Genomic DNA, 60,948 nt, shown 5'->3' with positions numbered 1-60,948 from the left:
GCAAGCTTTGATCACCTCGTCCACAGTTTCTGTCTTGAGGTTGATCGCAGTCAATAGGACCCGCCATTTGGCTGTCAGAATACCAAAGGTACATTCAACCATTCTTCTTGCTCTTGTGAGGCGGTAATTAAAAATGCGTTTTGGTCTTGTCAATCCTCTGCTAGAGTACGGTTTCAAAAGGTGTTCTGACAGCTGGAAGGCTTCATCCCCTACACAGACAAATGGCATAGGTGGACCAGATGTTTGCGGCAGCGGTCTAGGTGGTGGGAACTGGAAGGTGTTTCCATACAGTTTACGCCCCATGGCAGACAGTTTGAAAACTTGAGAGTCATTGGAGCGGCCATAGGCCCCAATATCAACCGCAATAAATTTGTATTCCGCGTCAGCGATGGCCATGAGGACAATTGAAAAATATTTCTTGTAATTGAAATATTCCGATCCCGATCCAGCTGGCTTTACAATGCGGATATGTTTCCCGTCCACAGCGCCCAAGCAGTTGGGAAACTGACATATCTGTTGAAACTTGTCAGCAATTTCAATCCACCTCTCTGTTGTGGGCTCTGGTAAAAACTCTTCAGCTAAGGAGTCCCACAGTGCACGGCATGTGTACTTCACAATTCCAGATATGGTGGAAATTCCGAGTCTGTACTGTAAATGCAGTGACGAAAGGGATTCTCCAGTTGCAAGAAATCTGTGGGGAATTAAAAAACAATAAATTAGTTTTAAATCACAGCATTACATACCAAAACTGAGCTATAACACTTGGAGATACAAACTACCACCAACAAGATTGCAGTGAAAGTGTGCTCTGATGCGATCACATCCAATAAATGTGGCTTACCTTAAAGTCACCATCAGACGCTCTGCGGGTGAAACAGAGAAGCGGCAATAGGTGTCCGCTTTTCTTATGAGGTGTGCAATGCGCTCCACCAAGTAATCAAAATTCTCCATTTTCATCCGAACATATCCAAAAAATTTATCCGGGTTTCGCCGAAGGTCCATGTAGAGTGTAGAATAGACCCCACGCGTCATTCTCTTGGCTGTGATGGGGTGGATCCACAAACGTCGGCTACGATGCCTGATGCGCTGCTGTCTCGCTCTCTCCTTCTCCAAAACAATCACCCTCAAACGATTCGCCTCCGCTATAAAATCCGCCAAATTCTTCAAAATATTTCCAATGACAACATCCACCTTCGCCAGTAACTTGCTCTTCTCTCCAACCTGCACTTTCTCCTCTACAACCTGTCAGAGAAGGGCTGTAGGAACATGCTATATATAGTTTTCCAGTAGCCAATCCCGTTCGGAAGGCCACAAGGGTCAATTTTAAAAACCGGATCCGGCGTAATCCGTCGAAAAACGGATAGAAAAACGGATGAACCGGATGAGACGGATCCGGTTTTGTCTGTCAAGAAAAAGACGGATCCGGCAGAAAACCGGATCCGGCACATCAGGTTTTACAAAACATTTGCCGGATCCGGCATTCCGGCACGACGCCGGATCACGCCTGACGCCGAAAACCTGATGTGTGAAAGTAGCCTAAGCGTGTCATATTTTTTCCTAATACTCCATAGCTGTATTGCTATTCAAATTTCTTATATTCTACATTGACATGCTTTAGCATGATAGAGTGCAACATTATTTTGTATTGTTTTTTAATATCAGCGTGGGCCATAAATGTCCTGCACACGTGCATACACATAACACACATTGATGTCATCCATGTGACACGCGTTTGCGCCGGGGAAGAAGCGTTGCAGTAAGTGCTGTTCCCCGGCGCCGGGTGCTGAACACGGCTCTCATCATTCACCCCTGCTCTGCCGGCGAGCAGGGGAGAATGATGAGTGTTACATTTAAGTAATAAAAGAGAGCATATGGCGGCTGATGGGACTATTACTACTATCTGCCTACCCATGCTGCTGCTAATAACAGTGACAACAGGAGCTGCGGATGGGAGTATTCATCTGCCGTTCGTGCACTGTAAATAAATACAGTAATTAAAGAAAAAAATGGTGTGGGTTCCCCCCTATTTTTGACAACCAGCCAGACAAAACTCACAGCTGTCAGCTTCAGCAAGGCTGGTTATCAAGAATAGAGGGGTCCCTACACTGTTTTTTTTTTAAATTATTTTTGACAACCAGCTGTGCCAAAGCTCACAGCTGGGGGCTGGTATTCTCAGGCTGGTAAGGGGCCATGATATTGACCCCCCCAGCCTAAAAACAGTAGCTTGCAGCTGCCCAGAAAAGGCAAATCTATTAGATATCCTTTACCTGGCTCTTGTCACTTGCCCTGTAGCGGTGGCGAGTGGGGTGACATCAGCCCACGGCTTAGTAATGGCGATGTCTATAAGACACCCATCCATTACTAATCCTAGTTGTATTGTAAATAAACACAGACATCCAGAATAAAGTCCTTTATTTGGAAAAAAAAAGGCACATCATTAGAGTTGAGCGACTTTTGGTTTTTTAGGGTCGCGTTTCGTTTCGTGAAACCCGACTTTTCCAAAACTCGGGTCGAGCAAGATCGTCCGATTATAGGGAAAAGTCGGGGTCGTCCCGAAACACGAAACCCAATGTAAGTCAATGGGGAATAAAAGTCGGCAGTGAGAGGAGGACAGGAAACACACCTACAGTGCCCATTTGAATGCCAAAAGCATCAATTCTTCTTACTTAAGCTTGTCAACCTTAATTAACTTCATAATACAAGTTACGCACTGAAAAATGGGGGTTATTTGGCTAAAGTTGTGGGGGAGGAGGGCTGGCTGCAGGTTTTCATGTGCCCTGGGCGAAAGAGCGCCCCTTTAACACATACCACAACTCATCATGCTCCGATACGGCAGAGAAATAGCGGTATAGTACAATGAAAAATACCTCACTTTTTACATCTCATGACGAGGCCCATCTATTTCTCCATACAGAATCATTGGTCCCATATAATGTTTGAAACAGTATATGATGAGCTCCACATAATGCTACAGTATATGTTGGTCCCCATGGATGAAGCTCCACTGTCTTATGGGCCCAAATAATGCTCCAAACATAATGGGCCCCATTTCTAATGCTCTAGTGTATAATGGGCCCTGTAAATGCTGCTCCAGTGTCTGATGTCCACCTTTGGATTGTTCCAGTGTATGGTGGGCCCCATCTATCATTCTCCAGAGTATAGTGCTCCCCAAAAATTGCTGTCCCAACATTGAAAACAATCAAATAAGTCTCCTCGCTAGGGAATCCCTGTACTTGTCTGGATTCCTCGTCGTCCCCATCTTCCATCTCACTGCACAGTATTTCAACTTTGCAAGTGCTGTGATCCTGAGCAAGCAGGGGGGGCCCACTCGTTGGCGACGGCACTGGCACAGGGCCCCTGATAGTACGGTGGTGTGTCTGATGGCGGGTGGGCCGAACCTGCACTTTCATCTGCAGCTTCCTCTTTGTCACCGTGTAAGATGGAACTGTATATGGGAAGGGTAACCTGAGTTTCATCAGGGTCAGATTCAGGTCGTGTAGCGTGCGAGGGGAATGTAGTGGTCTGGGTCAATGTACCAGCAGATTCATCGAGCAGTGGCTGGGCATCAGTGCACTTGTGTCGCCCCCAGGAGTACGGTCGCCACAGTGGCATTACCTTCTTCCTAGGGAGTGTGATGTCATGCTTGGGAGCAACGAACGATCTCTCTAGCAGGTTAACTGATTGGGCGGCGTTATTCCCACGAGTCATGACCCTCCAAACAGCGTTCATGAAGGCAAAGTGTTTGTTTTACGTGGGCAGTATGGTTGCAAAGCTGAACCTTAAAGGAATGTCCAGAAGGGCACCACCAGGAGTGGAGCCTACGGTTAAATTCGACTCCACCTGGGAAACCTCAACCATGCCAGCTACAGAACAGATGCACACATTGCAAGCTTAATTCCGTTAACGAACGAGACTCCGTCATGCCCCGCGGTCCGAGTCCGGCTTACTAGAGGGACACGTGAGGCTCTGGCACATGAGATTGGCCAATAACTGGTGTGTCATGCCCTTACATGTCCGTGGCTGCATGTGCGCTACACTGAAAAGGCCAGCGTTTGTCGCTTACAGGTGCAGATAACCCGCTGAACAACGTTAGTGATGGGGATCACTGATTACAATTATTACCCGTGAACAATGATTTCCCAGTAAGTGCAGGTCAACCGCAGTTCCGGAATTAGGCCTAACCGTCATTCCTGAAAAAATGAAAAACTTACGTGTGCAAACCACAGGTGCTGTAGCTTGCTTAACAGCTCGCCAGCCGTTCTCACGCCCAGTATGGATTACACGTGATTGCATAAAGGTGAGAAAGGGTACCGTATCCCCAGATAACATGTATGGATAGCGTACACATTCAAAATATATGTCTATACATCAGGAGGCAGGCTCAGACGGTGTTAGGCCCAGTATGGATTGCACGTGATTGCACAAAGGTTAGAAAGGGTACCGTTTCCCCGGATAACATGTATGGATAGCATACACATTCAAAATATATGTCTATACATCAGGAGGCAGGCTCAGACGGTGTTAGGCCCAGTATGGATTGCACGTGATTGCACAAAGGTTAGAAAGGGTACCGTTTCCCCGGATAACATGTATGGATAGCGTACACATTCAAAATATATGTCTATACATCAGGAGGCAGGCTCAGACGGTGTTAGGCCCAGTATGGATTGCACGTGATTGCACAAAGGTTAGAAAGGGTACCGTATCCCCAGATAACATGTATGGATAGCGTACACATTCAAAATATATGTCTATACATCAGGAGGCAGGCTCAGACGGTGTTAGGCCCAGTATGGATTGCACGTGATTGCACAAAGGCTAGAAAGGGTACCGTTTCCCCGGATAACATGTATGGATAGCGTACACATTCAAAATATATGTCTATACATCAGGAGGCAGGCTCAGACGGTGTTAGGCCCAGTATGGATTGCACGTGATTGCACAAAGGTTAGAAAGGGTACCGTATCCCCAGATAACATGTATGGATAGCGTACACATTCAAAATATATGTCTATACATCAGGAGGCAGGCTCAGACGGTGTCAGGCACAGTATGGATTTGACGGCCCAGACTACACAGCGGAGGAGCAGGGAGAGGTAAAGATTGCAAATGCTGGGGCCCTGCCCAAGCAAGGGGGGCCCACTCGTGGGCGTCGGTACTGGCACTGGGCCCCTCATAGTACGGCGGTGTGTCTGACGGCGGGTGTGCACCACCACCGTCAGAGACACTTGATTGCACTATGAAGGACCCTGTACCAGTGCCCGCGCCCAAGAGTCGGCCTACCCACCTGTCCAGGGCAACGGCACTCGCACGGTGTCGTGCGCTAGGTGGTGACCCCGGCCATGGGGGGGGAGGCAGCACAGTTAGGGAGTTTTAGAAAGTGGCATATGTTGATGTTGGACATTCAGCTGATGCAAAAGGTGAAATAGGTCAAGTCCCAGGAAGAGGTGGACCAAAGCAAGCCATTTTTCTGTCACCCTATGTGTCATCAGGGGAAGGTGGGACAAAATCCTTGGAAACCCATGCGTGGTTCATTTTAATGAAGGTGCACTTTCTGGCAAATCCACATCCCTCCAGTCACGCACAAACCCTGTACCAGACCTTGCCACGCCAACATTTTCACTTGCCTCACGAGATGCATCCTCCTCCCCTAAGTAATCATCCCCATCATCCTCCTCCTCCTCCTCTTCTTCCTCCACCTCGTCCAGGAGAGGTCCCTGAGCAGACAATGGCTGAATGTCATCAAGGATTCCCTCCTCCTCTTCCTCCTCATCAACATTGGCTGCAGACGCCTGCTCCTTAAGGTGTGTCAAAGTTTGCATGAGCAGACGCATAAGTGTGATGCTCATGCTTAGGATGGCGTCGTCTGCGCTTACCAGCCGTGTGCATTCCTCAAAACACTGAAGGACTTTACAGAGGTCTTTCAGCTTCGACCACTGCACACCTGTCAACTCCATGTCTGCTCTCAAAGTGCCTGGCCGTGTATCCTCCCACAAATGCATTATGGCCTGCCTCTGCTCGCACAGCCGCTCCACCATGTGCAGGGTGGAGTTCCACCTTGTTGCAATGTCGATAATGAGGCGGTGGTTGGGAAGGTGGAGCAATCGCTGCAGCTTCTGCATACGAACGGAGTGTACAGGCGACCAGCGGATGTGCGCGCACAGTCTTCGCACCTTCTGGAGCAGGGCTGTTAACTCCGGATAATTTTTGAGGAAGCACTGTACCACCAGGTTCAAGGTGTGAGCCAAGCAAGGTATATGGCTGAGTTTTGAAAGGGCTATGGCTGCCACAAAATTACGGCCGTTATCACTAACTACCTTGCCTGCCTCAAGATGTACACTGCCCAGCCATGACTCAGTTTGTCGCTTCAAGTACTCGGCCAGCACCTCGGCGGTGTGTCTGTTGCCCAAACACATCATCTGCAACACAGCCTGCTGACGCTTTCCACTAGCTGCTCGATAGGGGGGACACATCGTGTGCAACAGTGGCAGCTGCAGATGGAGTGCTCGTACGACTGCGCTCTGTGGACGAGCTTTCGCTTCTGGAGGAGGAGGAGGAGGAGGGTCGAACGCCTACAGCCGTTTCCTATACCGTGGGCTAGGCAGCACTGTCCCACCACCGCTGTCCTCTGTGGACCCTGCATCCACCACATTAACCCAGTGCGCAGTGATGGACACGTAACGGCCCTGGCCATGCCGACTGGACCATGCATCAGTTGTGAGGTGCACCTTTCCGCTCACTGACTGCTTGAGTGCATGGACAATGCGGTCTTTCACATGATGGTGGAGGGCTGGGATGGCTTTGCGAGAGAAGAAGTGGCGACTGGGTAGGTCATAGCGTGGTACTGCATAGGCCATGAGTTCGCGGAAAGCTGTGCTTTCCACCAACCGAAAGGGAATCATCTCAAACGAGATTAGTTTGGCAATGTGGGCGTTCAAACCCAGTGTACGCGGATGAGAGACTGAGTACTTTCTTGACCTACTCATAGTGTCTGGGAGGGTGAGCTGGACTTGAGAGCTGCATATGGTGGAAGTAGCGGTGGACAGGGCGGACTGAGAGAGGGTTGATGATGGTGATGGAGTTGGTGTTCTTTCTGATGGCCTAGAATCAGTCTTTCGTTGATATAACAGTGGGATTCCGACTGCTGTGGCCTTGCAACGACACCTCAACATTTGCTGCTGTGCTAACCGGTGGGCTTACAGTGGGGGAAACAATGTAGCGTTGCTGACTACCTTCGTTGTGATCAGTTGCACATGTGGCACTTGAGGTTTGGTGTTGTGTCCACGCTTGCAAGTGCATGCTGGTTAAATGTCTAAGCATGCAACTGGTATTCAAATTTTTCAGATTTTTCCCTCAGCTAAAGGTCTTTGCGCACTTCTTACAGATAACCTTGGCCTGATCATGAGGATTTTGGTCAAAAAAGTGCCACACTGCACTCTTCCTACTTTGGCAGACATTTTGCGGCCTAGCACGCTGTGATCTTTTGACCCTCTGGACAAGCTGTCCAGCAACTCTTTTGATGTTTGGAACCTGTCTTTGGAGTGCTCCGGGCCTGCCAGATAACAGCTGTTGCGATGTCGATGTCTGCTGTGGATGCTCCTCATCTGAGCTATTGGAAGCAGCACCCTCTTCCCCCAATGGATGCCAATCTGGGTCAACAACTGGGTCATCCATCACCTCCTCTTCTATGTCATGTGCACCTTCCTCTGTGTCACCGTGTATGGTGGTATAGTGTGCGGGAAGGGGCACCTGAGTCTCATCAGGGTCAGAATCTGGCTCTGTACACTGCGAGGACAATGTAGTGCTCTGAGTGAATGTACCAGCAGAATCATCCATCAGCGGCTGTGCATCAGTGCACTCCATGTCAGATTCATCTTGGCCTGGGTAATTCACCATTTGACTTGATAATCCAGGCATGGTATGTGAAAACAGCTCCATGGAGTAATCAGTAGTATGGCCTGCGTCATCCTTCAATCTTGGTTGGGGTGAAGGACACAAGGAAAGGTGTGGTTCATGAACATGAGCCTCCAATGACGACTCAGTGCTTTTACTTTTTACAACTGAAGAAGAGGAGGCGATAGAGCTGGAGGCTGAGTCAGCAATGTAAGACAAAACTTTTTCCTGATGCTCTGGCTTTAAAAGCGGTTTGCCAACTCCTAGAAAACTAAGCGTTCGAGGCCTTATGTAGCCAGACGATGACGCAGGCTCAACACCTCCTGCATTCGGTCCTATTTTGCTCTTGCCACTACCATCAGATCCACCACCAACACCATCATTACCAGCTGCCAACCCCCGCCCAATTCCACGGCCTCTTCCACCAGCCTTCCTCATTTTTGGTAGAAATGTAGACAAAATCCAACAAACTATATAGTAATGTAAAACAAGGTACAAGGTGTCTATAGGACAGGGGAGATTTTGAATTTCTGCAGACACTTGTGGACACTGGACACTTTTGGATTGTGTGAGGCCCACTGATATCTGAGCGCTATGTCACAGGCTCGATGGCACAGCTGTGACAAAAGTGACGAGAGGATAAGGGAGATTTTGAATTTCTGCAGACACTTGTGGACACTGGACACTTTTGGATTGTGTGAGGGCCACTGATATCTGAGCGCTATGTCACAGGCTCGATGGCACAGCTGTGACAAAAGTGACGAGAGGATAAGGGAGATTTTGAATTTCTGCACACACTTGTGGACACTGGACACTTTTGGATTGTGTGAGGCCCAATGAATATCTGAGCGCTATGTCACAGGCTCGATGGCACAGCTGTGACAAAAGTGACGAGAGGATAAGGGAGATTTTGAATTTCTGCAGACACTTGTGGACACTGGACACTTTTGGATTGTGTGAGGGCCACTGATATCTGAGCGCTATGTGACAGGCTCGATGGCACAGCTGTGACCAAAGTGACTAGAGGATAAGGGAGATTTTGAATTTCTGCACACACTTGTGGACACTGGACACTTTTGGATTGTGTGAGGCCCAATGAATATCTGAGCGCTATGTGACAGGCTCGATGGCACAGCTGTGACCAAAGTGACTAGAGGATAAGGGAGATTTTGAATTTCTGCAGACACTTGTGGACACTGGACACTTTTGGATTGTGTGAGGCCCACTGATATCTGAGCGCTATGTCACAGGCTCGATGGCACAGCTGTGACAAAAGTGACGAGAGGATAAGGGAGATTTTGAATTTCTGCACACACTTGTGGACACTGGACACTTTTGGATTGTGTGAGACCCAATGAATATCTGAGCGCTATGTGACAGGCTCGATGGCACAGCTGTGACCAAAGTGACTAGAGGATAAGGGAGATTTTGAGTTTCTGCACACACTTGTGGACACTGGACACTTTTGGATTGTGTGAGGCCCAATGAATATCTGAGCGCTATGTGACAGGCTCGATGGCACAGCTGTGACCAAAGTGACTAGAGGATAAGGGAGATTTTGAATTTCTGCACACACTTGTGGACACTGGACACTTTTGGATTGTGTGAGGGCCACTGATATCTGAGCGCTATGTCACAGGCTCGATGGCACAGCTGTGACAAAAGTGACGAGAGGATAAGGGAGATTTTGAATTTCTGCAGACACTTGTGGACACTGGACACTTTTGGATTGTGTGAGGCCCACTGATATCTGAGCGCTATGTCACAGGCTCGATGGCACAGCTGTGACAAAAGTGACTAGAGGATAAGGGAGATTGGATTGCTTTTAAAAAAGCAGTTTGCAGAGCAGTGGGTAAACAGCAATGCCAGCCTGTCAGGAAGCCTTAAAAGGCAGCCCAACAACCAACACCACTGATACACCACAATATAGCCTCCCCTTGCACTGCACACACAGTGACTGGTGTGTTGTGCAGGCCAAATCGCTAGCAGCAGAAGCAGTTTTTTTTTCTTCTCAGCAGGACAAAAAAAAAAAATTGGGATTGCTTTTAAAAAAGCAGTTTGCGGAGCAGTGGGTAAACAGCAATGCAGGAATGTCAGGAAGCCTTAGAAGGCAGCCCAACAACCAACACCACTGATACACCACTATATAGCCTCCCCTTGCACTGCACACACAGTGACTGGTGTGTTGTACAGGCCAAATCGCTAGCAGCAGAAGCAGTTTTTTTTTCTTCTCAGCAGGACAAAAAAAAAAAATTGGGATTGCTTTTAAAAAAGCAGTTTGCGGAGCAGTGGGTAAACAGCAATGCAGGAATGTCAGGAAGCCTTAGAAGGCAGCCCAACAACCAACACCACTGATACACCACTATATAGCCTCCCCTTGCACTGCACACACAGTGACTGGTGTGTTGTGCAGGCCAAATCGCTAGCAGCAGAAGCAGTTTTTTTGTCTTCTTCCCTGCCTAACGCTCTCCCTACAGAATCAGCAGCAACCTCTCCCTATACTGAGATCGGCAGAAGTAAGATGGCGGTCGGCGTGCACGCCCTTTTATACCCCCTGTGACGCCCACCAAAGCAAGCCAATCACTTGCATGCCCTTCTGAAAGATGGTGGTGACCCCTGCCTATGTCATCACGTTGCCCACAGTGTCCGTGGATCCTGATTGGCTGAAAAAGAGCGCAAAACAAACTTTTGAAACGCGACTTTGGCGCGTAAGTCGCCGACCTCGTGGCCGACCTCATCCTAGGGTCGGGTTTCGTTTCATGAAACCCGACTTTGCCAAAAGTCGGCGACTTTTGAAATTTTTCGACCCGTTTCGCTCAACTCTACACATCATCTCAATTAAACCATACTAACAACCACGCCTAGTCAAAGCAAAGCCCTCGATCTCCTGTAATAAAGATAAAATAAAAAAGCAATAATATACCATACCTGTTCGTCGTTGTGTCCCATGCCATAATCCATGTCTGGGGGATATACAGTTTTCAACCTGGACGGTGACGAGATGCGACTGTCCCGGCTGAAAACCACTGGAGAATGAGATGCTAGGGAATGTAGCGTCAGTAACCAGAGGTGACGTCATAGAGGTTACCTTCGGTCATTGAGCTCCTTTTCCAGCGGGGCTGAGCTGCGATCAGATCCCGCTAGCACAGTGAGCACCCACGGCTCACTTGTGCTAGTGGGGCTCTCACAGAAGTCACCACAGCTTAGCCCAGCGGGGAACACAGCGTCAGTAACCGAGGGTGACGTCAAAGAGGTAACCTCCGGTCACTGAGCTCCGTTCCGAGCTGGGCTGAGCTGCGTTGACTTCGGTGAGATCCCCATTGTGCCGTATTACACACACGGAAACTGACATCTCTGGTACTGGAAATATCAGGATGTGTGAAAGGCGTTATAGCGGATTTTTATGTTTGGCAGCTGTCACACACTAAAATATGCTTTTTATTGCAAAAAATAGTTTTTACATCACCAGATTTTGAGAGCTATAATTTTTACATATTTTGGTCACAGAGTCATGAGAGGTCTTGTTTTTTGCGGGACGAGCTGATGTTTTTATTGGTACCATTTTCGGGCACGTGACATTTTTTGATCGCTTTCCATTACGATTTTTGGGGGACAGAATGAGCAAAAACCAGCAATTCAGGAATTTCTTGGGGGGGGGCATTTCTACCGTTCCGCGTGTGGTAAAATTGATAAGGCAGTTTTGTTCTTTGGGTCAGTACAATTACAGCTGGGTGTCAGCTGTGACAATCAGCTGACACCCGGCCGCGATCCGCCGCACCCCCCCATGCCTGAGGGGGGTCAGTATAAATTGCCCCTTCCTAGGCTATTAATATCAGCCCGCAGTTGTCTCCATACCCTTTGCTAGTTATTATTTATAGGGGACCCTACGTCAATTTTTTTTTAGGGTCCCCATTTTAATATCTGGTAAAGGCTACGTATACAGTTATGAGCTGATATTAGTAGCTTGGGAAGCTCCATTTGTATTACCCCTTTTCGAGGCTAGAAACATCGGCCCCCAGCCATGGCCTTTCCCTAGGCTGGTTACTAAAATTGTACTGAAGCCCATGCCATTTTTTCAGAAAAATAATCTTATATTAAATACATGTACAGTAAGGCTACTTTCACACATCAGGTTTTCGGCGTCAGGTGCGTTCCAGTGTCGTGCCGGAGCGCCGGATCCGGCAAATGTTTCGTAAAACCGGATGTGACGGATCCAGTTTTCTGCCGGATCCGTCATGCTCTTGACAGCCAAAACCGGATCCGTCTCATCCGGTTTTTGATCCGTTTTTCGACGGATTACGCCGGATCCGGTTTTTAAAATCGCCCCTTGTGGCCTTCCGAAAGGGATTGGCTACTGAAAAACTATATATAGCGTGTTCCTACAGCCCTTCTTTGACAGGTTGTAGAGGAGAAAGTGCAGGTTGGAGAGAAGAGCAACTGGCGAAGATGGATGTTGTGATTGGAAATATTTTGAAGAATTTGGCGGATTTTACAGCGGAGGCGAATCGTTTGAGGGTGATTGTTCTGGAGAAGGAGAGAGCGAGACAGCAGCGCATCAGGCATCGTAGACGACGTTTGTGGATCCACCCCATCACAGCCAAGAGAATGACGCGTGGGGTCTATTCTACACTCTGCATGGACCTTCGACGAAACCCAGATAAATTTTTTGGATATGTTCGGATGAAAATGGAGAATTTTGATTACTTGGTGGAGCGCATTGCACACCTCATAAGAAAAGCGGACACCTATTGCCGCAGAGCATCTGATGGTGACTTTAAGGTAAGCCACATTTATTGGATATGCTCGCATCAGAGCACACTTTCACTGCAATCTTGTTGGTGGTAGTTTGTATCTCCAAGTGTTATAGCTGACTTTTGGTATGTAATGCTGTGATTTTAAACTAATTGATTGTTTTTTAATTCCCCACAGATTTCTTGCAACTGGAGAATCCCTTTCGTCACTGCATTTCCAGTACAGACTCGGGATTTCCACCATATCTGGCATAGTGAAGTACACATGCCGTGCACTGTGGGACTCCTTAGCTGAAGAGTTTTTACCAGAGCCCACAACAGAGAGGTGGATTGAAATTTCAGAAAAGTTTCTACAGATATGTCAGTTTCCGAACTGCTTGGGCGCTGTGGACGGGAAACATATCCGCATTGTAAAGCCAGCCGGATCGGAATATTTCAATTACAAGAAATATTTTTCAATTGTCCTCATGGCCATCGCTGACGCAGAATACAAATTTATTGCTGTTGATATTGGGGCCTATGGCCGCTCCAATGACTCTCAAGTATTCAAACTGTCTGCCATGGGGCGTAAACTGTATGGAAACACCTTCCAGTTCCCACCCCCTAGACCGCTGCCGCAAACATCTGGTCCACCTATGCCATTTGTCTGTGTAGGGGATGAAGCCTTCCAGCTGTCAGAACACCTTTTGAAACCGTACGGTAGCAAAGGATTGTCAAGAACAAAACGCATTTTTAATTACCGCCTCACAAGAGCAAGAAGAATGGTTGAATGTACCTTTGGTATTCTGACAGCCAAATGGCGGGTCCTATTGACTGCGATCAACCTCAAGACAGAAACTGTGGACGAGGTGATCAAAGCTTGCGTGGTACTCCACAATTTTGTTATCTGCAAGGAACCCATTTCCATTGAGGACACCTCTGAAGAAACCACCTTGCAAGATTACCAGGACATTACCACTAGAAGTTCTGTGACGGTTTCAGTAATGAGGGACAATTTTGCACTATACTTTATGTCACCTCAAGGCAGAGTACACTGGCAGGATGACAGAGTGTGAAAGATTTGTGCCCTTAACCAAACTTGTGTACCTTCTGTACCAACAGTATATACCTTTGCCAACCAAAGTTGGCTATCTTGTCATGGTCTCTATTTTTAGCTTTAGGCCACAGGTGTGTACCTGGTTGAGTTTTAAGTATTTCACCTTTTAACAAAAGTTGTGTACATTGTTAGGAAATCACCAACAATAAACACAACTTTTTAGGTGAAATACTTTGCTTCAAACACAACCAGGAACACAACTGTGGCAAAAAGCTAAAATTTACCCACAGTTATATACCTGGTTTTGAATACCTTTTTACCTTTGAAATACCCTGTATTTAACCTTTTTTTTAAACATAGTTCGCCGCAGAAAGAAATGACAGACAACCATTGTAAAACGATAATTTAACTTTTATTTAAAATATTTTTTTTTTGTAAAATGTTTTTAAAGTGTAAAAAACTTTTTTAATAAATGTTTTAAACCAAATGACCATTTTTATTAAAAAACACATTATAAATCTGTGTAGTGTGGGGTGGAAATACTGCTGGAGGGGCTGCGGGACACTTCGATACTGGGAGTGTGGAGAGAGGACTGGGATCGTGGTGGGGAAGGAACAGTTAGAGGTGAAGGTGTGGAAAAAACTACAGAATGGGTGGACATGTGGGAGGCAGAAGAGGTGGTGGGCGGTGGAGTGGAGGGTTGGGCAGGGACTGTAGGAGCAGATGATGTTGATGGCAAGTTGTATGGGGAAGGAGTTTGGTACGGGGAAGGAGTTTGGTACGGGGCAGGTTGCTGGAAGTGGGGAGATGTCTGGTACTGGGGAGGTTGCTGGTACTGGGGAGGTGGCTGGTATGTAATAGGAGGGGGAGGATGGAAAGTGGCTGGAGGGGGTGCAGGTGGAGGAACTACTGGGGTGGGAGGAGGAGGTTGGGAGGTAACGTGCTGGAGAGCACCGTGGCATGAATGCATTACATGCATCTGCTGGGTAGGAGATAGTGTTGCCATGCGCTCCACAACAGACCTGAAAAAGTGTGGTTTGGCGAAGATCTTGCTTCTGAATGCATGGTTTGCAGAAGTGTCTTCACCTCCAGAATGCTGGAGTTGATCTGCTGAAAGCCTGCGGAGATTTGCTCTGACAAGACTTTTAGACAGTTCTGGAAAGATGCATTCAGATGCAAGAACTCTGGCGCATAAGTCTTTTCCTGACCCCTCTGCCGCCCAGTACCCGCAGGTGTACTAGAGGTGGCAGGGGCAGAAGGGTAGGGTAAAGGGAAAGCGATCTCCTCACCAGCAGCTTCATGTAATGTTGTCGGCCACGATGCTCCTGCGCTGGTGGATGGGACAGATGGCTGTAATGTGTGGGAAGGTGCAGATGTACCAGGGCGGTCGAAGTGTCCCTCGGTGCCGGTCTCCTCGGGGATCGCCTCAGAAGGGTCCAATCGTGCAGGCTCCTGAGTGCTGCTCACCGTGCTGTGGAATAAAGAGAAAAAAAAACAATTAAAATAGTGACATGGCATGGCCCTGGCTGAAAAAAAATTGTTACATCTAAACATTTTTTTTTCACATGTGGTGTGTAATATTTACCTTCTGGTGACCATTGTATCCCGGAGGAACGACAGGGCTCGTGCGTACTTGTACTTGCTCCTGCGTCCTCCAGATCCACTCGGGGCCCGCATCTCTTTATTGAACTCCTTCTTGAAACGATCCCTCACAGACCGCCACCGCTTCACAATTCTGTCCCCTGAAACGAGAAAGGACAAAGTGGTTAGTATACAACATCAGTGTTTCCCAAACTCCAGTCCTCATGGTCCCCAGGGGTCATGTTTTCAGGATTTCCATAGTAAATAGAAATCCTGAACACATGATCCGTTGGGACCACGAGGACTGGAGTTCGGGAAACACTGGTTTACATCAAGCAACCGGTACTGTATATACTTACGCTCTTTAATCTGGGCCCGAGCATCGAGGTCCTCCCAGCGGGCCACAAGAAGCGAACAGATTTCCTCCCAGAGTCGTCGGGTAACGATCAGGTGAGCATGGCGGCGGTCAGCCATATTCCATAGCGGCTCCCTTTCTCTGACGAGATCGATGAGGTGGTCCACATCAATTCCTCCATCCTCACCGTCTGAGTCGGGAGCACGCTGTGAAGGCTGTTAAAGTAAAAGAGAAAAATAGCAAAATTAGTCACCACACTTAAGACATGAAATAAAAAGTGTACCAAAATTTAACTTAAATATTATACTTACACGCTGGTGACCGCCGCGTTGCTGTCGCCGACGACCCTGGGAGGCACTGCGAGGACCTCTTGGCCGAGCACCAGACTGGGAAGACTAGAGAAGAAAAGAAAAAAATTTATGTGTTTGGATGTTGGCATTTGTTTGCTGTGTGTGGTCTGCAGAACATTGTTTTCTATGTGTTGTGTGTAGTGTGATGTTGTGTTTCTGCGTTTGATGCAAAAAACTTACCAATTGTGAGCCCACTCCAGGTGTCTGTCCACCCCTTCCTTCTTCTTCTGGGAGCTCCTCTTCAGCTTGTGAATCCTGTTTTGAAATAAAAGGCAATGAATAGACATATATTACAGAGATGATGGATTTTGGAAATAAAAACTTACCGTCAAACGCTGACGATGCGAGGGAGGGCTCCCAGAAGAAGATGTGCTGTCCTCTTGCTGGCCAGACTCCATGGCTGTGGGTGGTGCTGTTTCTGCTGCCAGTGCTGCCACTGCTGCTGCTGCATCTCTTGGGCGGCTGTTGAATAAAGAGAAACAAAGGGCCAGTGAATATCTTGATATTCCATGGCCCTAGTTTTGAGGAATGGGGGATTTGATAATTACCGTCTCTCATCTGCTGCTGGACTCCCCTCCCGTTGTTCAGCATGCTGCTCCATTTGGGGTGGTGGTGGTGCTGATGGTGCTGCAGTGGTCTCCTGCCTTCTCCTGTGCCTGGTTGCTGTCTTGGGTGCATTGTTGGGTGTGGCTGAGGGTCCCACTGTCATGCTTTTATATATGTGTCTTGTGGGCAGAGCTACTGAGCATGCTCAGACCCAAAAAACCGGATCCGGCGCATTGCGGCGCTCATAGGCTTTCATTGTGTGAAAAAGCCGGACATGCCGGATCCGGCGTGTCCGGCTTTTTCGCCGGAGACAAAAAACGTTACTGTAGCCGTTTTTTCCAGACGCCGGATTGCGACACATTGCCGGATCCGGCGAAAACCGGATGAAACGCATGGCCATCCGGCCCGATCCGGCGCTAATGCAAGTCAATGGGGGGGGAACCGGATCCGGCATTGCATTTCGCCGGATCCGGTTTTTGTCAAAAGTGCCGGATCGCGCCTGACGGCGAAAACCTGATGTGTGAAAGAGGCCTAAGCTGCACACACTCTGTACTAATTGTATTTGTCACTGACATCTATATATCTACCTATTCTATGTGTATTTACTGTATGTAAACCATCTCTTCTATCCTGTCGGCTCCTGCAGTGATTTTACAGTACACGGCAGATGAATTACCAGATATTCTTCTATCTATCTAGGTAATATACAGTGGGGAAAAAAAGTATTTAGTCAGTCAGCAATAGTGCAAGTTCCACCACTTAAAAAGATGAGAGGCGTCTGTAATTTTCATCATAGGTAGACCTCAACTATGGGAGACAAACTGAGAAAAAAAAATCCAGAAAATCACATTGTCTGTTTTTTTTTTCATTTTATTTGCATATTATGGTGGAAAATAAGTATTTGGTCAGAAACAAAATTTCATCTCAATACTTTGTGATATATCCTTTGTTGGCAATGACAGAGGTCAAACGTTTTCTGTAAGTCTTCACAAGGTTGCCACACACTGTTGTTGGTATGTTGGCCCATTCCTCCATGCAGATCTCCTCTAGAGCAGTGATGTTTTTGGCTTTTCGCTTGGCAACACGGACTTTCAACTCCCTCCAAAGGTTTTCTATAGGGTTGAGATCTGGAGACTGGCTAGGTCACTGCAGGACCTTGAAATGCTTCTTACGAAGCCACTCCTTCGTTGCCCTGGCGGTGTGCTTTGGATCATTGTCATGTTGAAAGACCCAGCCACGTTTCATCTTCAATGCCCTTGCTGATGGAAGGAGGTTTGCACTCAAAATCTCACGATACATGGCCCCATTCATTCTTTCATGTACCCGGATCAGTCGTCCTGGCCCCTTTGCAGAGAAACAGCCCCAAAGCATGATGTTTCCACCACCATGCTTTACAGTAGGTATGGTGTTTGATGGATGCAACTCAGTATTCTTTTTCCTCCAAACACGACAAGTTGTGTTTCTACCAAACAGTTCCAGTTTGGTTTCATCAGACCATAGGACATTCTCCCAAAACTCCTCTGGATCATCTAAATGCTCTCTAGCAAACTTCAGACGGGCCCGGACATGTACAGGCTTAAGCAGTGGGACACGTCTGGCACTGCAGGATCTGAGTCCATGGTGGCGTAGTGTGTTACTTATGGTAGGCCTTGTTACATTGGTCCCAGCTCTCTGCAGTTCATTCACTAGGTCCCCCCGCGTGGTTCTGGGATTTTTGCTCACCGTTCTTGTGATCATTCTGACCCCACGGGGTGGGATTTTGCGTGGAGCACCAGATCGAGGGAGATTATCAGTGGTCTTGTATGTCTTCCATTTTCTAATTATTGCTCCCACAGTTGATTTCTTCACTCCAAGCTGGTTGGCTATTGCAGATTCAGTCTTCCCAGCCTGGTGCAGGGCTACAATTTTGTTTCTGGTGTCCTTTGACAGCTCTTTGGTCTTCACCATAGTGGAGTTTGGAGTCAGACTGTTTGAGGGTGTGCACAGGTGTCTTTTTATACTGATAATAAGTTTAAACAGGTGCCATTACTACAGGTAATGAGTGGAGGAAAGAGGAGACTCTTAAAGAAGAAGTTACAGGTCTGTGAGAGCCAGAAATCTTGATTGCTTGTTTCTGACCAAATACTTATTTTCCACCATAATATGCAAATAAAATGAAAAAAAAAAACAGACAATGTGATTTTCTGGATTTTTTTTTCTCAGTTTGTCTCCCATAGTTGAGGTCTACCTATGATGTAAATTACAGACGCCTCTCATCTTTTTAAGTGGTGGAACTTGCACTATTGCTGACTGACTAAATACTTTTTTTCCCCACTGTATATATATGTGTGTGTCACTGACATCTATATAGCTATTCTATTCTAACCTGTCACAATGTGATATTACTGTAAAAGGGGAAAGGGAATTGCTGGCTTTTATTAGTGTGTGTTTTGAAGAATATTTCCTTTGAAAACGATGTGTAAATGGCTGAGAGAATTTCTCTATGTAAAAACGCATGTTAAAATCCCCATTGTAATCGGATAATAATAATGATCTTTATTTATATAGCGCCAACATATTCCGCAGCGCTTTACAGTTGAACAGTTTGAAACACAAGTCATAAGTAACAACGTTAACAATACAATAATTAAAGCGAATAGTAATCACACTGCGTTTGGATGTAAATCGGATGCTAGGTCTGAAAAACCGGATTGTGCCCGGATGCTCCTGGCGTTACACTCCTGCGACTCTCAGCAGGGAGACTCGGGACGATGTTTCATGTGTTGTGTGTGACTGCGGCCTTACGACACGCCGCCGCGGCTTAGGACTGCTCTGTATACTATGGTTTCTTAGTGACTTTATGATATATGTGCCACCATTGTAGTCACAGTTACCTGGCTAGGGGCCACTCGGAAGTTTCACCCAAACCCCCAGCTACTGTGTGCCAGCCTGGACTGTACACTGGCATTGTGCCCAGGACTGTGTGAGAACACCATTGCTGCTTGCTATAGAGTGACTTGTATGCAGAGCTGACGAGAGGGCATCTGCCCACGGACCATCTAGGTCACCTTCCATACATATACCATGGTAACAGTGAATACTATGCACCAGTGATCCATATTCCTGCAGCTTTCTCGCTGACAAGTCCCCACCACAGCCACCATGGCGTACTCCGTTACAATGTACCAGTGCGGCCCCTCTCCTGGCTTCCTGCCTCACAACGTCCTTGGCCTCCACTGTAGTACAGCGAGCTGCGCGCCCTCTGGCGGCCTCCCCTAGCAGTGCATCGCCAGGCACCGGAAGCACGTGTGTTTGTGAGCGGAGGCTCGGTACGATGATGATCTCCCCGGGTTGCCGCCTCTGCATCTTCCGGGGCACTCCTGGAGTCGCACCGATTAAGCAGCGGCTATAACCCGTATATGATACTATGTCTCAGGACTCCTATCACCCGCCGGCCAAGAAGTTCAAGCCGGGCTTCATGCACACCACTCACAACTGGAAAGGAGCCATGCAACCCGGGCCCAGGAAGCAGCCGGTGCCAATAGAGCAGCAGCGGCGTAGTCTGCCCATCTACCAGGCCCGGGCGCAGCTCATAGGGCAGCTCCGACAATTGGAGAGCGCTGTCCTCATCGGTGAGTGGCGTGTAGCGACAGCCGTGGGCAGGGCCTCGTGTACTGCCTACTTCTGAGTGTATACTGCCTGCCTGTAATGTGTGTGTACTGCCTGTAATGTGTGTATACTGCCTGTAATGTGTGTATACTGCCTGCCTGTAATGTGTGTATACTGCCTGTAATGTGTGTATACTGCCTGTAATGTGTGTATACTGCCTGCCTGTAATGTGTGTATACTGCCTGTAATGTGTGTGTACTGCCTGTAATGTGTGTATACTGCCTGCCTGTAATGTGTGTATACTGCCTGCCTGTAATGTGTGTGTACTGCCTGTAATGTGTGTATACTGCCTGCCTGTAATGTGTGTACTGCCTGTAATGTGTGTATACTGCCTGCCTGTAATGTGTGTGTACTGCCTGTAATGTGTGTATACTGCCTGTAATGTGTGTATACTGCCTGCCTGTAATGTGTGTATACTGCCTGTAATGTGTGTATACTGCCTGTAATGTGTGTATACTGCCTGCCTGTAATGTGTGTATACTGCCTGTAATGTGTGTGTACTGCCTGTAATGTGTGTATACTGCCTGCCTGTAATGTGTGTATACTGCCTGTAATGTGTGTATACTGCCTGCCTGTAATGTGTGTATACTGCCTGCCTGTAATGTGTGTGTACTGCCTGTAATGTGTGTATACTGCCTGCCTGTAATGTGTGTACTGCCTGTAATGTGTGTATACTGCCTGCCTGTAATGTGTGTGTACTGCCTGTAATGTGTGTATACTGCCTGCCTGTAATGTGTGTATACTGCCTGCCTGTAATGTGTGTATACTGCCTGTAATGTGTGTGTACTGCCTGTAATGTGTGTATACTGCCTGCCTGTAATGTGTGTGTACTGCCTGTAATGTGTGTGTACTGCCTGCCTGTAATGTGTGTATACTGCCTGCCTGTAATGTGTGTATACTGCCTGCCTGTAATGTGTGTGTACTGCCTGCCTGTAATGTGTGTATACTGCCTGCCTGTAATGTGTGTGTACTGCCTGTAATGTGTGTATACTGCCTGCCTGTAATGTGTGTATACTGCCTGCCTGTAATGTGTGTATACTGCCTGCCTGTAATGTGTGTATACTGCCTGTAATGTGTGTATACTGCCTGTAATGTGTGTATACTGCCTGCCTGTAATGTGTGTATACTGCCTGTAATGTGTGTATACTGCCTGCCTGTAATGTGTGTATACTGCCTGTAATGTGTGTGTACTGCCTGTAATGTGTGTATACTGCCTGCCTGTAATGTGTGTACTGCCTGTAATGTGTGTATACTGCCTGCCTGTAATGTGTGTATACTGCCTGCCTGTAATGTGTGTATACTGCCTGTAATGTGTGTATACTGCCTGTAATGTGTGTATACTGCCTGCCTGTAATGTGTGTATACTGCCTGTAATGTGTGTGTACTGCCTGTAATGTGTGTATACTGCCTGCCTGTAATGTGTGTGTACTGCCTGTAATGTGTGTGTACTGCCTGCCTGTAATGTGTGTATACTGCCTGCCTGTAATGTGTGTATACTGCCTGCCTGTAATGTGTGTGTACTGCCTGCCTGTAATGTGTGTATACTGCCTGCCTGTAATGTGTGTGTACTGCCTGTAATGTGTGTATACTGCCTGCCTGTAATGTGTGTGTACTGCCTGCCTGTAATGTGTGTATACTGCCTGCCTGTAATGTGTGTATACTGCCTGCCTGTAATGTGTGTGTACTGCCTGCCTGTAATGTGTGTATACTGCCTGTAATGTGTGTATACTGCCTGTAATGTGTGTATACTGCCTGCCTGTAATGTGTGTATACTGCCTGCCTGTAATGTGTGTATACTGCCTGTAATGTGTGTGTACTGCCTGTAATGTGTGTATACTGCCTGCCTGTAATGTGTGTGTACTGCCTGTAATGTGTGTATACTGCCTGCCTGTAATGTGTGTATACTGCCTGCCTGTAATGTGTGTGTACTGCCTGCCTGTAATGTGTGTATACTGCCTGCCTGTAATGTGTGTGTACTGCCTGTAATGTGTGTATACTGCCTGCCTGTAATGTGTGTATACTGCCTGCCTGTAATGTGTGTGTACTGCCTGTAATGTGTGTGTACTGCCTGTAATGTGTGTGTATACTGCCTGCCTGTAATGTGTGTGTATACTGCCTGCCTGTAATGTGTGTGTATACTGCCTGCCTGTAATGTGTGTGTATACTGCCTGCCTGTAATGTGTGTGTATACTGCCTGCCTGTAATGTGTGTGTATACTGCCTGCCTGTAATGTGTGTGTACTGCCTGTAATGTGTGTGTACTGCCTGTAATGTGTGTGTACTGCCTGTAATGTGTGTGTACTGCCTGTAATGTGTGTGTACTGCCTGTAATGTGTGTGTACTGCCTGTAATGTGTGTACACTGCCTGTAATGTGTGTGTACTGCCTGTAATGTGTGTGTACTGCCTGTAATGTGTGTGTACTGCCTGTAATGTGTGTGTACTGCCTGTAATGTGTGTGTACTGCCTGTAATGTGTGTGTACTGCCTGTAATGTGTGTGTACTGCCTGTAATGTGTGTGTACTGCCTGTAATGTGTGTGTACTGCCTGTAATGTGTGTGTACTGCCTGTAATGTGTGTGTATGCTGCCTGTAATGTGTGTGTATGCTGCCTGTAATGTGTGTGTATGCTGCCTGTAATGTGTGTATGCTGCCTGTAATGTGTGTATGCTGCCTGTAATGTGTGTATGCTGCCTGTAATGTGTGTGTATACTGCCTGCCTGTAATGTGTGTATACTGCCTGTAATGTGTGTATACTGCCTGCCTGTAATGTGTGTGTACTGCCTACTTCTGAGTGTATACTGCCTGCCTGTAATGTGTGTGTACTGCCTGCCTGTAATGTGTGTGTACTGCCTGTAATGTGTGTGTACTGCCTGTAATGTGTGTGTACTGCCTGTAATGTGTGTGTACTGCCTGTAATGTGTGTGTACTGCCTGTAATGTGTGTGTACTGCCTGTAATGTGTGTGTACTGCCTGTAATGTGTGTGTACTGCCTGTAATGTGTGTGTACTGCCTGTAATGTGTGTGTACTGCCTGTAATGTGTGTGTACTGCCTGTAATGTGTGTATACTGCCTGCCTGTAATGTGTGTATACTGCCTGCCTGTAATGTGTGTATACTGCCTGTAATGTGTGTATACTGCCTGTAATGTGTGTATACTGCCTGTAATGTGTGTATACTGCCTGTAATGTGTGTGTATACTGCCTGTAATGTGTGTGTATACTGCCTGTAATGTGTGTGTATACTGCCTGCCTGTAATGTGTGTATACTGCCTGCCTGTAATGTGTGTATACTGCCTGCCTGTAATGTGTGTATACTGCCTGTAATGTGTGTATACTGCCTGCCTGTAATGTGTGTGTACTGCCTGCCTGTAATGTGTGTGTACTGCCTGCCTGTAATGTGTGTGTACTGCCTGTAATGTGTGTGTATACTGCCTGTAATGTGTGTGTATACTGCCTGCCTGTAATGTGTGTGTATACTGCCTGTAATGTGTGTATACTGCCTGTAATGTGTGTATACTGCCTGCCTGTAATGTGTGTATACTGCCTGTAATGTGTGTATACTGCCTGTAATGTGTGTGTGTACTGCCTGTAATGTGTGTATACTGCCTGCCTGTAATGTGTGTATACTGCCTGTAATGTGTGTATGCTGCCTGTAATGTGTGTATGCTGCCTGTAATGTGTGTGTGCTGCCTGTAATGTGTGTGTGCTGCCTGTAATGTGTGTGTGCTGCCTGTAATGTGTGTATACTGCCTGTAATGTGTGTATACTGCCTGTAATGTGTGTATACTGCCTGTAATGTGTGTATACTGCCTGCCTGTAATGTGTGTATACTGCCTGTAATGTGTGTGTATACTGCCTGTAATGTGTGTGTATACTGCCTGTAATGTGTGTGTATACTGCCTGCCTGTAATGTGTGTATACTGCCTGTAATGTGTGTATACTGCCTGCCTGTAATGTGTGTATACTGCCTGTAATGTGTGTATACTGCCTGCCTGTAATGTGTGTGTACTGCCTACTTCTGAGTGTATACTGCCTGCCTGTAATGTGTGTGTACTGCCTGCCTGTAATGTGTGTGTACTGCCTGCCTGTAATGTGTGTGTACTGCCTGTAATGTGTGTGTACTGCCTGTAATGTGTGTATACTGCCTGTAATGTGTGTATACTGCCTGTAATGTGTGTATACTGCCTGTAATGTGTGTATATACTGCCTGCCTGTAATGTGTGTGTACTGCCTGCCTGTAATGTGTGTACTGCCTGCCTGTAATGTGTGTACTGCCTGCCTGTAATGTGTGTGTGTACTGCCTGTAATGTGTGTGTATACTGCCTGTAATGTGTGTATACTGCCTGCCTGTAATGTGTGTGTATACTGCCTGTAATGTGTGTGTACTGCCTGTAATGTGTGTGTACTGCCTGTAATGTGTGTGTACTGCCTGTAATGTGTGTGTACTGCCTGTAATGTGTGTGTACTGCCTGTAATGTGTGTGTACTGCCTGTAATGTGTGTGTACTGCCTGTAATGTGTGTGTACTGCCTGTAATGTGTGTGTACTGCCTGTAATGTGTGTGTATACTGCCTGTAATGTGTGTATACTGCCTGTAATGTGTGTATACTGCCTGCCTGTAATGTGTGTATACTGCCTGTAATGTGTGTATACTGCCTGTAATGTGTGTATACTGCCTGTAATGTGTGTATACTGCCTGTAATGTGTGTATACTGCCTGTAATGTGTGTGTATACTGCCTGTAATGTGTGTGTATACTGCCTGTAATGTGTGTGTATACTGCCTGTAATGTGTGTGTATACTGCCTGTAATGTGTGTGTATACTGCCTGTAATGTGTGTGTATGCTGCCTGTAATGTGTGTGTATGCTGCCTGTAATGTGTGTGTATGCTGCCTGTAATGTGTGTGTATGCTGCCTGTAATGTGTGTGTATGCTGCCTGTAATGTGTGTGTATGCTGCCTGTAATGTGTGTGTATGCTGCCTGTAATGTGTGTGTATGCTGCCTGTAATGTGTGTGTATGCTGCCTGTAATGTGTGTGTATGCTGCCTGTAATGTGTGTGTATGCTGCCTGTAATGTGTGTGTATGCTGCCTGTAATGTGTGTGTATGCTGCCTGTAATGTGTGTGTATGCTGCCTGTAATGTGTGTGTATGCTGCCTGTAATGTGTGTGTATACTGCCTGCCTGTAATGTGTGTGTATGCTGCCTGTAATGTGTGTGTATGCTGCCTGTAATGTGTGTGTATACTGCCTGTAATGTGTGTGTATACTTCCTGTAATGTGTGTGTATGCTGCCTGTAATGTGTGTGTATGCTGCCTGTAATGTGTGTATACTGCCTGTAATGTGTGTTTATGCTGCCTGTAATGTGTGTGTATGCTGCCTGTAATGTGTGTGTATGCTGCCTGTAATGTGTGTATACTGCCTGTAATGTGTGTTTATGCTGCCTGTAATGTGTGTGTATGCTGCCTGTAATGTGTGTGTATGCTGCCTGTAATGTGTGTGTATGCTGCCTGTAATGTGTGTGTATGCTGCCTGTAATGTGTGTGTATGCTGCCTGTAATGTGTGTGTATGCTGCCTGTAATGTGTGTGTATGCTGCCTGTAATGTGTGTGTATGCTGCCTGTAATGTGTGTGTATGCTGCCTGTAATGTGTGTGTATGCTGCCTGTAATGTGTGTGTATGCTGCCTGTAATGTGTGTGTATACTGCCTGCCTGTAATGTGTGTGTATGCTGCCTGTAATGTGTGTGTATGCTGCCTGTAATGTGTGTGTATACTGCCTGTAATGTGTGTGTATACTGCCTGTAATGTGTGTGTATACTTCCTGTAATGTGTGTGTATGCTGCCTGTAATGTGTGTGTATGCTGCCTGTAATGTGTGTATACTGCCTGTAATGTGTGTTTATGCTGCCTGTAATGTGTGTGTATGCTGCCTGTAGTGTGTGTGTGTATGCTGCCTGTAGTGTGTGTGTGCATGCTGCCTGTAGTGTGTGTGTATGCTGCCTGTAGTGTGTGTGTATGCTGCCTGTAGTGTGTGTGTATGCTGCCTGTAGTGTGTGTGTATGCTGCCTGTAGTGTGTGTGTATGCTGCCTGTAGTGTGTGTGTATGCTGCCTGTAATGTGTGTGTATGCTGCCTGTAGTGTGTGTGTATGCTGCCTGTAATGTGTGTGTATGCTGCCTGTAGTGTGTGTGTATGCTGCCTGTAGTGTGTGTGTATGCTGCCTGTAGTGTGTGTGTATGCTGCCTGTAGTGTGTGTGTATGCTGCCTGTAATGTGTGTGTATGCTGCCTGTAATGTGTGTGTATGCTGCCTGTAATGTGTGTGTATGCTGCCTGTAGTGTGTGTGTATGCTGCCTGTAGTGTGTGTGTATGCTGCCTGTAGTGTGTGTGTATGCTGCCTGTAGTGTGTGTGTATGCTGCCTGTAGTGTGTGTGTATGCTGCCTGTAGTGTGTGTGTATGCTGCCTGTAGTGTGTGTGTATGCTGCCTGTAGTGTGTGTGTATGCTGCCTGTAGTGTGTGTGTATACTGCCTGTAGTGTGTGTGTATACTGCCTGTAATGTGTGTGTATGCTGCCTGTAATGTGTGTGTATGCTGCCTGTAATGTGTGTGTGTACGCTGCCCGCCTGTAATGGGGGTGTGTACTGCCCGCCTGTAATGGGGGTGTGTACTGCCCGCCTGTAATGGGGGTGTGTACTGCCCGCCTGTAATGGGGGTGTGTACTGCCCGCCTGTAATGGGGGTGTGTACTGCCCGCCTGTAATGGGGGTGTGTGTGTGTGTGTGTACTGCCTGCCTGTAATGGGGGTGTGTGTGTGTGTACTGCCTGCCTGTAATGGGGGTGTGTGTGTACTGCCCGCCTGTAATGGGGGTGTGTGTGTGTGTGTGTGTGTGTGTGTGTGTGTGTGTACTGCCCGCCTGTAATGGGGGTGTGTGTGTGTACTGCCCGCCTGTAATGGGGGTGTGTGTGTGTACTGCCCGCCTGTAATGTGTGGGTGTGTGTACTGCCCGCCTGTAATGTGTGGGTGGGTGTGTACTGCCCGCCTGTAATGTGTGGGTGGGTGTGTACTGCCCGCCTGTAATGGGTGTGTCAGGACACACACCCATTACAGGCAGGCAGGACACACACCCATTTTATTTCCAAGAAACACAGAAAATCCTACCTATCCACCGAAGATAAGTGTTACCTCTCTGATCAGTGGGCATCTAAGTACTGGATTCATACCCATTTCGAGAATGGAGCTATGAAAGGCTCCAGAATGGAGCGTTGGCCAGGCCTGTGCACCTCTGCTCCATTCTTTCTCTATGGGACAGCCAAAAAAGCCAAGTCCCGTACTCCATTCCAAGTTGGCATCTCAGATCCTGTTCTCTGGACTGGTAGGATCCCATCAGTCCAACGCTTACTGTTGAGAAAGTTATCCACTGTTCTGCAAATTGCTAATAATTCAATGTTGACGAAAAATGATTTAGCTCTTCATGTGATGATTGTATATCATGCCAATGATGTGATCAGACCAAATTCCATGAGAGGAGTGCTGGCAGACCTTTTAAAATGAGTGTAGACCTTCTTGTGCTAGTTCGGTCACGTTGGTTGTTTGGGCCATATTTTGTTTTATTACAGCTGGACATTCTATATACAGTTGTGCTCGAAAGTTTACATACCCCAGCAGAATTGTTGCTTTCTTGGCCTTTTTTCAGAGAATGTGAATAACACTAAAACTTTTTCTCCACTCATGGTTAATGAATGGGTGAAGCCTTTTATTGTCAAACTACTGTGTTTTCTCTTTTTAAATCATAATGACAACCCAAAACATCCAAATGACCCTGATCAAAAGTTCACATACCCCATTTCTTAATACCATGTAGTACCCTCTCTCACATCAATGACAGCTTGAAGTCTTTTGTGGTAGTTATGGATAAGGTTCTTTATTTTCTCAGATGGTAAAGCTTCTTGGCAAAAAAAGCATCCAGTTCCAGTAAATTCCTGGACTGTTTAGCATGAACTGCGCGCATGACATGTAACCAGAGTGGCTCAATTATATTGAGGTCAGGAAACTGAGATGGCCGCTCCAGAACATTCACTTTGTTCTGCTGTAGCCAATGACAGGTTGGCTTGGCCTTGTGTTTTGAATCGTTGTCATGTTGGAACGTCCAAGTACATCCCATGTGCAGCTTCTGGGCTGATGATTGCAAATTTGCCTCCAGTATTTGGTGATAACGTGCTGCATTCATCTTTCCTTCAACTTTGACCAAGTTTCCTATGCCTTTGTAGCTCACATATCCCCAATACATCAGCGATCCATCTCCGTGCTTTACAGTAGGAATGGTGTTCCTTTCATCCTAGGCCTTGTTAACCTCTCTCCAAATGTAACGTTTATGGTTGTGGCCAAAAAGTTAAATTTTGGTCTCATCACTCCAAATAACCTTGTTCCAGAAGTTTTGAGGCTTGTTTCTGTGCTGTTTTGCATATTGTAGGAGAGATACTTTATGGCATTTGCACAGTACAGGCATGGCCAAAAGTTTAGAGAATGACACAAATATTATATTTTCACATGATCTGCTGCCCTCTGGTTTTTATGTGTGTTTGTCAGATGTTTTTATCACATACAGAAATATAATTGCAATGATATTATGAGTAACAAAAGGTTATATTGACAGTTAGAATGAGTTAATGCAGCAAGTCAATATTTGCAGTGTTGACCCTTCTTCTTCAGGACCTCAGCAATTCTCCCTGGCATGCTCTCAATCAACATCTGGATCAAATCCTGACTGATAGCAGTCCATTCTTGTAAAATCAATGCTTTTATTTTGTCTGAATTTGAAGGTTTTTGTTTGTCCACCCGTCTCTTGATGATTGACCACAAGTTCTCAATGGGATTAAGATCTGGGGAGTTTCCAGGCCATGGTCCCAAAATCTCTGTTTTGTTCCCTGAGCCATTTAGTTATCACCTTTGCTTTATGGCAAGGTGCTCCATCATGTTGAAAAAGGCATTGTTGATTGCCAAACTGCTGTTGGAGGACATTCTGGTACCATTCTTTATTCATGGCTGTGTTTTTAGGCAAGACAGAGGGCTCATTCCCTTGGCATGAGACAAGACTGGTGGTAGCGCTTACCTGGTCTCCGAATAAGCCGTTTGTCAGATGTCCCAAACAATCGAAAAGGGGATTCATCAGAGAAAATGACTTTACCCCAGTCCTCAGCAGTCCACTCCCTGTACCTCTTGCAGAATATCAGTCTGTCCATGATGTTTTTCCTGGAGAGAAGTGGCTTCTTTGCTGCCTTCCTTGAGACCAGGCCTTGCTCCAAGAGTCTCCGCCTCACAGTGCGTGCAGATGCACTCACACCTGCCTGCTGCCATTCCTGAGCAAGCTCTGCACTGCTGGTAGCCCGATCCCGCAGCTGAAACACTCTTAAGAGACGGTCCTGGCGCTTGCTGGTCTTTCTTGGGCGCCCTGGAGCCTTTTTGGCAACAAGGGAACCTCTCTCCTTGAAGTTCTTGATGATGCGATAGATTGTTGACTGAGGTGCAATCTTTCTAGCTGCGATACTCTTCCCTGTTAGGCCATTTTTGTGCAGTGCAATGATGACTGCACGTGTTTCTTTAGAGATAACCATGGTTAACAGAAGAGAAACAATGATGCCAAGCATCAGCCTCCTTTTTAACGTGTCCAGTGGTGTCATTCTTACTTAATCATGACAGATTGATCTCCAGCCCTGTCCTCATCAACACCCACACCTGTGTTAATGGAGCAATCACTGAAACGATGTTAGCTGGTCCTTTTAAGGCAGGGCTGCAATGATGTTGAAATGTGTTTTGGGGATAAAGTTAATTTTCTAGGCAAATATTGACTTTGCAAGTAATTGCTGTTAAGCTGATCACTCTTTATAACATTCTGGAGTATATGCAAATTGCCATTAGAAAAAATGAAGCAGTAGACTTTGTAAAAATTAATATTTGTGTCATTCTCTAAACTTTTGGCCATGACTGTAATGGCTTTCTTCTGGCAACTCGACCATGCAGCCCATTTTTCTTCAAGTGCCTCCTTATTGTGCATCTTGAAACAGCCACACTGCTAGTTTTCAGAGAGTCCAGTATTTCAGCTGATGTTATTTGTGTGTTTTTTCTTTGCATCCCGAACAGTTGTGGATGAAAATTTTGTTGGTCTACTTGACGGTAGTTTTATTTTTACAAAGCTCCTGATTTTCCATTTGTTAATCACAGTTTGAACGCTGCTTACTGGCACTATCAATTCCTTGGATATCTAATTTTGTATCCCTTTCCTGTTTTATCCAGTTCAACTACCTTTTTACGTAGATCCGTTGACAATTCTTTTGCTTTCCTCATGACTTCATGACTCACAATCCAAAAACATCAGTGACTGGATCAAAGAGTCTGTCTGGATTCCAGAAACTCACTCAGCTTTTATGCACACACACTGATTACAAGCAAACAGGTCACAGGTGAGGAGGTTACCTTTAGTAGCTAGTCAAACCCATTTGTGTCAACTTCTGTGTATGTTCTCAGGCCAAAATCACCAGGGTATATGAACTTTTGATCAGGGTCAATTGGATATTTTGGGTTGTCATTATGATTTAAAAAAACACCGTAGTTTGACAACAAATGGATTCTCCCAACTACTAACCATGAGTGGAGAAAAAGTTTTGGTGTTATCATTCATATTCTCTGAAAAAAGGCCAAGAAAGCAAAAATTGTGCTGGGGTATGTAAACTTTTGAGCACAATTGTATTTCTCTATCGCTTCATTGGGGGACACAGGGACCATGGGTGTGTGCTGCTGCCTAGTGGCAGTGGAGGTTAACACTATGCCGTGGAAAAAAAATGTTGCCTCCGCAGTATACACCTCTCCGACCGGCTGTAGGACAACCAGTTTTTGCTTAGTGTCAGCAGGAGGTGGACAGGGGTCTCTCACCATACCCATGCCTACCTCAATGTGCGTCTTTCCTTTTCAGGTAACCATTGGAGGGATACAGAGTAGATCTATTACTACTGTATTCCCACACAGGGACTAGGAGTAAACACGACCGTGTTTAGGTGACCGGACCCGGTCCTGATCTCCGTCTCCCATCACTCGCCCACCAGAGCCTGATGATGGAGGGAGACGCCCTGCAGAAAAGATTTAGGACAGCAATCTTTTCTTCCAGGTAAAAAAAAAAACAAAAAAACTGCTCCCTTTCATAGGGTGTGCAGGAGGCAAGGGACTGCAGCATTTTACATTGTGCATTCTGAATTTTGCATTTTAAATTTTTGCTCCTTTTAAGCATTGGTGGGAGGAAGAAGAAAATAGGTTTACCTTTTTTTTTTTCTTTGGAGCAGGTCAGACACCGAAGCCCCGTGGTAGGGGCACCAGAGATCCCGGTCCATGCAGAGCCCTGTGCTTCCTTCCAGCAAACCCTGGAGTGCCGCTTTCCGGCGCTGTCCCCCCTCTCCTTTTTCCCGGGGCGGGAGCGCTGTTTTTTCGGGGCTCTGGCGTCTCTAGGCCCCGGCATCACGCCGGGCCCAGCGCGCACCTGGCAGCAGGTCCTAGTATCTCTCGAGTAAAGCACTTCCGGTAGGCTCTGCCCCCCTAGCGTCGTCTTCCGGGACCGGTGCCATCTCGCGACTCCAGGAGTCCCGGAGCCTGTTTCGCCGACCGGCTTCCGGGGACTATATGAAAGCTTCTGGACAACGGCATATGCTGTCCACGTCTCTCCCCTCTCTCTTTCCGATTTGGTGGTGTTTTCTCTGAAGCGGGACTCAGCTGGTCTTCCTGACAGCGGTATCGGGGACACAGGACTCCGGTACCGTGAGTTGCTGCACTACAGTGGTTACTTTCTCCACACCGCTCTTTAACCCCTTGAAGGCCAGCATCAGTTAGTAGGTTAGTCAGTATGCCCAAGGGAGAGCGGTCTCGTTCCTCCTCCTCTTTATCAGCTACCATGGTTAAATAATTTGTATGTACCTCATGTGATGGCAGGCTTCCTTCTGGTCAGTCCTCCCCTCTGTGCCTGGACTGTAGTAAACCCACTGTATCACCTACGCAAGAAAGCAGGAGCAGCCCCCTTGCCTTCCCTTCCAGAACCTCTGCATTATCCCAGGTGCCTGATGAAGCTGTCTTGCCTGCCTCCCAGGGGGCATCTTTTGCCTCAGGGGACAGTGAGATTCCTTGCCCAGGTTGGGCCTCTTCCTTGTCTAAATCCGTGGCTGAGCTTACCAAGGTATCACAGACCTTGGTAACGGTACTCGACAAATTGCCATTTCAGACTCCAATGGCTTCCGGCACGCCAAGAGAGTCCTTTTTTGGGTCTTCTAGAGCAGGGTTCCCCAACTCCAGTCCCCAAGGCCCACCAACAGGTCATGTTTTCAGGATTTCCTTAGTATTGTCCAGGTGATAATTCCATCACCTGTGCAATACAAAGGAAATCCTGAAAACATGACCTGTTGGTGGGTCTTGAGGACTGGATTTGGGGAACACTGTTCTAAAGGCCATAAAAGGCTCAGATAGGACCACCAGCCCAGGTCCCCTTCTTGCTCCATCTCACCACTAGAGTTTGTCTGGCAGTCTGCCTCGTCCCGATCCTCCTCCCCGGAATCAGGCGAGTAGTTATCAGAGACGCACTCAGAGGATGGTTTGGGGTATGGGCCAGAGCAATCCCAGGACATCAAGGATATGAGACCTTTAACATTAAGGACTCCGCATCGAATCCCGATGATCAGGCGTTTTCGTTTAAGCGGCATAAGTCCCCTTCAAAGTCTTTGCTTCCCACAGAGATTTTGAGGAAATATTGGCCAGGGAGAGGGAGAACCTGACCAGGCGGTTTCATAGAGGAAGCCGGTTTGGGATCCTATATCCCTTCCCTCCGAAACTCACCCCCAACTGGACTGCCTCCCCTTTGGTGGATCCGCCAGTGTCGAGACTATCTACCAATACAGTCCTTCCACTTGCCAGTGGGGCAGCCCTTAGGGATCCTAATGACAGGATGGTGGAATCCTTGACAAAATCTGCTTTTGAAGCAGTGGCCGCGATATTGTGTCCGGCCTTTTCCCCAGCTTGGGTGGCTAAATCTGTTAGAGTGGGCCAAACAGCTTAGACAGGGCATTTTGGCCGGGGCTCCACCGACAGAACTAGCAGATCTCGTGGACCAGATCTCACAGGCAGGGAGGTATATGGTATCATCAGCCTTGGACGCCGTGTCTTGCGCAGTTCAAGCGTCCAGTAACATGATAGCTGCCTGGTGGACGGTCTGGCTAAAGGCCCGGCAAGCTGATTTATCCTCAAAAAAAATCCCTGACTGGTCTTCCTTTCCATGGTTCCCACCTCTTTGGTCCAATGTTGGATCAAATCATTAAAGATGCGACCGGGGACACAAGCTCACTTCTCCCTAAGTCCAAGTCTCGACGATACCCCTTGAAGCGAAAGGCCCAACCCTTTCGTTCCTTTCGTTGTACCCTGACGACAGACGCTTATGCCCAGGGCTCGCAGAGACTGCAGGCGCCTAAGAATAAAAAGAAAGTGTCTTTTCAAGCCACCCCTTCATGGCGTTCCTGCAGTTCCCACAGCAGATCTACCAGGACGGGGCCAGGTAGATCCTTTTCAGCCTGACGCTTGCAGGGATCCCAGCTTTTTTCCCAAGCTAGGAGGTCGTCTTCTCTTCTTCAGAGACATTTGGCTGAGTTCGGTAGAAGATGTTTGGGTAAGACAGGTGGTATCCACAGGATGCAAAATAGACTTCAACTCGCTTCCGCGAGACCGTTTTTTCCTATCCCAACTGCCAATAGACGCTTACCTGGCTTCAGGGTTTTTTGCAGCCATTGACTCCTTCCTCAGCTCAGGAGTAATCATCCCCGTTTCCAAACACGAGCGTTTCACAGGTTTTTACTCAAACCTGTTAGTGACACCAAAAAAGGATGGCTCAGTTCGGCCGATACTAGACCTCAAGATGCTAAACAAATGGGTTCGCCTGCATCACTTCAGGATGGAGTCAATTCGTTCAGTGATTTCTTCTATGGAGGATCAGGAATTCCTGTGCTCCATAGACATTCGGGACGCCTGCCTGCACGTTCCTATTTTTCCGGGACATCAGAAATTCCTGCGCTATCAAGCAGGATCATTTCCAGTTTGTGGCCCTACCATTTGGGCTGGCAACAGCCCCCAAAGTTTTTACGAAGATTATGGCAGCACTGGTAGCCATTTTAAGGGTCAAGGGCATAGTGCTAGTCCTGTATTTCGACAATATTCTCGTCAAAGCGCTGTCCTTCGCCCAGGCCCAGGAAAACATAGCCATGGTTCTCTACACTCTGTCCCGGTTTGGTTGGCTCATCAACAGGGAAAAATCCTGCCTTATTCCAACGAAATGCCTTGAGTTCTTAGGCATGCTATTCGACACCAGTCGGTCAAGGGTTTTTCTCCCTGAAGGGAAAAAGACAACTCTCCAGCAGGGAATTCTTTTGATGCTAGAATCCCGATTTCTGTCTCTTCGCTCGGCCATGAGAGTCCTGGGGAGGATGGTAGCAGCCTCAGAAGCAATCCCCTTTGCCCTGTTCCGTTCCAGGATACTTCAGAGAGACATCCTCCTTCAGTGGGACAGGTCCATCCTTTCTCTGGATCGCCCTTTTTGCCCTTCTGTTCAGGCCAAGCAGTCCCTCAGGTGGTGGCTAACCTCCCTTCTTGTTCATCTAGGTTGGGATTTTCTTCCCGTTCACTGGCAGGTGATAACTACGGATGCCAGCCTCCTAGTCTGCGGGGCGGTATTCCGTCACTTGGCGGTCCAGACACGTTGGTCGACTCGAGAGTCTTCGCTGTCGATCAACGTTCTCGAGCTGAGGGCAATCCTCCTATCCCTCCTTCATTGGGAAGGACTCCTCAAGGACCAGCCGGTCCGGATTCAAACGGACAATGCCACAGCAGTGGCATACATCAACCACCAGGGGGGGACCCGGAGCTCCCGGGCACTGGCCGAGGTATCCAAAATCTTCAGCTGGGCAGAAGCATTGATTCCGGCAATATCGGCAGTTCACATCCCTGGCATAGACAGCAAGGCTGACGACTTTCTCAGCCGGGAGGGGCTCGCGGCAGGGGAATGGTCCTTACATCAGGAGGTATTTCGTCAGATCTGTCTTCGATGGGGGACCCCGGATGTGGACCTTCTGGCGTCTTGGCAGAACAGAAAGGTCCAACAATTTGACTCCAGGTATCACGATCCTCTTGCAGTAGGGTTGATGCTCTGGCCATTCCTTGGTCACTTTTCAGACTCCCGTACCTGTTCCCTCCCTTTCCTCTCCTTCCCAGATTGGTGAAGAACATCAAGGTGGAAGAGGTGACGGTCATACTGATCGCTCCGTATTAGCCCAGGAGGGCCTCGTTCGCAGAAGTAATCAGTCTCCTCGGAGGCTCCCGACAGACCAGATCTTTTAGCTCAGGGGCCATTCTACCATCCAAATTCTCAGTTGCTCAATTTGACAGCATGGCCGTTGAAACCATGATACTGATTGCAGCCGGATTTTCGGACCGAGTCATTAGCACGATGGTCCAAGCAAGGAAGCCATCTTCTTCCATGGTCTATCATCGAACCTGGAAGGCTTACTTTAGCTGGTGTGAATCTAGTCACATCACACCTATGTCCTGTTCCTTACCATCTGTCCTAGCCTTTCTTCAGGCAGGGTTAGATGCCGATCTTGCTCTGAGTTCCTTAAAAGGCCAAGTATCAGCTCTCTCTATTCTTTTTCAGAAGAATTTAGCTTCCCGTCCGCAGGTTAAAACCTTTCTTCAAGGGGTGGCACATACAGCCCCTCCATACAGGTCTCCAGTGGCCACCTGGGACCTCAACCTGGTCCTGGAAGCTTTGACAAATCCCCCCCTTTGAACCTCTCCAGGAAGTTTCCATGTCCGTATTGTCCTGGAAGGTGGTATTTCTTGTAGCCATCACCTCTAACAGACGTGTGTCAGAGCTGGCGGCTCTTTCATGTCGCCCTCCCTTTTTGATTTATTCACCAAGACAAGGTGGTTTTGTGGCCTCCCCCTTCCTTCCCAAAGTGGTGTCCGCCTTTCACCTGAATGAGGATATAATCCTTCCTTTGTTCTGCCCCGCTCCAACTCATCTTCTGGAGCGTTCTTTGAATAAGCTAGACCTGGTCAGGGGTGATAAGGGTCTCTCTGGCTAGGACTGCCCCTTTCAGGAAAACAGACTCGCTCTTTGTAATTCCTAATTGTGTGAGAAGAGGCCTGCCGGCTTCTAAGGCTACAATCGCCCGCTGGATCAGAATGGCAATTCTGGAGGCCTACTGGGTTAAGAACAAGGTGCTTTCTGCTGGGGTTAAGGCTCACTCTACCCGGGCAGTGACTGCCTCCTGGTGGTGCACCATAGGGCATCAGCCATACAAGGCGGCTACCTGGTCGTCTGTTCATACCTTTTCAAGGTTCTATAAGATCCATACTTATGCTTAAGTGGACACCAGCCTAGGCAGAAGAATTTTGCAGGCGGCAGTGGTGAGCTCTCCAACCTGATTGAAGTTTCTGTTTTCACCCTCCAAGAGACTGCTTTAAGATGTCCTATGGTTCCTGTGTCCCCAAATAAAGCAATAGAGAAAACAGGATTTTTGGATGCTTGCTGTAAAATCTGTTTCTAAGAGTCTTCATTGAGGGACACAGCACCCTCCCATGTTTATATTACTTGTTATGAGTATTTGATTGGCTTATATGGTAATTTCACCTACTGCTTTCTCACTAACTGATTGTCCTACAGCCGGTAGGAGGGGTGTATACTACGGAGTTAACTTTTCTCCTATGCCTCATTGGGGGACACAGAGACAGTGGGTGTTATGCTGCTTGCCACTAGGAGGACACTAAGTAAACCAGAAAAATGTTAACTCCTCCCCTGCAGAATACACCCTCTCGCTGGATGAGATTTCTCCAGTTCTTGCTTAGTGTCTATAGGAGGCACTTGGGTCTGGTTTCAGACCCCACCGTTTTTCCCTTCTTCTCCCCCCAAGAAAGAGACAAGTCTTCCTTTGGGCTGTTCAGGCTCTGCTAAGGGACGGAGTCATCATTCCGGTCCCTCATCACGAAAGGTTCAGAGGATTTTATTCAAACCTTTTTGTGGTTCCAAAGAAGGACGGGACGATGCGACCCATTCTGGATCTCATACTGTTAAATCAAGTTTGTCAGGGTACTGCGATTCCAAATGGAATCTCTCCGATCAGTTGTCGCTTCCATGGAAAAAGGAGAGTTCCTAGCATCCATCGACATCAAGGACGCTTACCTTCACATTCCGATCTGCCCGTCCCACCAGCAGTTCCTGCGTTTTGCAATTCACGAGGAACACTTTCAGTTCGTTGCCTTGCCCTTCGGACTCGCCACCGCCCCCAGGGTCTTTACCAAGGTCATGGCGGCTGTCATGGCCATTCTCCACTCTCAGGGAGTAGTGGTGTTACCGTATCTGGACGACCTGCTCATCAGGGGTCCGTCCCTTCCAGCCTGCGAGGAGTCCGTGGATATAACAGTAAATACACTTTCGCGCCTGGGGTGGAAGATAAACTTCGAAAAGTCTTTCCCGAAACCGGCTCAGCAGATTTCCTTTTTAGAAATAATCTTGGACACTTCCCGCGGGTTGGTCATTCTCCCTCCAGAAAAGACCCAAGCCTTACAACAGGCAGCGCGGACTCTTTCCCAACCAGTTTCTCACTCCATTCGTTTCAGCATGAGACTTCTCGGAAAGATGGTGGCTGCGATGGAAGCAGTTCCATTTGCACAGTTCCATCTCCGTCCCTTACAACATGCGTTGCTGTTAGCTTGGGACAAGAACCCGTTGTCCCTGGACCGTCGAATCCTTCTGTCCCTGCGGATCAGGCAAGCCCTCAGGTGGTGGACACGGAGGTCCTCCCTGAATCAAGGGAGGTCTTTTCTCCCAGTAAGGTGGTTGGTAGTAACCACCGACACAAGTCTTCTCGGCTGGGGTGCGGTCTTTCGTAACCACATGGCACAGGGTCGTTGGTCGACCCGAGAATCACGTCTCCCCATCGACATTTTAGAGATACGAGCTATCAGATTAGCTCTACGGAGTTTCCACCATCTCCTCGCAGGTCACCCCATCAGGATCCAATCCGACAACGCCACGGCTGTAGCGTATATCAACTGCCAGGGAGGTACCCGGAGTAGGATGGCCATGCACAAAGTGAGTCACATCCTCCATTGGGCCGAGACCAACCATTTGCCCATCTCAGAAATCCACATCCCGGACGTAGAAAATTGGGCAGCAGATTTTCTCAGTCTCCAAGGCATTGCCTCGGGAGAGTGGTCTCTTCATCTGGAAGTCTTTCAGCAGATTTGTCATCGTTGGGGGACTCCGGATGTGGATCTCATGGCCTCAAGACTAAAGAACAAGGTGCCTCGGTTCATTGCGCGATCCATGCGCCAACGGAGCGGACGCTGTTGTGAATTCGCTTTCTGGTCTGCCTCTGGTTACTAGTGAAGGTAGTGGAGCTGGTTGTATTGACAGAGGGGTCGTGAGTTCTCTTTCCGGGCTCCCTCTGGTGGTTAATGGAGGTAATGGAGCTGATCTAATTAACAGAGGCCTGCCACCTGATAATGAGGAGGACAATTGGACATTTGGAGTTTCTGACTGGATTTAAGCCCTCTATCCCTGCTGGTGATTTTTTCCTGCCTCCTGAGGTCTTAGTTTCCAGCTCAGTCCCTGCATGCTCAAGCTAAGTGTTCTTTTGCTATTGTTCACATTTGATTTGGTTCTGTCTATTTCTGTTTTGTGTGGTCAGCCAGCCCCGGCTGGGGCGGTGCTGAATTTCCATCCTTATGTTACTGTTTGTGCCAGTTTGTTTTTGTCCCTTATTAGATTAGCCTCACTTTGCTCTGCTTTCAGAATATACCAGAGTGCTGATATAGTGGGAGAAGTGTAGTGACTTCAGTATTTTTTCTATCAGACTTGTTGGGCATTTTTTGCAGGGTTTTCTGCGTGATTGCAGACAGTGTCTTTCCTTTCCTGTCCTGTCTAGTTTGTTTGGGCCCCATCGTTTGCTCCAGGGCTGTGGAGTCGGAGTCGTGGAGTCGGAGTCGGTGCTCATTTTGGTGGAGTCGGAGTTGGAGTCGGTATAAAATGGACCGACTCCGACTCCTAAAATATATAATAAATTGGGTACAGTAATTCAATGCAGAATGTGCTGAATATTTTTTCATAGGAATTTGGGAAAGTTATGAAATGTCCTATAAATGGCTGTTCTATTCCTGATCTAAGGCTACATTCACACACAGCGTTTTTCCTGTGTTTTTTGAGGATACTTTTTTCAGCTGCAAAAGCTGATCATCTTTTTAAAAAACCGCATCACCTGAAAGGTTTTTGAGCTCATAGATAATGTTTTCAATAGCAAAAGCAGATTAGAAATCTGCTCTATCTATCCATTTATCCATATCTGTCTATCCATATCGTATCTGTACCAAAAAGAATGAAAACCGGGTAGTACACCAATATATATTCTGTTCTATCTAAATATCTTGATTATGGGATCATAAAAATGATTAAATGTCTGAGGTTCACATTGTACTACAATAAATTTTTCACTTAAATATAAGCAATATGTGTGGGAGTCGGAGTCGTGGAGTTGGAGTCGGTGTAAGGGAAATTGAGGAGTCGGAGTCGCAGGTTTGGCTTACCGACTCCACAGCCCTGGTTTGCTCAGCCTATTTTCCTACTTGCGTTTGTGTTTTCATCTTGTCTCACCGACAATATACGTTTGGGGGCTATTTATTCCTTTGGGGTCTGCTCTGGGGCAGTTTAGAGTTCCCATTTCTTGCTTTAGGCTTATTTAGTTCTCCGGCTGTGTCGAGGTGTCTAGAATCATCGTAGGTACGCTCCACGGCTACTGCTAGTTGTGTGGATAGGATCGGGGTCTGCAATCTGCTTAGTTACCAACCTCTCTGGTTTTCCGTGGCTTAGCTTGGTCTTGCTTTCTTCCTCGGTGACCCAATCATAACAGGACGCCCTAGTTCTGCCATGGCACCTGTTCTGGCTCACGTACATCTTTCCCCCTCTTCCCTTGCTTCCGAGGGTCATCAAGAAGATCAGAGCGGAGGGAGTACCAGTGATCCTAGCTGCACCAGATTGGCCGCGCCGAGCATGGTATGCAGAACTAATACAACTAGTCGCCGACGTCCCCTGGTGACTTCCAGATCGCATGGATCTACTCTCACAGGGCCTGATTTACCACCAGAACTCCGGGGCCCTGTCTTTGACGGCGTGGCTGTTGAATCCTGGATTTTAGCGCAGGCTGGGTTCTCTCATGACGTGATTTCCACCATGATTAGTGCTAGGAAGCCTGTGTCCATGCGCATCTATCACCACAACTGGAAAAACTTCTTTTCGTGGTGCAAGGATCATGGTCGATCACCTCTGGTGTTTTCCTTTCCGGCCATATTGGAATTCCTTCAATCCGGATTAAAATCGGGCCTCGTGCTTAGCTCGCTCAAGGGCCAAATTTCAGCCTTGTCAGTGCTTTTCCAACGCAAAATTGCCACCAAACTTCAGGTCAAGATGTTCATTCAAGGAGTTTCCCATGTGGCGCCTCCTTATAGAAGGCCATTGGAATCATGGGACCATAAACTGGTTCTCTGGGCCTTACAGGAGGCTCCTTTTGAACCGCTGCAGTATGTGTCACTGACCGTCCTCTCTTGGAAGGTGGTCTTTCTAGTGGCAATTGCGTCAATCAGACGAGTTTCGGAATTGGCAGCCCTGTCCTGCCATTCTCCGTTCCTGAATTTTCATCAGGATAAGGTAGTTCTCTGGACGTCCCCGTCCTTCCTGCCCAAAGTCGTCTCCTCTTTCCATCTCAGCGAGGAAATTGTTTTGCTTTCCTTTTGTCTGGCGCCAGTCCATCGCATTGAGAAGGCCCTCCACACCCTGGATGTGGTTAGGGCGCAGAGACAGTACATCTCGCGGATGGCTCCCTTCTGCAAGTCAGATGCCCTGTTTATACTTCCAGAGGGGCATAGGAAGGGTCTAGCCGCTTCAAAAGCAACGCTAGCCAGGTGGATTCGCTTAGAGATTCAGGAATCCTACCGTGTCAGGAACGCGCCTGTCTCAGCGGGGATTAATGCGCACTCTACCCGGTCAGTGGGCGCCTCTTGGGCCATTCGGCACCAGGCCTCTGCAGAACAGGTCTGCAAGGCTGCGACTTGGTCCAGTCTGCATACTTTTACAAAACATTACCAAATTCATTCTCAGGCCTCTGCGGATGCAGCTCTCGGCAGACGCATCCTGCAATTGGCAGTACCTCAGTGGTACATGGGGTATTAGCAGATGTATGCTCCCCACCCAGGGACTGCTTTAGGACGTCCCACTGTCTCTCTGTCCCCCAATGAGGCGTAGGAGAAATAGGGATTTTTGTGTACTGACCGTAAAATCCTTTTCTCCGAGCCATTCATTAGGGGACCCAGAACCCACCCTGTTTAGCCTACTGGTCATTGTAGCTTTCTTAGGTTTTGACATAGTTATGGTTATTGTTGACTGTTTAAGCTCCTACTGCTTTTTTCACCGAACTGGAGAAATCTCATCCAGCGAGAGGCTGTGTACTGCAGGGGAGGAGCTAACTTTTTTTCTGGTTTACTTGGTGTCCTCCTAGTGGCAAGCAGCATAACACCCACTGTCTCTGTGTCCCCCAATGAATGACTCGGAGAAAAGGATTTTACGGTGAGTACACAAAAATCCCTATTTTTTTTTCCACGGCATAGTGTCAACCTCCTAGTGGCAGCAGCACACACCCATGGTTCCTGTGTCCCCCAATGAAAACTCAGAGAAACAGATTTTATGGTAAGCAACCAAAAATCCTGTTATCTGTAACTGTTCATCTTTCTAAGTTTTAATGACTGTCCATATGGATATTACTTCTGCTATGGACCTCCATAATGTCTTTGAAATGTTCTTCATATTTACAGGTGAAACTGGTTCTGGCAAGACAACTCAGATTCCACAGTACCTGTATGAAGCAAGCATAGGACGCCAGGGCATCATTGGCGTGACCCAGCCTCGCAGGGTCGCTGCTATATCTCTGGCAACAAGAGTGTCGGAAGAGCGAAAGACTGAGCTCAGTAAACTGGTAGGTAAACTCATTTACAGTATGTAAGGCAAAATATTATCAGAAGCGGAAGTCTTCCTTCCCCATCTTGCATTGCATTCTTGGTTGCTAAAAGCAGCTTTACAGATAGTCTTATTAAGCTTGAGTGTCTGTAATGACAGGTGGGGTACACTGTACGTTTCGAAGATGTTACATCAGAAGAGACTAAAATAAAGTTCCTCACTGATGGCATGCTGCTCCGCGAGGCGATTGGAGATCCACTTCTGCGCAGGTACAGCGTGGTCATCCTGGATGAAGCTCATGAAAGGACAGTTCACACTGATGTCCTGTTTGGAGTTGTCAAAACGGCACAAAAAAAGAGAAAAGAGCTTGGAAAGCTACCATTAAAGGTAATCCCACAGACTCAATTGTTGCTCTCTAAACAGTATAATACTGTAAGATATTTCATTATATGCTCTAAATAAATAAATAATAAAAAACGTCATGGGTTCCCCTCTATTCTTGATAGCCAGCCAGAAAACCTGACCGTTTCGGAATGCAACCCTCAGCTGTCAGTGTTAACAAGGCTGGTTATCAAGAATAGCAGGGTACCCATGCCGTTTTTTTTAAATTATTTAAGTATTAAATATTTAAAAACTGACTGCCGCTTCCAAAGAGAAAACTAGTGTGTATAGGTGCAAACTAAGAGTAGCCATTTCTATACTTATTTGTTAAAATGTAAGCTAGCCATAGATGAAGTAGCGATTTGCTTCTGCTCTTCCATAAACAGTATGGACATTAGTAAAGATTATGCTTCATGCAAATAAACCAGTGTAACCAATAGATATATCAATCTTTATTCCAGTATAAAGTAAAAGTTCTGGATATTACTCAAATGGTGACAATGCAGTATGGCTGCTTTATTTAGTGTTTCATGCTGTCCAGAGATCCCAGGATAGTTGGATTCTTGGTAGCCTTAGGTACTGCTCAGAGGTGTTGAGGCCATTGGAAAACCTTTCATTATTCAGAGGGACTGTTAGAAATTCTATTTTCTGTTAAAGGTAAAAAAAAGTCCATTTTGAGCATGCTGTGTTTAACGTATCCAAACACTATGGCTTTGCTTATCTTTTGGTAGGTCATCATCATGTCCGCTACAATGGACGTGGATCTCTTCTCTCAGTATTTCAATGGCGCCCCAGTTCTTTACTTGGAAGGCCGACAGCATCCTATCCAGGTTTTCTATACCAAGCAATCTCAAAGTGATTATCTTCAAGCTGCGCTGGTTACAGTTTTTCAAATCCATCAGGTAACAATAAAAAAGTTCTCCCTTTGGGAAAATGATCATGTTGTCAGTATGGGAGGAATTACCAGTGTATAGGAATTGGGCCGTGTGTGAGTGTGGTGTCTGAAATGGATTTCTAGAATGACGAGCGATACAATAAAATGGCAATAATGCGGAATGCTCAGGGCTACCAAACATACTAATAAATATAAATATGCTGTGTGTTTAGCAATTCTTATTTTTTTCTGCTTTCACCATTATTTTCTTTATTCATTCACTGTGCGGTAAAAATGGCATGTTAACATTATTCTGCGGGTCACTATAATTTTGGCAATTCCAAAATGATGCAATGTTTTTGTGGGGTGTGCTGTAATTTTTAGTGGTATTGTTTTGGTGTAGCTACAACTTGATTACTTTATATTCCACTATTTGGAAAGAGAGTTGACTAAAAACAGGCAATTTTGAACATTTTATTATTTTATTTGTAATAGTATTATGTTAGGTCCTTAATGTCACGTTACACAGCCATTGGTAAAAAAAAAAAAAAAGGTTAAATTATACTGCATACCTTTTTTTTCCCCTTAGGAAGCACCAGCCTCTCATGACATACTAGTGTTTCTGACCGGTCAGGAAGAAATTGAAGCAATGACGAAAACATGCAGAGACATAGCGAAGCACCTCCCAGATGGCTGTCCTCAGATGGCTGTAATGCCACTTTATGCCTCTCTGCCACATTCCCAACAGCTCCGTGTATTCCAAAATGCCCCGAAGGTAAGTGTGCCGCAGAAGAGACTTTCTTGCACTAGTGTCACCAGTGCTCGGACAGATACAATACTTGCTTACATTCAGCACATGCATGTATAAAGAGTTCACAGGTAACTGCACAAATATTCCTCCTCCACTCTTAAAATGTGTTTAGGTGACCAGAAGATCAGATACAAAGTGTGCGCAGATACAGAAAAACTAACTTTATCATCACTGTTCCAAGAATACTCAAAATAGCGTCATTTGTGTGTTTTTCAGGATCATCGGAAGGTTATTCTTTCCACCAATATTGCTGAGACTTCCATTACCATAACAGGAATCAAATATGTAGTAGATACCGGCATGGTGAAAGCAAAGAAGTATAACCCTGGTAGGTGTTTGCAGCTTGCCGCTGTGTAATATACCCTTTTACGTGGTTCTGTGATCCTGACATCAAATATCTGCAATTGTTATTAATAAAAAGATTATATTCATCCACATGATCTGGAGGTCTAAGACCTAGGCTCTTAAAGGTGTATGCCAGGTAAATAAATACCGTATTTTGCGGATTATAATACGCACCCCAAATTTTGAGGTGAAAAATAGGAAAAAAGCCTCTTTTTTTTAATAAAATGGTGGTGCCTCTTATAATCCATGCGTATTATTGCTTACCCGGGGTGGTGGATGCGGTGATGGGGGGTCGCTGCTGGAGGCTGGGATGAGGGGGTGTTCGATGTGCACCATTGCGGGTGAAAATGACTGCGGTGTTCTGTGGTGCGGGGAGGGCTTCGCCGGCATTTTGTGAAAGCCCGAAGCCCCCAGCATATCCATTACTGCGATGCGGTGGCCTCCGGGGTGGCTCATGCTCAGGTTGAGCTCACAGCAACGAGATCTGGGGTTTCAAGATCTTGTTGCCGAGTTCTCAATCTGAGCATGCGCTGCCCCGGCGGCCATTTTTTCGGAGGCCACCGCATCGCAGTAATGGATGTGTGGTGGCCTCCAGGAAAATGGCCACCGGGGGGGGAAACATGTTCAGTTTGAGATCTCGGCAATGAGTTCTCGGGTGTTGAAATCTCATCTCCCAAGATCTTCAGACAAGATCTCGTTGCTAAGATCTCAATCTGAGCATGCACCGCCCCCGGAGGCCACCGCATAACAGTAATGGATGTGCTGGGGACTCCAGGCTTTCACAAAATGCCGGCGGAGTTCCCCCACACCACAACCATTTTCACCCGCAGCAGCGCACATCAGAACACCCCAGCCTGCAGCAACGCGCCACTATTTCCTCCTCCAGCAGCGACCCTGGTACCCTGCTCCACTGCGGCCATTAAGGTATATCCGCATTATAAGAAGCACCCCCACTTTTCCCCAAAATTTTGGGGGGGAAAAAGCGTGTCTTATAATCCGAAAAATAAGGTATTTTTTAATTATATAGGCATCTTCTGTGATTAAAAAAAAATGGACACCCCTGCCATTCCAGGACTGCTGCAAAAGTCTTAGTTAGCCTGGCAGTAACAGTGTCATTACAACTACAGCATGTGACTGTTACAGCGTAGATGGCGCGAGGTCCCTGAGAGATTGGCTGAAGGGGTCACGGGCTGTAGTTATGATGTCACTGTTTCTTCCATGTAAGCAAGTACCAGGGTATGCAATAAAAATTAAACTACCATATATCTTATGTATCTTGTTTAGAGGAGCACTCTCATTTTGCACAAACTGTACTTTTAGTAAGTGCAGTGTATGATCAAAGCCATATATTATCTATATATGTGATCAAAGAAATCTATGATCTCCAACTCTTCTTACTATGTATCTTTCTCTCTCTTTCTCTTTCTTTCTTTCTCTCTCTGTCTCTTTCTTTCTCTTTTTCTTTCGCGCTCTCTTGTCTCCCTCTGTCGCGCTCTCTTGTCTCCCTCTGTCAAGAAAGGGGACTGGAGGGCACCACTTATAGGGATTTCCCGTAACATGCTAAAGTAGTATATAGACCAAAAAAGAAAGAGTAGCATTCAAGTTACAGGGACCACCAAATACATAATAGAAAAATCTTTATTAAAGTGACAACACAACAGCACTGCATAATTAAAAACAGTTAAAAATGCATATAGCAAAGAAGAACACACAGTGGCCCACAATAGGGACGTGCCCTTGCCAAAACCCCAATGAACAGTAATGCTTCCTAGCTACACCATGAACATATTAGTAGATGCTAAAATGGCCAATAAGACAGGACAAATGGATGTGATTGAACATTAAAAGAGGTGGACAGGCTAATATTATACAAATCAGACTGTATGATAAAACGTATTCTACCCAAAATTCATGTGTGACCATCCAAAGAGATGGAAAGAATGCAATGGCCACAAAGAGCCAGCTATCAAGAAGCATGGTGTGGCAATATACTCTTTCAGGATCCAGGGAAAGCTAAAAAAGCAATTGTAATAACCAGAGGAAGGTTCTAAAGATTCACATACTACCTGGACCTGGGTAGAGTATGACTCACATGGAAAATGTGCTGTCGGGGGTGCAGATAGTACTGTAGGTGAGAGGAGTGGAGGAGGCAAGGGCACAGTTAAGCCCTCTGTCTCGCTCTGTCGCTCTCTCTCACTCTGTCGCTCTCTGTTTCTCTCTCGGTCTCCCTGTCTCACTCTGTCGCTCTCTCGCTCTTGCTCTCTCTTTCTCCCAGTCTTTCTCTCGTGGGCTCTCTTTCTATTTTTCTCGCGCGCGCACTTTCTCCCGCTCTCTCTTTCTCGCGCGTGCTCTTTCTCGCTCTAATCTTATGTACATTTTTTTTTATATACAATTTTATGTAAGATATAAAGAGATTCATGCAAATACTACACTTGGCCTGGATGCTGGGATTATCTGATATCGATGCTTTACATTTATCACCATAGAAAGTGGCCTTGAGGTTCTAGCGGTGCAGCGGGTATCAAAGGCCCAGGCCTGGCAAAGAACTGGACGAGCAGGTAGAGAAGATAGTGGCATATGCTATAGACTCTACACAGAGGATGAGTTTGAGAAACTTGAGAAAATGACAGTCCCAGAGATACAGAGGTAAGTTATAAAAAGATTGAAGTAAAATATACCGTAATTCTAAACGAAAAGTCACCTTAAGGCTATGTGCCCACGTTGCGTGTTAAAACGCACACTGAAAAACGGACTCCTTCCCAGAAATCGCGCGGTTTTTTCTGCGCGATTTCACCACGATTCTGTTCGCGATTTTGCCGCGATTTTCTCAAGCACTTTCCAAGCGATTTGAAGCATCGCTTGGAAAGTGATTGACAGGTTGGTCACACTCGTGTGAGCAGCTTTTTACTATTGAGGCCGCCTACGCGGCTTCAATAGTAAAAGATAGAATGTTAAAATGCTAAAAAAAATAAAAAATCTGGGTATATTTACCTTCAGGCGTCCCGCACTGCATTCCCGGGCATCAGCGTTCCCAGTAATGCCTTGCGCGACCTGTGATGACGTAGTCTCGCGTTGCTATAGCGATCTCGCGAGACCACGTCATCACAGGACCTTGCCGCAAGGCATTACTGGGAACGCTAGGCCGGGAATGCAGCGCGGGACGCCGGAAGGTAAATATACCCCGATTTTTTTACTTTTTATTCTTTTTTTTACAGGGGTATGGTACCCAGGGCCTGGAGGACAGTCTCCTCTCCTCCACACCGTGGGTACCAACCGCACATGAGACGCTTAACTTCCCGCATGGTGGGCATAGCCACATGCGGGAAGTAAGCGATTCTCATGCCATTCCTATGGGTGCGGAATCGCGGCAATTCTTTGTGATTCCGCAAAAAAGAGTGAGCATGCTGCGATTTTTTTTCCGCGATGCGATTCCGCCGCGGAAAAAAGCGCAGCATTAGCACAGCATGTGCGGAATGCCATAGGAATGCATGGGGGGCGTTCTGTACACGATTTTTAAATGTTTTCGCGCCGAAAATCGCAGCAAAAACGCTTGAAAATTGCATCGTGGGGACTCTACCTAAAGAAGCTCTTTAGTTTAAAAAAAACAAAGCAAAAAAACCCAGCTATAAATGATTATGTATAGTCATGACGTCTGGTAATAAAACAAGATGTTACCATTGTATTGTCTGCACTTAAAAAGGAACTATCCCCATCAAACATTGGTTATATTTCAGTAGGGACTGAGTAAATGTAACCAAACTTGGATAAATTCACCTTCACCTAACCAGGAGTAGAGGATGATGGGCAATCGTGCTTGAATCCATGGAGGCAACTTTGCCCGCTATTGGTGCATTTACATAAAGTGCTTGTGCCATACAAAGTTTTTCTCATATTATGGCTTTACTTTTGTAATGACATATATTTAAAAAAAAACATTTATTTTTGTTCATGTACTATTAACCTAATGATGATATGTAATTTTTAATGTTTTTCTGCAGATGTAATCTGGCCAGTGTGGTGCTGCAGCTTCTTGTCTTGAGAGTTCCTAACATCCTCACCTTTGATTTTGTATCGAAACCCTCACCAGGTATGGGCTTATACGAGATTGTAGCCAAGGAGAGATTACACAGGTCTGCAAGGGTAAAATTGTTTGAAAAAAGGTGATTTTTAGATCCTTTCAGTCTCTGAACTCCAAAAAAATATAAAAAAAATTCCATCACGTACAGTTTTTTCCTGACTCCATAGTTTTTTTTTCTTTCACCATACTTTGACCCCCTTTTGATGATTTTGGTGTCATTAGATGGATTCTAAATGAATGGATGCTGGGCTGCAATTAGCTGCTGTGAGCAGAGAACATTTTCTTAACCCAGCTGTCAAAGAGTATAGTGGTATCCATAGCATCCAGTCAGAGCACAGCTTTCATTTTACCTCAGCAGTATAAGAAATGAAAGCTGCACTGTGATTGGTTGCTATGGGCCGCAAAGTTAGATTTTCATTTAGACAGAGTTCATAAGAGTGTGGCGGTGCGCTTACCATGGTTCAGTGTTTAGTGCGTGTGGTGGATTAACCCCTTCCTGACATCCGACGTACTATCCCGTCCATGGGACCCGGGCCCCTATGCCCATGGACGGGATAGTACATCTACCGCGATCAGCGGCGCCCACGTGGTGAGCGCCGCTGATCGCGGCCGGGTGTCAGCTGATTATCACAGCTGACACCCGGCACAATGTGTCAGGGGCGGTCACGGACCGCCCCCGACACGTTAACCCCTGTACCGGGAGTTAAAGGGAAGCATCGGCAGGGAGGGGGCTCCCTCCGTGCTTCCCTGAGCCCCCCACGGCAGCGCAATGTGCAGCGCTGCTGCGGGGGGCTCCTTTCCTCCAGGCCCCCAAATCCAAGATGGCGACGGGGGCCTGGAGGAAGCTGGCTTCCTCAGTGCCTGCAAAGCGCAGGCAAGAGGAAGTCTTCTTCAATGCCTGTGACAGATTGCTGATCTGTCACAGTGATCTGTGATGTGACAGATCAGCGATCTGTCACAGGACAGTGATGTCCCACCTGGGACTGTGTAATAAAGTAAAAAAAAAAGTGTAAAAATAATTTTAAAAAAATCGCCAAATAAATTAGTAAAAAAAAAAAAAATATTCCCCAATAAATTCATTTTTTGAAAATAAAAAAAACCCAAAACAATAAATGTACACATATTAGGTATCGCCGCGTCCGTAACGACCCGCCCTATAAAACTGTCCCATTAGTTAACCCCTTTAGCGAACCACTTAAAAAATAAAAATAAAAAACGAAGCAAAAAATGATTTATTATCATACCGCCAAACAAAAAGTGTAATAATGCGCGATCAAAAAGACGCATATAAATATCCATGGTACCGCTGAAAACGTCATCTTGTCCCGCAAAAAACGAGCCGCCACACAGCATCATCAGCGAAAAAATAAAAAAGTTATAGCTCGCAGAATAAAGCGATGCAAAAATAATTATTTTTTATATAAAATAGTTTTCATTGCATAAAACCGACAAAACATAAAAAAAACCTAAATGAGGTATCGCTGTAACCGTACTGACCCGAAGAATAAAGCCGCTTTATCAATTTTACCGCACGCGGAACGGTGTAAACGCACTCCCCCAAAAGAAATTCATGAAACGCTGGTTTTTGTTCATTCTGCGTCCCAAAAATTGGAATAAAAAGCGATCAAAAAATGTCACGTGCCCGAAAATGGTACCAATAAAAACGTGAACTCGTCCCGCAAAAAATAAGACCTCACATGACTCGGTGGGTCAAAATACGGAAAAATTATAGCTCTCAATATGTGGTGATGCAAAAACTATTTTTACAATAAAAAGCGTCTTTTAGCGTGCGACAGCAGCCAAAAATAAAAACCGCCATAAATAGTAAATCAAACCCCCCGTTATCACCCCCTTAGTTAGGGAAAAATAATAAAATTAAAAAAATGTATTTATTTCCATTTTTCCATTAGGGTTAGGGCTAGGGTTAGGGCTGAGATTAGGGTTAGGAGTGTGTTGGGGTTCGGGTTGGAGTTAGAATTGGGGGTTTCCACTGTTTGGGCACATCAGGGGCTGTCCAAATGCAACATTGCGTCTGATCTCAATTCCAGCCAATTCTGAGTTGAAAAAGTCATATTGTGCTCCTTCCCTTCCAAGCTCTGCCATGCGCCCAAACAGTGTTTTACCCCCACATGTAGGGTATCAGCGTACTCAGGACAAATTGCAAAACAATTTTTGGGGTCCAATTTCTCCTGTTACCCTTAGGAAAATAAAAAATTGGGGGCAAAAATATCATTTTTGTGGAAAAAAATGATTTTTTTATTTTCACGTCCGAGCGTTATAAACTTCTGTGAAGCACTTGGGGGTTCAAAGTGCTCACCACACATCTAGATAAGTTCCGTGGGGGGGTCTAGTGTCCAAAATGGGGTCACTTGTGGGGAGTTTCAATAGTTTAGGTACATCAGGGGCTCTCCAAACGCACATGACACCCGCAGACCATTCCATCAAAGTCTGCATTCCAAAATGGCACGGCTTCCCTTCCGAGCCCCGACGTGTGTCCATACAGTAGTTTTCTCCCACATATGGGGTGTCAGCGTACTCATGACAAATTGGACAACAACTTTTGCGGTCCAATTTCTCCTGTTACCCTTGGGAAAATGAAAAAATTGGGGACTAATTGATCATGTTTGTGGAAAAAATACGATTTTTTTATTTTCATGCCCGGGCATTATAAACTTCTGTGAAGCCCTTGGGGGTTCAAAGTGCTCACCACACATCTAGATAAGTTCCTTAGGGGTTCTCGTTTCCAAAATGGGGTCATTTGTGGGTGTTTCCACTGTTTAGGTACATTAGGGGCTCTCCAAAGGCAACATGACACCCGCAGACCATTCCATCAATGTCTGCATTCCAAAACGTCACTACTTCCCTTCCGATCCCCGACGTGTGCCCATACAGTAGTTTTCTCCCACATATGGGGTATCAGCATACTCAGGACAAATTGGACAACAACTTTTGGGGTCCAATTTCTCCTGTTACCCTTGGGAAAATAAAAAAAATGGTGACTAAAAGATCATGTTTGTGGAAAAAATACGAATTTTTTATTTTCACGCCCGGGCGTTATAAACTTCTGTGAAGCACTGGGGGGCTCAAAGTGCTCACCACACATCTAGATAAGTTCCTTGGGGGGTCTAGTTTACAAAATGGTGTCATTTGTGGGGGGTTTCCACTGTTTAGGTACATCAGGGGTTTTCCAATCGCGACATGGTGTCCGATCTCAATTCCAGCCAAAAACGTCAAATGGCGCTGCTTCCCTTCCGAGCTCTGCCATGTGCCGAAATAGTGGTTTACCCCCACATGTGGGGTATCAGCATACTCAGGACAAATTGCACAATAACTTTTAGGGTCCTGTTACCCTTTGGAAAATTAAAAATTGGGGTGAAAAGATCATTTTTGTGGAAAAAATATGATTTTTTAATTGTACCGCTGTACGTTATAAACTTCTGTAAAGCCCTTGTGGGTTCAAAGTTCTCACCACATATCTAGATAAGTTCCTTGGGGGGTCTAGTTTCCAAAATGGGGTCACTTGTAGGGGGTTTCCACTGTTTAGGTACATCAGGGACTCTCCAAACGTGACATGGCGTCCGATCTGAATTCCAGCCAATTTTGCATTGAAAAAGTCAAACGGCGCTCCTTCCATTCTGAGCTCTGCCATGTGCCGAAACAGTCGTTCCCCCCCCCCCACAAATCAGGTATCGGCGTACTCAGGACAAATTGCACAATAACTTTTGCAGTCCAATTTCTCCTGTTACCCTTGGTAAAATAAAAAAAATTGAACCTGAAGTATTTTGTTTGTGAAAAAAAGTTAGATGTTCATTTTTTTTTTTAAATATTCAAAAAAATTCCTGTGACGCACCTAAAGGGTTAATAAACTTCTTGAATGTGGTTTTGAGCACCTTAAGGGGTGCAGTTTTTAGAATGGTGTCACTTTTGGGTATTTTCTATCATATAGACCCCTCAAAGTGGCTTCAAATGTGATGTGGTCCTAAAAATAAAATGGTGTTGTAAAAATGAGAAATCGCTGGTCAACTTTTAACCCTTATAACTTCCTAACAAAAAAAAATTTTGGTTCCAAAATTGTGCTGATGTAAAGTAAACATGTGGGAAATGTTAGTTATCAAGTTTTTTGTGTGCCGTATCTCTGTGATTTAAGGGCATAAAAATTCAAAGTTGGAAAATTGAGAAATTTTCAAAATTTTTGCCAAATTTCCGTTTTTTTCACAAATAAACGCAAGTTATTTGAATGAAATTTTACCACTAACATGAAGTACAATATGTCACGAGAAAACAATGTCAGAATCACCGGGATCCATAGAAGTGTTCCAGAGTTATGACCTCATAAAGGTACAGTGGTCAGAATTGTAAAAATTGGCCCGGTCATGAACGTGCAAACCACCCTTGGGGGTGAAGGGGTTAAGCTAGTTTCTAACAATGTGATCAAAATGGCTACAAGGGGGTGTTGTAATTCATTGGACGTTTGCTTCGTTTCGTGCTGTTTTGTGGTGAAGAAACAGCAAAGGATCATTACCGACTTCATTAGAAAAGCGTATTATGTGCACTTTGGTGTAAAACTAGGAGATCAGGACAAGTTGTGGGCTTCACCTATTATGTTCTGTTTGTGTAGAAGAACTACAACAGTGGTCTAAAGGGAAGAAAGAGAGCTTTAGTTTTGGCTTGCCTATGATCTAGAGGGATCCTCAAAATCATAGTGATGACTGCTACTTTTGTACGCGCAACGTGGAGAGATTCAACCTTAAAAATAGGCAGAAATTCTATACACGGACTTCCCATCAGTGATTTGCCCTGTGTCTCACAGTCCAGGAATACTTGTCCCTTCACTTCCAGAGAAACTTGAAGATTCAGAACATGTAGAGCAGGATTCTGATGAAGGCTTTCACGCTAGTCCCAACGAATCTCAGGTTTTTTTTCTCCTCTTGAATTAAATGATTTAGTCAGGGACTTCACAAAGTAGATCCGCAGGCCTTCTGTAAGAGAAAAGGTATCGAGGGAAGCTTTGAAGTAAAAAGGAAGTAAAGATGCACAATGAAAGTTCAATACATTTTTATATATAATATTCAATACATTTTTGGCTACAATAAAGATGTTTCTTGTTTTTTTTTACAGATTCCATACAGTCGGCCATTGAGCAGTTAGATTTGCTTGGTGCAGTGGAAAGAAAAGAGGATCAGATAATTCTTACGCCATTAGGGAAGAAAATGGCTTCTTTTCCTTTGGAGCCTAAATTTTCAAAGGTAACTATTTGCTTTACAAATAGAGATTTTACCGTATTTGCATCGTACGTATATAAAATGTCAGGACAGCTACAAAATGCCTGAGGTTGATGTCTTTATGTACCCGGAGTAGCAGCTTGGACTAGCCACGGTTCATGTTGTTAGCGGTCTGTATACTTCTACAGATCACTAGGAGACAGTAAAAATCACATTCCATACTGTATCACTGGTTCTTCTACAAGTTGCTAAGAACTGGTCAATTTGACTAGGCATTAACTGTTAAATCTTTCCTTTTCCTTGTAGACTATTCTCATTTCCACAAAATTTCACTGCACAGAGGAGATCCTGACTATTGTGGCATTGCTGTCGGTGGACAGTGTTCTTCATAATCCTCCTGCCAAACGAGATGAAGTGCAAGCAGTACGCAAGAAGTTCATTTCTAGCGAGGGCGATCATATCACTTTACTCAACATCTACCGGGCATTCAAAAACCTGGGTAAAAATAAGGCAAGTGTTCTGCTTGTAATACATTTGGAACATATCCTCATATACTTTTTGTAGTTAGGAGTTTTTTTTAAGTATGCTTTTATGAATTAAAGGGCTATTTCCAGCTTCAACGATTATGGTTTATTGATGAATAAAGTCCAGCTCACCAGTATGACATCATGGAACTCGGAGCACGGATCCGCCGTGTCAGGGCGTCGAACAAAGCAAAATAGAGGAAAATCCAGCGTCACGAAAAAGTGAAAAAATCCATTTCTTTATTCATTTAAAATTTCAGAGATAGGAGGATACAATATCAGCATAAATAGCAGCAAAAATGCGTTATCAACGTGTTTCTGGTGTCGCAGCACCCTTAGTCACTAAGTAGGCCCCACTTTTTGGGCCTTAATCTATAGGGATAAAGATGTCCCATGAGTCCTTTATGCTGATTCTACCAGATTCTTCCCCACAAAAATGAACAGTGTGGTTCTTGGGAGTTATGTTAAAGGGAAAGCGGTCACCAGGTTTTCCTCTTATAAAGTATGGTCAGCATTTTTTAGGCCTCTTTTACAGATTTGTAATATTGCTGTATGTATGTTACCAATCCCTTCTGCAAGGCGCAAGAAAAGAGCTTATATTATACTCACAGATGGTCCGATAAAGGTTTGTGGTCTTGATCCGGTGCCTCTTCTGTTCTTACGAACACAGTCCTCCTGCCCTGCTTCGTGTGGATGACGCATCCTACATCATTGACACAGTGTCCCCCATCGCCCATAACTTTCTTAAATTCTTATGAAAACTTTTCCAGCACATCCTGCAGTGAACTACTCTACCCAATTTATTATATAGTTTAGGAGTGTGAGTCGGTCCATTTTATACTGACGCCACCCAAATGGACACAGACTCCATAGGCCTGTATAAAACATATTGTAGCCAAACTGTTAGTAGAACCTGACAGAACACATGACGTGCTGAATGACCATCCCGTCATCTTGTGTTATGTGATCCAGGTGCCTAAGTAACTGCTTAGCCTTATGTATGACATTGTAAGACCTATGCTGCTGCTCTGTCTGTGACAGTGGAGGAGATCGGCTGGCAGGCTGTCATTTCTCTGGACTCCTGAAGGAGCAGTTGATTGGTCAACTTCTTAAATGCAGGCAGACAAAGTGCAGCTCATTGTGCCACTATCTACTGCTCTTAGCTGAGCACAAATGTGTCTCCAATGCAGAGGTGGGGTAGGAATTCAAAATGCCAAGTCCTTCTTTACCCCAACATCTGCTGCAAGGGGGAACATCTTATACACATTGGGTGGTTGGCCAGTCATACCCCCATTACGTGTGATAGTAATAGATTGTAATTACTCCTTCTAGTAGATGGTGACCTTCCCTTGGGAGTGATAGGTATATAATGATAGGTACACTTGACTGGCCTCTGCAGTGATGGATATTAACACTGTATCTAAAATTGTTTTGTTCTCTTGCAGGAGTGGTGCAGAGAGAATTTTGTTAACGGCAGAAATATGATGTTGGTTTCAGAGGTTCGTGCTCAACTCAGAGACATTTGTATAAGGGTACGCATCTATATTCTAATATATTTGACAAGTTATCCTAAATAGATGGCCCAAACGATCATTGATTTTAATCCTAAATGTCTGTGTAATTTAATAATTTAATAGCTCCTCGAATATACTTTAATTAAAAAGTCTCTACTGTTCCTTCCCTAATCTTTCTAACTGCTTAAAGTGAACCTGTCAGCAGGATTTTGCTAAGTAACCTACATACATTGTCATGTTGCCGCTGTTATACTGATTACAATGATACCTGGGGTAAAGAAATCTGACTTGTGGTTCTTGTGTAATTAGTGTTAGATATTTTCAATTAACGAGACACTCTGGGACGGTACTGTAGGCAGAGTCTTTTCTTCCTGCTCTAAGCCAGAGAAACCAAGGAGAGACCTGCACACAGGCCACTCCAAGGCACAAACGTTCCTCATCATAGAGACAGAGAGAGCCAGACTGTTTTGCTTCGGAGCTGGGCAAAATCCTTTTGACAGGGTCATTTTAATTTATATTTTTTTAACCTACTTCTGGTTTGATGACATTTTGTTTGAGAATACCTAGTGCATGCTGGGATACGCAAATGAGATGTCATAAGGAGGTCGCAGGCTTTGTCACTACCCTGAAGCGAAACATCATCATTTCCATCTGGTTCAGGTGCTGGGCTAGTCCCTGCTCTATTGAGCATGCGTGTTTTCAATTCTTACTTATGCTCAGTACGAGCAACCATGTCACTGTGTGATATTACTTTCATTGCACAGTGACAGTTCGCTCCCTTGACAGGTCTAATGAGAAGTTACATGCCAGCAACAGAGCTTTTTAAAGGGGTTGTGCGGTCCAAATCGATAAGTCTGCAGTCACGTTTTTTATCCCAGCATGCACTAGGGATTCTCAAACAAAATGTCATCAAACCCGGAAGTAGGTAAATATAGCATGTAGAGAGCGAGCGCTTAGGACCTTTTAATTAAAGTATATTAGAAAAGTTATTAGATTATTACATTAAATAAGCAGTTATTGATTTAATCCTGTTTGTTTCAGACCATCAAATTAATGCACCCCTGTTATGAGATAAAAATACTGTAAACAAGTGCAACGCCTAAATGGTAAAACTAGTGGTTGCTAAGGCCTTGTTTTACGTAGCTTCCAGTACCAGAGTTGCCTGGTATACTCCTTAAAAGGACATCTAGTAGATGCATTGTCAAGGAAGCCCTCTTTTTCAGATGCTCTCAGCCAGTTATCCTCCTTGAAAAAAAAAAAAGGTGATGCTGATTGACTAAGAGAAGCTATTTAACAGTAGCTCACAATACTCTACCCATATATTTTTTTTAAGGTGGATGCCTCACACAGTATAGAGAATACCTTACCCTGGCAGTTCTCCTAGCTGTTTATTGGTTTATCTCTTATGCCCTTCTTGTTCCATCTGATGACGTGGACAATCTGCCTTGTTGCTGTCTAACTTGAATATGTTTCTATTTCTATCACAGATGTCAATGCCGATAGAGTCATCAAGAACAGATACTCGCAATATCCGACAGTGCTTAGCCCACGGCCTCTTTATGAATGCTGCAGAGCTGCACCCAGATGGGACGTACACCACTGTTGAGACTCACCAACCTGTCTCAATACACCCCTCATCCATCCTTTTCCACTGCAAGCCAGCCTGCGTGATTTACAATGAACTTCTTCATACTTCTAAGTGCTACATGAGAGACTTGTGTGTTGTGGATGCTGACTGGCTGTTTGAGGCAGCACCTGAATATTTTAGAAGGAAATTAAAATCTGCCAAGAACTGAGATGCAACTCGAAAGCGTTTTATAGTATGCTACATAGGATGTTTGCTACAGTGGTCTATCACTGCTCTGAGCGGTACTTGATCTATAGGAACTGAACACCTTTATGTGGACATGTGTGTTGTAAAAATATATTTTATATTTTAATTCTAAAGGGTTAACATTGAATTATGTTGGTGCAATGAATATGCTTGATGGACAAACCTTCCATATATTGCAGGGCTGTGGAGTCAGTAAGCCAAACCAGAGACTCTGATTTCGACTCCTATATTTCCCTGTCTCCGACTCCCCAGCACTGGTCACTACTGAGCATGTACATAAAGTGCAGCACAGATTCATCTCGACTAAAAGCCGAGATCCTGAGATCAGGAACAGAACAGACATTTATAGGACATTTCATAACTTTCCCAAATTCTTATGAAAACATTTACAACACACCCTACATTGAACTGTGGTACTCAATGTACTATATATATTGTCGGAGTCTGTCCATTTTATACCAACTCCGACTCCACAGCCCTGATGCATTGAGTAACTACTGTGTTTCCGAGCTATATATCCCAGCTCCAACTTTTGAACAGGTTACAGCTGCTGGAAATGAGGTTAAAGCTGAATAGCCAGTGGGATTGTGAATGCAGGTCTAGATGAGAATTCGGCAAGGAACATGATGTAACTAAAAGGCCACATGTAAAGCAGATAGTTTACTCATCATTGTATTGAATTGAACAATGTAGAACAATTTATCAGTGAAGCTGTACTTGGAGGTTGGCTCATTGGTGGCTTATCGCTGCGGTACACCACCAATGCCCTGTCAGGGATGTGACTCTATAGTAATGCTCTGTAGTGATGAGCGAGTATACTCGTTGCTCGGATGTCCTCCGAGTATTTTGGCGTGCTCGGAGATTTAGATTTCGTCGTCTCAGCTGCATGATTTGCGACTTGTAGACAGGCTGAATACATGTGGGAATTCCCTAACAAACAGGCATTCCACACTTGTATTCAGCCTGTCCAGGAGCCGCAAATCATGCTGCTGAGACGACGAAAACTAAATCTCCGAGCACGCCAAAATACTCGGAGGACATCCGAGCAACGAGTATACTCACTAATCACTAATGTTTGTGCTACTTCTGGCCAGACAAATGTTAAGATTACCTCAAGTAAGTTATATGTAGCCTTCATTTATTCCTCTTACCATGAAATGTGCTGCATGGTGGCAATAACTAACACACAGGTAGAAATGACACTTTCAACAGATTAACATTACTATACTTATTGTTCAGTTTAATATTCTTCGTGTTCCTTAAATTGTCCTTACACCAAAAGGATCAGCCGTTATTTCTGTAAGGCACCCGAGTGTATAAATTGGATGAGTGCGATCTGATTGTCGGATAGTACTCATACCAATGTTATTCAGTGGCGCAGTGCTGATGACCGGTTTTTTTTTTTCACTGACGGCTTCTGTCTTAAAAAAAATCGCATCATGCTGCACTTTCTCTCTGAAATTGGAAGACACTCATTCATTCAAGTCTATGGGTGCTTGGAAAACATCAAAATCGGAACACTATGCTGAAACTCTGCAAACTCGGATCCGTAGACTTACATGGGTGAGGCTGATCCCACACTTGGATCAATATCAGACAAGTCCTCATGTTTTTGTATGGAACACTCGGGCTGACGAATCAAAAAGGAATGGGTGAACCACCCCATAGACCAGGGTTCCCCAACTCCAGTCCTCAAGGTGATAATTGCATCACCTGTACAATACAAGGGAAATTCTGAAAACATGACTTGTTGGTGGGCCTTGAGGACTGGAGTTGGGGAACCCTGCTATAGACTAGCTGTAAAAAATGGATTGCACTTGTACAATAAAAACTGAATTTTAATGAGCCCTAGTACATAGGGTAATCAGTACTATGTTATGCTGAATACAGGCCTGGAGATGACCACTATCGAGGTCTTTCAATCTAAACATCATGCACCGCAAAATACATAACATAAAAGTAGTATTTTTCAAAGGACCCCAATGAAGACGGAATGAGAACACTTTGTGTAAAGTTTCCCTTCAACATATTTTTGCTATAGGCTTTCATCATTATTATGCTATTTATCCATGATGCTGCTAGGTAAGCTGGTATATTAGCAGGCATAACTGTTACTTAATGCCAATAGTCTATAAAAACTACAAATTCTTGTGTAGTCAGTTCTGCATGGCATGCTGCGGTAGAAAATGTATTGAAGATACCATTAGGCATGTATTTAAAATCATACCCAGAGATAATACCATTTCTTTTACACATTTGTCAGTATACACCAGGATTAATGACCTGCTTGCAAGTCTCCAAGCCCACACTGCGGAGCAGGTATACTGCCACACTTTTCAGCCTGAGCATACTTTTCTACGGGTTGGGGGGCAATAGACTATTTTTAAGAAGTGTTTGTAAAGTGAGAATGTGTGCCTTTTAATGACTACACCGATCATTTTATCAAAGGATGCTCAGGGATGTGTACCACAAACCTCTGGGGGGGAGGCTACTGAACATAGGGGTCTCATTTGTAGATTTCGATTAATGTCAATAGAGGAGTATGTTCTCAACATTAGCTGCTAGACCCTCACTGACACGTCTTAAGGAAAAACACCTTTAATACGATGTGGTCTCTTAATGGTTAAAAATAAGGCTAATGCCAAACTTTCAGTTTGGCACTGCTGATTTTGTAGGATGTATTTTTGGGGAGATTGATGCTACAAGGGTGTGGGGGGGGGGGGGGCTAAGGATTGTTTCTTTTTTCTCTATGTTCTATCTACAATATATCTAAAAGGACTAATTGCAGTTTAGATTTTATGTCCTGTGTTAAAACTAAAGGCTAGCGAAATACAGAATATATGACATTTCTCAAAGGTGTCTCCTATAGGTTGACATTTAAGAAATCCTGTAACATACTAGATACTATGTACCAAACATATCAGTCCTGTACCATAAGTTCTATCATCATTACGACGAAACTATAAATAGCACAATATTTTGGATTGATTTCATTGTAACAGGTTTTGGGGGAAGAAAACATCAGTGCAAAGTTTTGTGTTAAAATTAGGGAGTTTTTCCCATAAATAAAAAAATAATAAACCCTCAACCAAATAATTTTTCAGATATTCAACTGTTGTCCACCACCTCCTTTAACTGAG

The 60,948-nt window shown here is 45.6% G+C and overlaps 1 protein-coding gene across 2 annotated transcripts; it reads left to right on the top strand.

Moving 5' to 3' along the window:
• Positions 1-19,725: 19,725 nt before the first annotated feature.
• On the top strand, positions 19,726-57,921 carry DHX33 (DEAH-box helicase 33). Of its 2 annotated transcripts, XM_073590571.1 has the most exons (13): positions 20,001-20,123; positions 41,880-41,958; positions 42,084-42,244; positions 42,385-42,612; positions 43,338-43,508; positions 44,070-44,255; positions 44,508-44,619; positions 47,123-47,282; positions 48,635-48,723; positions 53,833-53,960; positions 54,243-54,446; positions 55,906-55,992; positions 57,462-57,921. In XM_073590571.1, exons 2-13 carry the CDS (start codon positions 41,931-41,933, stop codon positions 57,768-57,770), a joined length of 1,863 nt encoding a protein of 620 aa, XP_073446672.1. In that variant the 5' UTR covers positions 20,001-20,123; positions 41,880-41,930; the 3' UTR covers positions 57,771-57,921. The 2 variants fall into 2 exon arrangements, with proteins under 2 accessions (XP_073446671.1, XP_073446672.1); XM_073590570.1 differs by lacking the exon at positions 41,880-41,958 and having other exon boundaries at positions 19,726-20,123.
• Positions 57,922-60,948: the final 3,027 nt, after the last annotated feature.

The sequence above is a fragment of the Dendrobates tinctorius genome, unplaced genomic scaffold (genome assembly GCF_039654945.1).
Source record: "Dendrobates tinctorius isolate UK_male_01 unplaced genomic scaffold, ASM3965494v1 ptg000117l, whole genome shotgun sequence".
Classification (NCBI taxonomy): Eukaryota; Metazoa; Chordata; class Amphibia; order Anura; family Dendrobatidae; genus Dendrobates; species Dendrobates tinctorius.
This window is presented reverse-complemented; position numbering and strand designations above follow the sequence as displayed.

Excerpts from the sequence above, each read along its gene's own strand:
- DHX33 (XM_073590570.1), top strand. The coding sequence starts at position 19,919 with ATGTCTCAGGACTCCTATCACCCGCCGGCCAAGAAGTTCAAGCCGGGC. Across the intron at positions 43,509-44,069 it reads CAGTTTTTCAAATCCATCAG|GAAGCACCAGCCTCTCATGA; the intron begins GTAACAATAAAA and ends TTTTCCCCTTAG. Across the intron at positions 47,283-48,634 it reads ACAGTCCCAGAGATACAGAG|ATGTAATCTGGCCAGTGTGG; the intron begins GTAAGTTATAAA and ends GTTTTTCTGCAG.